This window comes from Sycon ciliatum, chromosome 4 (assembly GCF_964019385.1).
Source record: "Sycon ciliatum chromosome 4, ocSycCili1.1, whole genome shotgun sequence".
Taxonomy (NCBI): domain Eukaryota; kingdom Metazoa; phylum Porifera; class Calcarea; order Leucosolenida; family Sycettidae; genus Sycon; species Sycon ciliatum.
Window position 1 is genome coordinate 3616709 of NC_088646.1, and position 69995 is coordinate 3686703.

Here is a 69995-nt window from a genome sequence, read left to right on the forward strand (position 1 = left end):
CTATAGATCCCATCAGTGAAGGTTGAGAATAATGAATGGTCAGAATTAATTTTGAAAGCACAGTTCTAAATTAATTCTAGCCATTCATTATTCTCACATGCATGCTTGCACCCTTAAAAATGGGGTGTACCATGTTTCTAAATATGAATGCTAAGCATTTGACTGTAAACATTACATTGCGGTTACAATGCACAGCTAAAGAGTAGTGGTGATGGACTCATGTCTGCATGCATAGTCCATACACTGCACATTCAGGGCGGGGCTGCATTCCTATGCTATGTTTTTTTTCTAGCCTTCAGCAAGCAGTCGACTGGAAGTGCTGACCAATCTATACTGTGTATAAGCAGTCAGGTGAAGGCAAACACTCCACACTGGTCTTACAGTACATAATTGCACTGGGGAAATACTATTAGCTGTGCCAAAAGACAAACGCCTCCCACTGGTTAACAATGTGTGTGCTTGTCTCAAGATAGCGTGACACCAGAATAGCTCAGTGGGATGGCTGGCTAAATCTTTGAGGCTAGTCCTGCAGCCGTACAGCACTACAGCATTACAGCAATACAGACAGTCCCGTGGTACTACAGCAGTCTGCAGGAGTCTAAAACTGCACAATACAATGAATTGATGAATACACGGAGATGCTGAGACAGTTCTGTATCGCTCAGTGCATGCAGTGCTCTCAATTGAACAGACTGGCATACATCACCATGATGTTCAATACTACCCCTACTACAGTAGTGGACACTTATGTGACTTGGCAAGCTAGGTTAGTAGGTAACATTACAACAAGGAAGACACTTCAGATGAAGGCCAGTCCAGCCTGTGACTACATAAAATAGCCAGTGCCTGCCATTGATCATTCATGCTGTTCTATTACTAGTATACATGTATCGCTGTTTTCATTCTTGCCATTCTTGGCGGGCAGTTTCAGTGTTTGTATTCACATGATAGGCATGTCCAGCTACAGTACAGGTACAGCTCTACACTAACTGCATGTATGGCACATGGTGCATGGTGTACACTACTAGTACAATATACCGGCGGGGATAGTACTTGGAAATAGTCTAGACACCCAGGGTGGCACACCTGTTTGATTATGCGTCATTGTGCTTCTTTTCTACAGGTATTTGCCTCTACTTCACAAAGGTCTGTGAGTCTACTTTGAACTAGGTAATCTGTGTACACCCAGTTCTGTTCTGTTTCCTTTGCCCATGCAAGTAACTTGCAAGATCAGGACTCGGAATACTAGCTAGGCAACATTCAAACATCCCACTGCACAGTAGAATTACAAAGACTGGCATCGAGACATGCGCTCTCGGCTCGGTAGAAATGCCTGGACAAGTCTACAAATCTCTTACATGTTCTGCGGGATGTGAGGGTAGAGTGCTGCTTCCACTGTGGCATCTCAGCGTCCACGATGCTACTACTACATGTACATGTACTTCGTCTGGTAAAGATGAGTCAAGATGTGTATCAGCAGCACTGCTGGTAGCGAATACCTGGAAGAGAGAAGAATCGCAAACCGGGCACAGTCATACGTGTAGAAATAGATACACAAAAAAACCTGTCTAAGCCGACAGCTCACGGAACCTTCCAAATGTAACCTTCATGTAGAGGTGATCACCTTATCCAGGGTCATTTGACTGGAGAGACCATTGGTCCTGGTTGTAGTGGCAGGTGGTCGCCTTGACAGGTTTTTACTGTACAGGGGGATGCCATAGTAACATCACGCAATCCCATTGCTAGACAAAGCAGCAGCAGCAGCAGCAGCAGTTGTCTGCACCAATGCTATTCATGGAAGGAGAACTAACCGATTAGGGCGAAACACAACCTGGATGAGGGAGAATGGGAAACATGCTTCTTTTTCCTTTCAAAGAAGTAATGTTTTAGTTAATTTCCACCGGATCAGAACCCGAGTGGAAATCAATGAGACACAATGAGGTGGTGGTGATGATGATGACTCACAACACCATGGTACTGTCAAGAGTACATGTACTCTTGGTACTGTGTATGAATGAATGGATAGCCGGACTACACACACAGTGATGAATGAACACAACGGTGGCCACCAGTCTCAAGGGGTAATATTACCAACTGCTCCCACTGCCCAGTATAATGGTACATGTAGATGTGCAAATAACATATCTTTCAAAATGCAGTGGCATGTAGGAGGCAAAGTGATGTTGAGTTAGTCTGCTGTTCACACATACACACATGCATGCATGCACCGATCGTGGCTGTTGAATACAAACAAATTGATCATGCATTGCCATTCAAAAATCACGACAATGAAGCTATTTATTTGCACAGCATACTCTGCGACTAGTATCCATGTCCCATCAACAAACGCCTTGCTTTTCTGGAGCTTTGCACAGTGGCTCCATGCACTGGCAGTAATGCCAGGGCTGTAACGGCCAGTGAAATATGTCGCAACGATGACTCTGATATCAGCGTGGGCTCTGACCCACATAGTCAATCTGACTCGTTACCCCAGGGTCCCACCAGCTGGCTGATGTGTTGCAAGACAATAATCTCACAGATGACTACTTCAGCAGTAGCAGTAGCAGCACGCATGGAGAGTAAGTCTTCAGAACCAGTACATTCTGCACCAAATCTTGCTGTGACAAAAATGAAATTCCACTAAGGTAGGAAACCTGACAGATATCAGAGAACTTAAAAAGGTGTTTGTTTAAAGGCAAGAAGGGAAAAGAGATCACCTCAGTCTGGTCCGAACACATTGTGAACAGAGATAGAGAGGGGGAGGGGAGGAGAATTCAGAATCTACTTCAAGAGTGGCAACACACTATGATAAACACCAAGATGACTTGCACTGCCAAGTAGTTTATTTTCAAAGATCGTGAAAGTCAAATGGTTCTCAGCACATTGGCCGAGTGCTAGCATTCTCCGCACGCTGTTCTGTAGCAATCCTCCAAGAAGCAAAGTACCGTTGCCCAATTTGCAGAGCCGTGCAAGTCGGGGGATCAGAGCCACATTAAGTCTTGTTGAAGGCCAACGGAAAGGAGACAAGATCCAAACGCAATGGAGAGGCCGCAATTTTGGCAAGCTCTGGCCAAGCCACGGGAACTAATGGCAACCTGTTGACCAATGGCTAGTATAGTGAAGGCACATCAAGGATAGATGAACTCATCCACAAGGTTCTCAGAGCACCACCCGGGCATGCTCATAAGCATGCCAAGGCCCAAGGGATAAGCACAGGATTATGTGCTGTATGCAGCCCATCAGAACATAACTGCCATAGTGTAGTGTCCTGTATTGGTTGCAGTACACTGCTCCCAGCACCAGCCAGTGGGGGTATAAACCTGACACCGTGCACAAGCGATGTACTGGAAACACGAGGTGAAATCCCAAAGTCCACTGGGCAGTGTAACCATTCCTTCTCACGGTACAGTAGTACGCTCAAAACTATTGCTGGCCAAACCAATAATACTGTTGAAGTTGATAGTGGTGAAACCGACCCTTTCCCACGCAACCAACGCAGGTTCTTGCACTATTCAACAGTAGGGTGAAGCTGGATTTGACATCCTGGATCTGTGGAAGTAGCAGTCTCTTGCATGAAGACTACATAGAATGCTGCCCTGCGCAGCGTAGAGATTGTAGACAAATACATGTAGTTCACTTCCCAAAGCATGTCAGTGCAGGCGATAGAAGGCTGCCACAATGAGCATTGCTCAAGTAAAAAGGTCATCACGCCCGTAGAATATCATTTCCCATCCAATGGTTTCGGGATGACTCTGCTGTATGCGGTTGCCTGCAGGTCTGCTCAAGTTTCACGTTCCACCTACAATGTAATACCAAGGTTCCATTGAGAAAGGTTGAGCTCACACAAACCACTCAAGGAGCTGTAGTAGTACCTTGGCCTCAGTCATCCTCAACAGCCGTGAATGCACTGAGCACGGCACAATCAGACTTGGGAAGCTGCAGTGCAGAATGATAACACAGTCACATGCATGATAACACAGTCACATGCAGTGCAGAATGATAACACAGTCACATGCATGATAACACAGTCACATGCATGATAACACAGTCACATGCAGTAACACACAAATAAGCACATGCATACACAAACAACACCATGATGAAGCCTTATTCAGAAGTGCCTTCATTGAGAAGAAAAATCGATAAATTTAGCTAGGTAATGCGAAGTACCACACGACCTGTAAGACATTTTTCAAAGAGATAAAGATGAACAGATACATGTAAGGCTGAGCAGACCGAAAATAGTGGACATTAGATTGAAAAGAAGTAAAGGAGAGTTGAAGTTGAGTGGATGCACTCACCAGGGAGAGGAAAGCAACCAGTTTCAAGTCTACTAGATCATCGAGGAGATCCATTTGCTGCTGATGAGGCAGGGTGGCAAACAGTGATGCCGTCGTCTGGAGCAAATTCTACAAGGAACAAACACCATGCACACAACATCCAAAGTAGTTAGTTGAGGGTACTGAGCAACACACACCATGCACACAGCATCCAAAGTTGAGAGTAATGAGTAACACACACCATACACACAGCATCCAAAGTAGTTAGTTGAGGGTACTGAGCAACACACACCATGCACACAACATCCAAGTTAGTTGAGGGTACTGATCAACACACACCATGCACACAACATCCAAAGTTGAGGGTAATGAGCAACACACACCATGCACACAATATCCAAAGTACTGATGCACAGAGCATAGGCAAATACTAAAGAGCCAAGTTTACTATTCATGGCAAGGGAAATACTGTCGGCACAAAAGCAATTCAATGCGGCCTCTAACAGTAACATGTTGGTAGCGTTTAGTCCGTGCAATGCTAAGCATCAGTCACGCTCAACATCCACGTGCCCAGTTTCATCTGCCATGACTGCACCCAGGTAGGTAGGTAGCTAGAGAGCTTTGACCAACCCTGCTGCGCAGTGGAGGTCTTGTAGGGTAAACTAGTACTGTACAGGGTTGAGTGTTCTGTTTCTCACAAGACAGTGTATGCTTGTCCAGAAGAGATCTACACGATACCATTGCATTTAGGAATGGCTGGTTGGCCCAAGGCGCAACCCCAAAGTGCACCTGTAGAGAAGATGTTTCAATGAGCCATATCATGAAATCGCCTCCCAGTGATACAGCAAAATGACAATGTGACAACAAGCAGCAGTGTTCACACACACACATACAATGTACACAGCTTGTCATGTAGTAGTCACAGTGTAACCTGTGTGTATAGATGACCCAGGGCGGGGGGGGGGGGGAGAGCAGACTAACCTGAGCACAGTCATCAGTTGGAGATGCCTGACAAACAGTACCGGCACTGTCACACAACGTCAGCTGAAACGAGAAGGACCACCTCCAGCATGTCTCCAATGGCCTAAAACATGAAAAGAGCACAGAATCAAATGAGACATCATGTACAGTGATCTACCCACAGGAGCATGCAGCATGCGTGAGAAGAGAAAGATTGCCGTCACCGCTGGCAAGAGAGGGACTGTCAAGCCGCCGGTTTCGAAGAATGCCCCCAAAACAAAGACACCTGCATTGAGAGATAGTCAGTTCCCTAATGAGAGTTTGGATGTACGATCTGGGAAACTCTATTGCACAGCGTGTCGTCATGAAGTGTCAACAGTGAAAAGCATAATCAATTTATCAGGGTCCACCTTTTATCGAAAAAGCACCAGAAAAGCAAGGAAAAAAAGAAGAAGCGTGCAGAGGATGGCAAGCAAATCTTCCTGGATGGTGGGGAGTATCTCCAGCGCACTCATGCTGTCGGCAGTACACTTCAGGAGAAGGTGCTTGTGTATAGAATTAAGTGTTTGAAAACACTTCTGAGCTATGGCATACCTCTGAAGATTGATCAGTTGCGTCGTCCTCTTCTGGAGGAACATGGTGAACGACTCACAGGACGACAGTGGCCTCTGCGCCCATCATGGACAAGATGGTGAAGTCCCGATTACACCCTGCGACCAAGCCGCGAGACAAGGTCCTGTCGAAACAACAGGCCTTGCTTTTGGACGCCGTAGGTCCTTTGACCTACGTACTAGAGGAAGCTGGGAAAGAGACTCTCACCGTACAAGCCACTGTCGAAGCATGCCAGCAGGCGTTGGCTTTTATTGGCAATGCCAATATGCATTTGAATAGAGAAAGGCGGCGAAATGCCATTTTTTGTATGAATCGCGACCTTGCCGAAATGGCAGATGATGACGATACGTTCAAAACGTCTGCACCCCAGCTGTTTGGAGATGGCTTCTCCAGAAACGCGAAGGAACGGAGCGAAGAGCTCAAATGTTTGGAATGAAAAGCGCAGACTGGAATTAGTCCACGTATTAGTCCACGTAGCTACAGTGCAACCCGATGGTGGTACAAGTTGGAGGCCATGGACCAGTTTTTGGAGATGTCGCCTCCTTCCCGACAACTCTCCAGGTGCGATCAGCAATTGTTGAAGACTTGGATCCAGATATCACTGTTGAGTTTGCTCGGCCATTTGTGCAAGCGACACACAAGTAAGAAGGAGATGGGCCACTCAGTTTGATCGCCTATGAAGTCATTTCCGGACTGAGCCGATACGTCAACGAGCCACAAATTCCCCTCCCCTGTACTGAGGCCCTAGCATGACGGCAGAATGGCGGCAATCTAAACCAGGAGAATATCTGGATAGCCTTTGCCCGAGGGCTCATTGTTCCAGTAGTTGAGTACTTCCATGCTAAGTTCTCTGCCGGAGTTGCTCTCTTCCACACTGTGAATGCCTTTCGTGCTGCACGGTTGTGTGATCCAAGGAAGGTGAGAGACATGCTGCCAGTCCATGAGGATGTGAGTGATTTGCAGGCCTTCCCCTTCATATCCAACAACGAAGTTGCAGCTTTGCAGATCAAGCTTCCTCAGTATGTTGCTGCTTTGTGAGGATTTGGCTGGTGACATCGATCCAATAGTGTGGTGGAAAAATCACAGCAACGATCATCCTCGCTGGGCCAGCGTCTTCCGCAGAGTGCTTTTGGTCCAGCCAAGTTCAGCTGCTGCTGAACGAGTCTTTAGTCTCCTTGAGAGCTCCTTCTCCAAACTCCAGGAGACCGCTCTGGAGGATTACATAGAGACACCCATCATGCTTCAGCATAATCACCGCTAGATGCAGCATCCGGTTTGGTTCCGGTGGTCAAGTCATCTGCTGAGTCTTCCGTTGCTACCATATCTCTAGCCTGCTTGCCTGTCTCTCTTTCTTCGTGCTACTGAGTACTGACTGACTGTGCCAGTTGCCAGTTTGTTGCCTTTGGAACCCGTGTCCATTTTGAGTATTTCATTCGGTTCTCATCAATGTTGGACGCTGCATGCATGCTAAAATGTTGAACTGCTTTCTTTCTTTCTTTTTCCTTGTATCTAGCCAACATAAAGCAGTAGATCCTTCCTGGTCGCCTTATCTTTTAGCTGCCCTACTGTTTTCTTTGCTTGTGATACTTGGTGCCACTCAGTTGTCTCTGCCTAAATTGTTAACATACTGTTTGCTTCCGTGCCATGTTGATCCTTTCCCCGGCTCATGACGAGTCATGAGTGTGGTGTTTTGGTTGTGTTTCCGTGACTCTCTGAGAAGCTTTTTCCCTTTTTCCGCTCACGAGTTGATTCAGAGCAAGTCTGCACAACACTGTGATGTAATGAGTTCCAAGACCGTGAAGCAGGAGAAGAGTGCGACGATATGAGACTGGTCGGATACTATGATTGGCAACAGAACTACAAAACTTGGAAACCTAAGGGTGAAAATCGCAAAAATTTCCTAAAATTGACACCCCTATATACAGGACACATGTGCACTAACTATCAACATGCCAGCGGAACTCTGGCTCACCGAGTAGCTATATACTCTTTAAAATCCTTTCGCACCTAATGACGTGTTTTCACTCACTAAGCGACATGGTCCGGTTTCCCAAAACGTACAGTGAATACAAGTGGGCGCCGTGTAGTACAGTACAGACTACTGTACAAAACGCCGTAACTCTGTGACGAATTATCGGATCACCTGTGCCCCATCACATACACACGCGCAAGCACTTGGAAATCAGGCATGTTTTTCTTGTCACATGCTGGGGCAAAATGGGTTGACACAGGAAGGTACATGTAGACCAAAGAGACTGTAGGACACCCACCCACTGGTATACAACACCCACGCACAGATACATGTGCACCGCTAATACACTTGCAACAGTCCACTTCCGCCAAGCCACCGTACGCCGGACACTCCGAGCCCTGAATCCAAGTAAAGCCACAGGGCCTGATGCAGTACCCGCTAGAGTGCTGAGAAAATGTGCCGACTCTCTGGCCCTGCCCCTATCCAAGCTGTTTACCCTGTGCTTCTGCAGTGGTCATCAACCTGCCATGTGGAAAGTTGCCAACGTCGTACTGGTACACAAGAAAGGCCCCAAGTCGAACCCCAGAAACTACCGACCGATATCACTACTGCCCATAATGTCTAAGTGTATGGAGTCCATCGTGAACCGCAGCCTGTCCAACTTCCTGAAGAAGAATGACATCCTTTCTCACAGGCAGTTTGGCTTTCGCACTGGACTGGGAACCTCTGATCTGCTGATTGCTCTTCAGCATGAGTGGAGCCTTGCAGCTGCCGGTGGAGGCCTCGTCAGGGTCCTCGCAGTAGATATTGCCGGGGCCTTCGACAAGGTCTCGCACAACGGCGTCCTCCACAAGGCTGAGCGGTGCGGCATAAGTGGCCCCCTCCTTGCCTGGCTCCGGAGTTACCTGACAGACCGCCACATCCGTGTCGTCATAGGCGGCCAGTCTTCACCGACCCACCGAATCCAATCTGGCGTGCCACAGGGCAGCATCCTCGGCCCCACCCTCTTCCTTCTGTACGTCAACGATGCAGAAGACCACCTGCCTGATGGGGCGAAGCTGGCTGTATACGCCGACGACACAACTCTCTACAAGTGCATCACCACCCGACTCAGACTGCCAGAAGAGACAGCAATCCTCCGGCAGGCAGTAGACTCACTGGCAGCATGGGGAAGCAGGTGGAGGATCAAGTTCGAGCCCACAAAGTCGCAGGCATTGACCATCAGCCGCCACCGCTCACTGCCATCCAGCGACGTGCCCTGCACATAATTGGAGATGGATCATACCTCCCGAGCCTCGACATTCGCCGTACCGTAGCAGGGCTCTGCTTGCTGTACAAGCTGCACTTTGTGGAGGGTCTGGAAATGGTGAAAGCCATTCTGCTACCATCAGCAGCCGCACCGCAATGCCGCATGTCTACTCGTGAGACAACCAGATCTGCAGCACATCATCCATCACAACTCACCAGTATCCTTCCTCCTCAGTCACGAAACAACACGCTCCGCTCATTTCCCCACTCCCTCATTGCAACGTGGAATCAGCTCCCACCTACCCTTCTGCAGTCTCCCCCTTCTCGCAGAGGTATGCACACCTTCAAGAAAAATGTCAACGACCACTTGCGGCGCAGCAGGTGGGAGTGGGCCACAGACAGGCTATGATCTCTCCATCGCAGCCAACACACCAGCCTAATTATTCTGACCGCACTCCAGCTCCCTTCTACCCCTCTTTGATCCACTTCGCTCAGCCTTAATATCCGATTATCAGTTCTCTCCATCTTCCTACGGTGCACTGCTTTTACTATTGTTTTGTCCTATCTCAATCTCAAATTCTCCCCATTATCGTTTGCAAAGCCGGTGCTTCCCTCTTGGATGCACATGTTTCTTTTCTCCTATGTATCGGCGCACAGGAGTAACGATGATTCCGAGACCTTTGGTCGGAGGAGTTACTTTTGCCCCGCCCCCACTTCCATCGAATATGCCACCGCCCCCGCTGTGCAGTATCTGATGGTCCTGTGCTATTCAGTAAAAAATAAATAAAAAAATAAAAAAAGTATGAATGCCGCAGACATCACCACGCAACATGACAATTTGTTCAAGGTTTTAGATTGTGTGTTTCCAGAATCGATTTTCAAGCTCCGATCATCAGTGGGAATACGGAACTAAAGTGATCAAGGGAAAAACAAAGGTTAAAAATCCAAAGAAGTGTGGCACATGACGCGTAAGTATTACAAAAAGTGAGGGCTAAGATAAGTCATGTGTCACACTTCTTTGGATTTTTAACCTTTGTTTTTCCCTTGATCACTTTAGTTCCGTGTTTCCACTGATGATCGGAGCTTGAACATCGATTCTGGAAACACACAATCTAAAACCTTGAACAAATTGTCATGTTGCGTGGTGATGTCTGCGGCATTCATACTTTTCATAGCTATTATTAAACTTTTATCTCCACGTAGATTATTTGTAAAAAAAATGTTGCTCTTGGTGATCCAACGCGGAGTTGATGTCTCTATTACATGTATCTCAGGCAATGGCAGAACTAAACAGATGACTATGTGGATCTGCTAAGCTAGCGTGACCAGTGGACCATAATGCACCTACCTTTCAGCCGCAACTTTGCGACGACAATCCTCTTCCACTAGATCCTTGCAACTGAAAAACATACAAAACAAATAAATACATGCACAGTTGAACCTTGCTTGCCGACCAGCTCGCCAAGAGTCGCAAAACTCCGGTCCAAAACAACGGGTCAATCAATGAATATCGTCAAAGATTGGACTAAAGCAACATCACACATAGAAATGACAGGCGAGATTCTTAGCAGAGTACATGCAACTGCAGCGCAGCAAGGTGAAGATTCAGTCTCAAGCCACTCGCCAAGCTCCTATCAACACCAAGCCTGGAGTGCATCATCAGGTCCCTTACCCGCAGGCCTGGCAGTAGAGATAACCGTCAACATGGGATTGTATCACCTTCTCACACGTAGAGTCTAGCCAACACAGAAACAAATACACAGAATGAAAGCTAAGCAAGTGACATCATCCCATACACTACGCATTGAGCAGCACACGGCTGTTCACGCGCAGGCACTTATAAATATGGCGGCGTTCGGTGCGATTTATGTAACATTGTGCGAATAGTACAAATACGCGATGAGTTTGCGTTTTTGGAAGAAACTCATGTCGATCCTCGCGTGGTTCCACGATTTGGGACGCGAAACCAAGAGAAACATTTTGAAAGCGCTCGAGCGAGATCCTCGACTTTTCGGCAATTTGAGAGAAAGAGGGTGGAAAGGCGTCCTGGCCTGCCCAGTTAGCTGTCTTTCCGCTTCAAACTTGCTCGAACTACTCCTGGCAGTCTGGAGATTGATCTCGCCAGTGATTGTCAGCCTCTGCTTGGCGTGCTCGCGTGTACAACATTCAAGTTAGACATTTCGTAATCGTTCAACGCACAATAGGGTAGATACCACAATTGCAAGCTCACTTGGCCGGCTGCTGCCTTCTTCTACAATATCCCACATGCCGACTAAGCAATTTACAGCAGGAAGCAGCCTTCTACACTCAACAGCAACTAAAGGGCCACACCATCTGTCTCCCAAATCAAGAGAAAACAGGCTCCTGACTCGTCGCGCGTATTTAGAAGTTCACGCGCGTATTCTAATGACACTTGGGGAAGACAACCAGAGGATAGTCCTCTACCTGGGAAAATATCGATCTAAGCTGGGAAAAATCGGGAAGGGCTTCTCGGAGCCGAGTTTGTCAGCAACGACACAAGGAGTATTCCAGAACGAAGCCAAATTCGCACGACACAGAACAAATGTTTCTTGAAGGAAAGGCAGTCATGTGAGGTACGAGCGGAAAGCTTGAAACAAGACGCAGATGATCAGCGTGTTCCCCGGGCTGTCCGGGCTGACTAGTCTCCAAAATCCAGGGGAAACCATGGCCTACTCGTGTTCTGAAGATTTGAAAATTCAAATTTTCTTGCCATTGAAGCCCAATTGAGACTTTCGGCGGCCATATTGTTAAGTGGCGTGAAATCGCAAAAAAATCCGCCGTGAGCAAACCAGTGCTTATGATGTCACATTGTTACTACTCCATAAAAGCATCTCGAACAATGCTGTAATGATTATGTTATTGTACAAACTCTACTGCGATATACCAGTATACAAGGACAGCACATTAAAAGTAGTTACAAGTCATGCGGTGGTGTGAGTCAGCTCCTTAAAAAAAGCTAGATACCCATTGACCATTATTTTTATTTTATTTTTTATTTTTATTCTTATTTTACTAGGGAATTCCCAATAGGCGTCATCGCCTTCTTACAGGGAACCCTAAGAACGTCTTGATGGATGATCGAACCATGTGTTTCCCTCGTCTCCCTTGGCACTATGACTGCAAAGCTAGCTGTAACTTACGTCGTTGACAATACGGCTGAGAGGTGGCACAGCTAACAGCCTGTATGGTGACCTGGCATGTCTGACACTGCAGTATGTTGAGCTGCGACAACGCCTGCGGCTGACACAGCATCGGTGATGCTAGCCAGCCAGACAGTCGTGTTACTACGAGCACCAGCAAGATCACAAACACACACACACACACACACACACAATGTGAACATGATAGCAGACAGACATTACCTAGGAACAAACGAAAGGTCAGCCCATTGCCGGCGTGGAACTGCTAAGGGGCCGTCCGTAATTATCGATCTTTTTCACGAAGAGAATAAAGTTTCGTTTATGGGTGGGTGGGTTGAGGAGAGTTTCGTTTTGAAAATTATTGATAGCTGAAACATCAATCCATTCTAGCTGTTAAATCAATCCACTTTTCGTTCAAAGGGGTGGGGGAGGGGCATAACCAAACTTTTTCGTTTCGTGAAAATTATCGATAATGCCGGATGGCTCCTAAGGGGGGAGGGGCATAACCAAACTTTTTCGTTTCGTGAAAATTATCGATAATGCCGGATGGCTCCTAAGGGTGCGTTCAGACTACCGATAAAAAGAATGGGAACGTTTTCAAAGGTGATTAAATCACGTGATGTTACTGGAATTTTGACGGTGGAAAGGTTTTACCGCTGTAGCTGCTGCGGCGGAAACAGCATTCCGGCAGCAAAACAGGGGAGCACGTGTTTGTTTCAACTCCTCTTTCGCGTGTGACTTTTTTCTCCTGACTGGAACTGTGACTCCATTTAGGTCGTCATCACACTACGTTCTCGGACTCCCGTTTACGTCTACGTCTACGGTGAAAACCCCCAAACGAGTGGTCGTGTCATCAGACAGGCACAGCTTTTGACGCGCACATGCAGTCACGTTTTCGGAGAAATTTGAAGATTCCCGCGCAAGTACGAGGTCGCTTGGAAAAAGGCTGGGGGAGATACGCACATTCATCCAAAAAGTCGTATACCCCCCCCCCCCTCCCTACCACGTCTACGTTTCCCGTTTCCTCTGCTCCCGTTTCACCCTGTATGCGGATCATCATGACAACCGACCAAAAACTCCTTACGTGGACGTAGACGCAGCGCTTTGGACCGTTGTGTGATGACAGCCTAAGTAGTATTTTACGATGCCGAAGGCATTATTTGCCCAGGGCATGGAGAAGGAGATCATGTGCCTGTACGTAGAAGTCTTTGCTGGATCGTCAGGCAAAACAATGACGAGCGCAGAGAAACAGACAATGATAGCTGACAAGCTCAACGACAGCGGAAGCATTTGGGATGGCCTGTTGTCATGGTATCCAATGTTGAAAGCAAAACCGATGCCCTACGAAGGAAGGGCAAGATGATGTACAGGGCGTTCAGACTGAAAACCCGCACAGGTGCTCCTGTGGAGAGTGACTCCGACCTAAAGGTAATCTTTGTGTTGAATTTTTCTCATACTTACTGAATTCATCCTCCTATACTACTGACGATGTACTCATACCTCAGGGACTATTGACACGGGTGTGTGATCAGGATGGGAAGTGGTTTAGCCTTAGAAGGACAACATTGGGGGTGACGATCTCAAGGATCATTTCCACTGTTGTCATGTGGTACCAACAGTCCTGTTTGAATATAATTTGAATTATGTCCAACCATTCGGCCTGACAATTCCCGCTGAAACCTACTTATTGCGCCTGTTCTATCTCCCATCTCGGTTATAGCAATATGCATGTACCTCAGCTATGACACTTGCACTACTATTACAGTATATTCCAGCGCCGGTGGTATCTCCTATCGTGGGTGTAGCACTGCCTTAGCCTACATTACAATTACCCTATAATTATAACCAGCGAATAGCACATTATGGTCTATGGTCTGATGAGTGTTTTTGAACACGAAACTCGGAGTCACGAGAAAGCTGTTGATCTCTGTTGTTCTGCCTTGTGTAGTACGGTATGCCCTTGTTAGGGTATTGAGCACTATTTGCAGCAAAGACTTCAGACACTCTGTCATTATAATTATCCTGTTTTTCAGTCCTGGTAGTGACAGTCAAAATATTTCAGACCTTTTTTCCCTTTTCAAATCCCTCGACTTGCACTTGTATACACTCCTGTGCGTACTGCAAATGGCATGCATATTTATGTCGTGATGTTCCCGTGTCCTTGCAGTCCGCGCACAAAGGTTGGGCCAATTTCCCGCAGTATCATGCCCTGTTCTTCAAGAACCAGTCTTTTGGGCCAGGTGGAAACAATGTAGACACTGCTATCAGCGACCGTGGAGCAGAAGAAGCACGGGCAGAAGCTCCCCCAGCCCGTCACCCCAGCCCCTGTCACACCAGTGCACACACCAGGGCAAGTCAACATGCCTGGGGTCGGACAGAAAACTCCCCATGATGACTCTGACTCGGAATCAGATCTGGAGCCGGGCAGGAAGCCAAGTCGAAAGACCACAAGGAAATGGGCAGCATTGACAAACCAGTCATTTGCGGCCATCCAGTTGGAAACGTGCAAGGAGGAAATATCAGCAGAGGAAAGGAGATTGCTGGCGCAGCAGGAGTTCCAGCTGCGTATTGAGACGCAGAGAGAAGTAGCGGAAGACCGCTGAGAGAGAGAGAACGCAGAGAGCATTAGGAAGCGAAAGCAAGAGAACAGAGAGAATACGATGAAGCCAAAGCAAGAGAGAAGAGAGAGTACGAGAAAAAGAGAGAAGAACAGAGAGATAAGAGAGCTGCTGACGTCAGGCAGTCGGAGAAAGAATTCAATGCATCCCTGCTTTGAAGCCAGTGATGACGTCCTCCAGCTCTCTACCAGAAGGGAACTTGACGGCTGTCGCGTACGCGATCTCCACATTTAATATTTGAAACCTAAAACATTTACACATGTTACGTAATTTCTCGCAGGACGTGAGCTCTCATGTTTTGATAACCAAGGCGCATGCTTGCGCTTCTGGGCTTTTTTTCTTTCCTCGATTGGGAAAAGAGATAGAGAGAATCCCGAAGAGTTTGGAGTATTTGGAGTGTATGTGCCTCATGATTGGAGTGACGGAGAGAGATCTAGAATGTGAGATTTAGAGGCTCTGGTGAGAGAAGGTGCATGAGCCGTAATTGGAGTAGTAGTTCATTGAGTGTGATAGTTTTATGAGTAAGGTACATTTCAGTCTTTATTCTCTCCAGACAACGGCTGCTGGTACCAGGATGTTTTTCAAAACACTGACTGCAGCATGCACAATGTCATGGGCAGTTGATGCCACAATGCAATACAGCTCGCCAAGCTGGTTAAACGTAAGACCATGCGCAAGCCAATGCAAACAGATTGCCAGGCGCTTGGCAGGGGGCACAGTTGTCCGAAACCTAGTTGACGCTCCCTGTAGGTCATCGCCAGTTTGTCGGAGCAGGAACTGAAACGACTGAAACGTCCGACAGTCAACTCGGTAGGTACGCAAATAGCGCATGTCTAGACAGTCATCTGCGTCTCCTGGCATCCCAACTTCGTCTGCAATACTGCTCCATTTTTATTTCCCAGAAGCCCAGTTGACCCCCAGTGCGGTGAATTGACCACCAGCGTCCCTCTCGCCTCATGGACGAGGCAGCCTCCTCTGCTGCAAGAAAAGAAGAACTTCATGGCATGAAGATCGGCGAGGAAGATTCACACTATCGTGGCTTCGCAGGAAGCGATACCTGGACACTACGGACAGGTCGATGCACGTGGGCTTGCAACAGTCTACTTCGGGCAGAGACACCCTCTTCCCTACCACCACTTTGTTGCAAAAGAGAAAGGCCAGCGAACATAGCAGACATACTCTACTGGAGGGAAATTCAGACGACTCAATAACTTTTAAAAGATGTGTGATGGAAAGTTGGAAACTAATTTGAACTTCGCGGGCTGATACGCGCGATGCGGCAAAAAACCCTTTCAAACTGCCCCGCACGGACGCCATATTGAAGTCGGCATGGCAAAAGGTGCTCAGGCTGTGACTAGGGGAAAATCCCTTCTCGGTGCCGCGGTGAGAGCTGCACAAGTTTACCGGTAGTGTGGTTGTCGCTCGTGGTTTATTGCCATTCACGGTTTGACGCGGTTGTCGGTAGTCTGAACGCACCCTAATCGATTACTGTGAGGAAGAGGTACACAGCACTCTCACTATCTCATTTCTGCATCTCGGTCTAGATGTTTGAACCCGTGCTTAGTATTGTATCTGCTTTGCTGAGCTGTGTGAGAATCATCAAGGTGCATGAGCAGTGCTCAAGACAATGAAAGTTCTCAAAAATCACAGCTCACTTGAGACTTGAGACTCAGTCAAACAAAGCCCCAGTCAATACACCCACACTATTCCACCAGTCTTCCAGGGGTGGTAGAATTGCTTCATGTACAGTGTACATATACACTAACAGCACGGTCTCACCATTCCACATTGCACATCCTTTCTTCCAGCTCTGCCACAGCAGTTTTCTCCCAGGTGTTTCCCCTGCGGCACCACCACCACCAGCAGCAGTAGCAGCTGTAGTGTCTACACTTGATAAGCCACATAACACAACACACTGCATGCAGAACACAAAGACATATACAGCAAACACCAGCAAACTTCAAACACATACAACCGTAGTAGTGGAATGGTGCACATAGCAGCACATGAGCAGATTCCCAACAGAAAAAGGGGCATAACAAACTTAGAGGTCAGCCCTGAAATGTGTAGCATACGTTTTGTAGAGTACTAGTAGTATACCAAGGTGTGAGTATACTTGTAGCCCCCCCCCCCCCCCCATCGAACAGCAAGTGTGCCCTGGATTATGCACACGCACACACACACACACACACACACACACACACACACACACACACACACACACACACACACGCAAGCACGGACACAGCACAGCAATACCTGGCCAGGCTGAAAGTGATGGTAGAGGCTTGACAGGTGGTTGGAAATGTGCACACAAGCAGAACCTACAGCAAAAGAAAGCACAAACTCACATCAGATTTCTCCCGTCTACACTCTCCAGTCTGACAAGTTCTTGCCTATTGCCAGTTTTGGTATTCGAATACCAATAAAGCACTTTTCGCGTGTTTTCGGCCGATATAGTAACCCGTTTGTGTGTGCAAGCCACATCCACTCAGCTGATGAGTTCTTCACATGGCTACGTCAAATTATTTGCTGAAGCACAAAGCTGAACAGATTGGGTTGCCAACTTGCCGTTACAACCTTACCAGTATGATCGGTGACGTCCAGAGTGAACTCTTCAGCACTTGTACCAGACTGGTTCTGTTTCTGTGAGTGAGTGGAGGAGAGAGAACGAGAATAACAACAAGCACAGCAGCCACTGGACTTCAGTTTGCAGCTTTTTAACCCAATGTCATAGTCGCTGGGGGTCCGATTACATCGCTGTACTTGTACATGTGTACGTCCAGCAACATTCGTACCACCACCAGGGCCAGGTCAAGGGCTGTGCAAGTAACTGTTGAGGGTGCCAACATATGCACTTTGGGTCGGATCTCACCGAGCACAACTGTAGCTGTATGGGAAAGTAGTGTGCTGGTTGTCCATATTAGCTTCCTGCACCTTGCTCCTTGCTACACAAAGCCAATAACAATTAGAATAAAATATTTTCCTTCTCCAAATCCAGTTGCTTTTCAGAGGAAATTATCCATCCGGGGCCTGTGTGACCTGTGTGGCCTCAGTTCTCTAAAATACGTTACTGGATCAATTTGAATGGGACTGCAATTGAAATGGTTCTGTGCTGTAGGGTTTTTACTGTTTAATCAAACCAACACAAACTGGGGCCGAAATAGAATCATCAGGAGACTGAGAAAGAGAAAGACCCGTATAAATCATTAGGATTTACTGCCAAGCACACTTGAGCGTGTGACTTACCAGAGGGGATTTGGACATAATCTGAATGCACAGTGTTATGGCCTTTGTACGAGGCTGCAACTGGTACACTTGCAGACGATGGGGATACGCCGCTAGACTGGCAATTCCTTCATCATCCGTCAACACAGCGCTGTGACCGAGCACTGAACTGGACTCACACTGACTCTCTGAAGCCTGTAAACAATGTGTAAATACAGGAGAGAGAGAGAGGGGGGGGGGAGAGAGAGAGAGAGAGAGAGAGAGAGAGAGAGAGAGAGAGAGAGAGAGAGAGAGAGAGAGAGAGAGAGAGAGAGAGAGAGAGAGAGAGAGAGAGAGAGAGAGAGAGAGAGAGAGAGAGAGAGAGAGAGAGAGAGAGCTTTACGATAGGCCTCAGGAGAAGCATGGACCTGTACTTGGACATGCTTCCAAGTTAACACTTCTGGCATAGGGTGTAGCTGCATTGCCAACTGGCAACAGGCTAGCACACATGCACACATGCTCACACAGTGACACAAACAGCACAGCAGTACTTGTAGGACCTAGAAAACATCCCACAGCGAATACGAAAAGGATCTGCCTCAGATGCATTCAAAAGCACCCATGCTAAAGTCACTACACACACATTACGTCAACAGTTTGAAGTCCAGGGAAGGAACGCTCTTTGCCAGAACTTTGCAGCTTAGAGAGCGCTATGTGGGCAGGTGTGTATTTACCGCCCTTTCGCCAGGTGTGTGTGTTTTACCACCATTTCTCTTCCAGGGGCTTGAAGTCTGAACTTACCGTACTTGGCACGAATGGAACACAGTAGAACACGGACGCTGGCCCATACTCCACGTACATCTCATTGTTATACAGCTGGTAGTAAGGTTTCTCTATACCAAGCCAGTCACCCTGAGCAAACGGAGTGCACAGAAAAAGCAGCACATGTGACAGTGTGTGTGTGTGTGTGTGTGTGTGTGTGTGTGTGTGTGTGTGTGTGTGAGAATGTGGGACGGTGTGTGTTTGTGTGTGTGTGTGTGTGTGTGTGTGTGTGTGTGTGTGTGTGTGTGTGTGTGTGTGTGTGTGTTTGGTGCGATAGTGCAGGAGTATGGAGTGTGCGAGAGCGAGAGCGAGAGGCTGAGTGTACATTACGGGTATTTGAGCACTATTGCAGGTTAAGGCACTGCACTGCCTCTGTATAGTTTGCAACCATATTACTATACTTGCTCAAGTTTCATAGCAACCTTACTGGTACGTAATAGTACGTATCATAAACTGGTCTAGATAGGAATGGATATACAGTACATGTACCTTTTTGAAGAGCTGTGCCAGTTGCAGATGGTCGTCCCACAGAATCAGGCCAATGGAGGTACCCGCATCATCACTCAACGTCACACACAGCTGCAAATTCAAACAAAACACACACACACACACATGCCAGATGGTGTGATATAATTGACTAGCCACACGAAGATGTGGTGCAGCTAAGGCGGGATATGCACATACGCTAGGCTGCACAACGGCTAACTAGGCCATTAGTGGCACGTCCTGAAGTGGTTTAGTTTGCAAGCTACCAAGGTGGATGGACATGCCAACCATGCCAACGGAAGGCAGGGGGTTCGAAGCTCCCACCATTCTGAGAGGTTTCCAAGCTTGGTGCTGCACCACCGCCTTGTATCTTTGCTGCCAGCTCCACTCCACCACCCCCTGTTCATGGCATAATAACACCAGTGCTTGTGAAACGGAACACTGCCAGTGGGGCTGAGACTTGGCAGATCACAACAAGAGTTCGGATTACATGTTTGGTGTTGATCCTGGAACAGTTTCATGCTTCCTGAACATGTGGATCTGCTTTGCCTACCTGCGCCTTGGAATGATTCCTATTTCCCCCGAGTTGGGACGACAACAGACAAGGCAAGAGCAACAATAAATTGCATTGAGAAATATGATGGCTCGTGGATACAGCGTACTACTAAGCGACACGGGGAACTTACTTGTTGACTTGTACTGCCATCCGGAGAATGTACCGTCACTACTGGTGCTATTCGTGATACCTGACATGATTCAGGACAAGCAGACAGGCACACACACACACGCACACACACACACACACACGCACACACACACCACAAACACACACACGCGCACATCAGCATACAGTAGACAGACAGACAGACAGACAGACAGACAGACAGACAGACAGACAGACAGACAGACAGACAGACAGACAGACAGACAGTTCGGCAAAGGCTTGATATCCATAATAACAACACACCAGCACAGGTCCAGCCAAGGGGTTCATGCACTGCACTGGCGGATAGGCGGATCACGCAAAAGGAGCAAGACTTGACTGATTGATACTGATCTATTCACGGTTCGACGATAGTCGATAGTAGGTAATTATTCTGAAGAAAACTATCGTCGAAACGTTAAAATATCGGTATCAATCAGTCAAGTCTTTCTCCTGTTGTGTGGTCCGACTATCAGACAGACAAATAGACAGACAGACAGACAGAGAGACAGAGAGACAGACAGACAGACAGACACGACACAGGCAAATAAGCTAGCAGAAACGAATGATACAGACAGCCAACCAGATCAGCATGCACACAAAAAGTATGTGTACACGTAAAAGCATCCACACTGCATAATAGATGTGAACTCCAGCCTCATAGCTCCCATGGAAGAATGCAAACAGGATCAAGAAGAGTGGAGAGTAAACCCCTCAGGCAATGGCATACCCTGAACAGGATAGGTGAGCCATATCCACTGCTGATTTGGTTCAGAGAAAGCTGGGTACTGAACCTGCACAGAAACACACACATAAGCAAGTGCAAACACACAAGTACACTGTACAAAATTAACATACCGTAAAGCCATAGTAATTAGTATACCGATCAACAAGTACGCTAACAGTGAATACGTTTCGGAATGAAATCCAGTTTGTTTGCTGACAAACCAAAACTGACTGATAAATGATACACTGGGAACTCCAATATGCGCAGTGTTTGAGCGAAGCAGATGCGGGCACACACACATACACACAGTCACAGACACATAACTCACCCGTCCATCATCAAACTCTCACAATCGGATAAGAACACCATAATGTCAGTAGGTAGAAGGTGTCTGGCTGCTCGAGGTCCACTCCTACTAGTGCTGGTGTTGCGCACGCCTGCATTCTGCGACTGCTGAAGACGACAGCGTGTTAGACGGACACGAGAGTTCTGCAGCCGGTAACAAGACATTGTGCATTCATGTTCACACACGCACACGCACACACACGTGCGCGCGCACATGCACGCACACGTGCGCACACATGTATACACGCACACACACACGCACATACACGCGCACCATTTGACTGATTTGAATACTTGAGCGCCTATATTCCATATAATAATGTGGAAAGCAGGCCAGTAATGTGTTTTACATGTATGACTATACGTGTGACTATGTTTAGACATAGGACCAGAAGAACATGGTACAACACCCGTACCCCATATATATGCCCATGTCTGCACTGTGTTCGTGTTTGCACACTCTGCTCAACGGTTGTTCTTTGTTTGCCATTCTCCTTGCAGGTTAGAAACGAATTCAATCCGAAGACACCACACATGGATCACACTCAGCTGGAAACTTCGCTGGGTGAGTAGCACTGAGTAGGATACTTACAGTTTGTAGCTGTGGGTGCTGGTAGAACTTCTGGTGCAGGTACATCTCTAGCGATGCTCCTTTGTCAGCCTCAGGGTTCTCTTTCAGCCATGCCAGAGCTATACAGTCACAGCTACCATTAAGGACAACACACAGCAGGCTAGAGAACCAACACAAATGGCACTCGAACCCAGAATATACCGTAAGGGGGGGGGGGGGGGAGAGAGAGAGAGAGAGAGAGAGAGAGAGAGAGAGAGAGAGAGAGAGAGAGAGAGAGAGAGAGAGAGAGAGAGAGAGAGAGAGAGAGAGAGAGAGAGAGAGAGAGAGAGAGAGAGAGAGAGAGAGAGAGAGAGAGAGAGAGAGAGAGAGAGAGAGAGAGAGAGAGAGAGAGAGAGAGAGAGAGAGAGAGAGAGAGAGAGAGAGAGAGAGAGAGAGAGAGAGAGAGAGAGAAGGAGAGAGAGAGAGAGAGAGAGAGAGAGAGAGAAGGAGAGAGAGGGAGAGAGAGAGAGAGAGAGAGAGAGAGAGAGAGAGAGAGAGAGAGAGAGAGAGAGAGAGAGAGAGAGAGAGAGAGAGAGAGAGAGAGAGAGAGAGAGAGAGAGAGAGAGAGAATAGTTGCACAATAAAAAAACTATTCTGGGCCTGAAATTGCAGGCCCGATTTCGCCACCATGCCTGTACGGTACATGTACAGCACAGCTGCTTGTGCACAGTAGGGTCCTTCTTAACCCCCCCGGTTAGGAGGAATGTGTGTGTGTGTGGGGGGGGGGGGGGGAGGGGGCTTAGTACCTAACTGTGCACAGGCCAGACATGGTCATGAAAGGATAAAGAGATATTCACAATTTGAAGAACACAAGTGCCAGAGACTCTGGTTGGTGGATCTGATCTATCCTCCCCCACCGTTTAGGAGCCGCATCTGACGCCTGATCATGGGGTGGTGGCGTCCCACGGAAGCGGAAAGGTGGTTCTTGACCAGGAAGTTGTACGACTCCTTGTTCTTGACCTGCCCGGTACGCGAACCCCGTCAATTTTTTTTTTTTTTTAGTGCCAGAGCCACGGGCACAGTGCTTTACGCAGGAGAAAGCAAAGATCATGATAATGTTCTACATCAATGTGTGGAGAGCGCACAGCGTAGGATACGAATATTGGTGCCTGGCAAAGCATGCGGCAGCGTCAGTGTGCCTTCCAGTATGGCCTCTGGACTGATGAAGCGTGATTGGACAAAATCGGTTATAGAAATCTCTGCATAGTTAGCACACATAGTACAAACATATACATGCACATACACACACATACACACACACACACACACACACACACACACACATACACACACACACACGCATACACACACACACACACACACACACACACATACACACATACACACATACACACGCATACACACACACACACACAGTCATAATCATATTACACACATAGACCAAGTGTCTAGGGTCCTTGATGCAAAGAGTGCTATATGCCCTCGCTAGGGCAGAGCATACCACACAAAGGCAAAGCAACGGAGATAACTCTGGGGCTTCGTGTTCAGAAACACTCCTCAGACAGTTACCAGTTCAAGCTATTACTTTTGTACACATATACATACACAGGCATAAGTATAGACAGACAGACAGATGAACAGACAGGCAGACAGAGAAGCACACAGGCAGGTAGGCAGGCAGACTAAAGCACACGGCTAAACAACATCACACGCATGAACATTGTCATAGAGTAAGGCAGGAGGGTAGGGGAAGTCATACCTGTCGTACAGGAATATGCAATAGACTATCCACAGAAACTATGGCTTACACAAGTTACAGCGAGTATTACGTCACGGTCACAACAGTCATATACATCTAGGATCGCTGCCTACACAACACCTGCGCTTTGTGTTTGGATAGCTGGTAGTTGCCTAGGTAGAGTACTGTAGAACGGGTAAACATTTTAGCGTTTTCTGAATCTGGACCAATTCGCTACATTAGCGAAAATACTCCTCTCGCTAAAATCGCTTAATCTAGCCTTTTTACAGTAGCAGGGTTTCCTATGATTGCTACATGTTTAGCTCCTTCCTCCCAAGCAGGAGAACTCAAGCTAAAAACGAATAACAAGACAATAACAAGTGTAGGAGCATGTGACGGACACCTAAATTCAATCGCTGGAAGGGACACTCACTCTTGCACTCGCCATCCTGCCAGGAAGCAGCACTATTGCCATCACTCCACAGCATCTGCAGCTCCGACAAGATAATGGCGTTAGTCACACCAGTCGGGTACCTGTGTCACAGCAAGCAAGGAAAGAGCATTGGCCCAAAGCATCCATTCATAATTAATAATTACACCTTTGACAGAAAACCATTAGCTCCATCACCAGAGAGATAACTACTCTTCTAAACATAATAGACCGGGAAGACAGCCAGGAAACCCAAACCAGAAACACTCACAGATATTCCATGCCACCTAAACACATACATGTACGTACCTTGCTAAAAGAGAGAACAGCTCTTTGCACATCCATGACCTGGAATAAGACATTGAGGAACACGTCAGGGAAACTTCACAACATACACTGACAGCTCATAACAATCAAGAAAAGAACAGGTTTCAGGCTCCTCACGAACAGCACTGTCAACACTTTTTCCACGAGTACTTTCGGTGCTTTCTCAGCAGGTGAAACACAGGCAAAACAAAGAAAACGAACACGCACGGTGGATTTTATACATCAGAGACATGATAGAAACAGCGTAAAGAAGCGTATCCGGAAACAGCACGGTAAAGTGTGTAACTTCATACAAATAGAACTAAGACGGAGTGACAAAAAGGTGCAAATATGAAGAACCCAAATAGGTGAGTGAGTGATGTATTTCAACAACAATAGGCAACCAATGGATGAAACTAACGAGTTGTTGATAATCCAAATCCCCGCCTAAGTGTGAATTTATTTTAAATTTTTTTGCTTGCGAGGTCAGGCCTCCTTGCGTGAATATAAACAGCATTCAATAATTCTTTGCGCTGTTTCCATCACATTTGTGCTGCATAAATTTCATTGCGCTCGACAGCTTTCACACCAAGGTTCAACTCGAGTGACAGGACTGCACCCAAAAAAGGTCAAACAGGCTAGTGAGTTGTACCCTGCAGGCACGGTGACCAGGTGACTGGCGTACGCAGGAGCACGTGACCGCTTGTTCAACCATGTTCGATTGGGAATAAAGGAGGAACGCTGCATCGCAGCCTTTTCGGACCAAAACCAGTTGACTCAGCGTCCAAAAGACTACAACATATGGGCCAATCGCGGTCATCCGTGCTTTTATAAGAACGACATGGCGCTTTTAGTGACATTTTGCATACAAATCCCCATCTAGTAGGGCGCAGTCACCCAGTTTCGGTGGAAGTGCGCAAGTTTGATTGGGATTAAAGTAGGAAGGGAGCGTCTCAGCTTCCTCGGACCACGACCGTTCGACTCAGCACCCCGAAGACAACTGGTGAAATTTTGATTTTAGCCTTAACTTCCCCTTTAAAGACACTCCAGCAAGAGCCACTGCTTGACCCTGACAGCGTACAAGAAATTGCTGTAGCTACAACTCTAGCCGAACCAGGAGCTACTGCAATCAGCACTACTCAGCCTCTTTCTGACATGTTGAGTCAGGTACAGCCCTTGTTGTGGCAAATGCTTCTAGCTCTAGCAATTTAAATATTTCAGTGGCCTTTTCAGGCATTCCAAGCTCCTGGAAACCACTACAAGAACATAAGGACAAAGTGGTGGTGCCATGAACGCCTTACCATGGTATGTCAACTGAACGTTTTCCAGTACTAGCATTTGCCTTGATAAGGCACTGAAGCTCTTCAATCCGATCACAGCATTGCTTCAACCACAGATGATTGCCGGTGCTCATGGCCAATTCGTCTACACCACAACCTAAATTATGCTGGCTGAGCTGAAGACTCAAAAGGTAGTAAGAAAATACTGCAAACTGTAAAATACTGCAAACTGTAAGAGTTGGAGGCCAATGAGATCTGCGAGTTGCGATTTGTATCGCAGAGCTTCACCTTGGTGCATGTGCCTAGGCTATGGCATCTAGCTTGAGAAATAGGTCTTGGAGTAGAACTAGAAGACCCAAGTGCCATGCATGAAAGCTTCAAAACGCCCGCTGAACTCTGAAACTTGCCATTGAATCCATTTGAACATGTTCGTTGTTTGTTGATTATTTTGCATGCATGCTTGAATGTTTGAATATTGCCGCTAAATTTTTTCTACGAAATAATTTTTCTTCGTGATCACTGATGACGCAGGCATATCCCCGATTCCCCATACGCAGTCATGTGATCGTGAAGAGAGAAAGAATCCCAGGGTCTGGCCACGGAAGTCGTCAAAATTAATAGTTGAAATAGCAGAAATACTAGTTTTGACTTAGGGGCCGTCCAAGGTTGCCAATAATATTTTCAAAACGAAATGTTTTCTTTTGTGGGTGGGTGGGTTTGATGGAGTTTCGTTTTGAAAATAATTATTGAATGCTGATGGAGAATGCCCAGTTATCACATGGCACGTGATTGTTGCCCGTACTCCAGCGAATCAGCACCTTTCGCGCCGCGGGCAATAATATGCGATATTGCCCGCAAAAAAATAGTTTATTTGCCCGCAAAAAATAGTTTATTTCAGTGATCGCGTGACTACGAGTACGACGACTCTGTAGACTGTACGACTCTACGACGAGTCGCAGTGTAGCATTGAGACGAAGATGGAATTCTTTTTGGAGATGGACATCCCGGCAATAGACATGGCCTCGGACGTCTGCCGTGTGGTGCTTGCAGGGATCATTTGTTCAGTGACTCATGTTGGCAGCCTGACCGTCGGTAAGCTTGTGGATAAGATTCAGTTCTGCTCGAAGTGGTACTGTGATCACAAACAATTATTTGAAATAACACAAATTCAACTCAGCGTCGTGCGTTTTCAAATCCTCGCAAAGTCACTGCCTGTGTGTGGTCTTCATGTGCCACGCAAAACTCTTACCAGGCTCATCTGTCCTCTGCCTTCACCTTTGCTTGAACAACAAACACAACAATTCAGGAATGTTTTGCAATGAAAAATACAGCTATCTGGAGCTGAAAAAAAGAAGAAAAATTGTCCTCAGAATTACACACCAGGGAGTCGTCAAATACTTGCACTTGTTGCAGTACTGTATTTGACAACTTCCTGATACACATGTAAACATGAAGAAACTCTTTGTGGTAGCACTCTTAATTTTTCAACTGAAATTATGATTCTGCTGTATTTTATTGTCGTTGCCATGTCTATTGCTATGACGATGCGGTGCCGGCACTTTTTTTCTGTCTCCGTCTTTCAGTACTGTATACTCTCTGATGGCCTGTAGCAGACTTTTTGTTAGGGTGTAGGAGAAATATCTTCATTTTTCCTGTTTTGATAATGATAGCACATCAATATACATTGTGGTCATAATGTGTTGGCATTTGGGCTAATTTCAACAGCAGCCCAATGGTCTGCTCTGTGGGCCATGTGATAAATTTGTTATCGCATGGTTGCTGCGGGCCTTATGGCATATTATTGCCCCTCGAGGTTAGCCCTCGGGCTAACCTCTCGGGGCAATAATATGCCATAAGGCCCTTGCAACCATGCGATAACATATACTTACTTCTGGGTGTCGAAAATTGACATGAATATTTTATTGGAATTTGTTTTACCTGCAGAAAAGGTGGGTGGGTGGGTGGGGGCTGAAAAATACTAAAACTTTTCGTTTTGTAAAAACAACCGGTAACCCCGGACGGCCCCTTACATGACATTGTATGTGGCTGCCAGGCATAACACCTATCCAGAACAGTTCAGCCCACAATACTCTGTCCTGACCCGCTGAAAACGACTCGAGTACCTCCTTGTCCTGGCCAAACAAAACGTCTTCCTAATCCAAGCAGCAGCCATGAAGGCGCTAGTGGCAGTAGTGGCAAGGCCTGGTGTAATCGGTCGGGTTGATCTGCTCGGGGCTGGACAAGCCTTTCAGCCACCGGTCATGCACAAAATGTTTCACCGCCAATTCATATGCACATATGCACGCATGCACACAGAGGGAGAGTAGTGCTACATGTGCTCGTATTCGAAAAGAAGACGAGCCGAGCTTCAACAAGTAAGTTGTGATGACATCAAAACATCAGCAGACACTATGGCTTGGCAGTGCATGCTACGGGTCATCAAGAGACATAGGATGATTGATGTTCACAACACCCGTTGCAGGTAGCAGCAGCACAGCACAGATAAGGCGTGATCCAGCACATAGCAATGGTGGCAATGAAGCATACAAGTACATGTTTGTGCTCCGTGAGTGAACAACCAATGAGAGATCATGGCAAGATTTACACGGAGTTTCCATCAGAGTGCCAAAACCATGGCAATAACAATAGAAGAGCTAGAGGCCTTGACAAATTCGTTACTCACATGAACTATATCCAGCCACAAGGGTAGCAACTGCACAGCAGCGCTGGGGATACGCGACGGATAGACGCTAATTTTAGATGAACTTCTAACTTTTATAATCGATTCACCGGAAATGTGTCAATAAATCTCACACAGCGCACATGTTGCATCAACTCATGTACGCTATATTAGTTTGGGCAATATGTTCTAGCCGGGTATCTCAACAATCTCATGAAAGCACTTGAGAGCAAATCACATACTCCGTTGCCAAGTAGAAGGAGGAGAACGAGAACAAGAAGAAGAAGGCACACTCAACAACCCGGCTTGACTCTACTAGTGTGGTGATGGCTGCACGGGGCTGGCAACGATGAGGTCACCAAACATACTCCTCACCCATGGTGATGGGCAGGCACAGCACTCGCCCTGGCTGCCAGATAACACAGGACAGACAAAGACGACCAGGACCAGTAGTAACACGAACACCGCGACTGAATACAGCAGGAAGCGGACCGTCGACTGAAAGCAACTTGTCTTGGCTGGCATAGGCGGGGTGCAGAGTTTACTCTGAGAGAACACAGCACAATAGAACACAAGGTGGTTGAAGATACACTTCCCAAAATACCTAGCATCGCTATTAATGTACAGTAGAGTGAGTAGACCCTCGCTTTCCGCCCCCTTTGGGCAGGAATCTGCAAAAAGATGTGCGGATTGGTGACATCCATTCTGTGTAGCATGCATTTCTAGTTTTTCTACATATCAAAAGTTCAGCACAATCAATTTACACACCCGGTCAACATTTCACCTGCAACTGCCGGGCACTGAAGAACGGAGCGCCAAAGAACGAACCGGGTAGGATAACGCCAAGCACACCAATACATACGCAGTCCTCAACTGCGCATGGACTGTAGTACTCGTACATGAAAAATAACAATGGCCTAGGCTAGAAGGCTGACCCCCCTCCCCAGTTCTTCGGCTTTCAACTCTTACAGCAGTTCACATTAGACAGGGACCACCATACACTACTCCAATGGATATTGCCCCTGCTTCTATAGACCAAGTGTTCATAGGCAAAATGATCTGTGGAAGCCGATGTCAGGACTGGGCTTGTATTCAAACCAGGTACTTCCGACAAGGAATACGTGCCCCCAGAGAGCTGTACAGTTGAATACATACCAGTCAGACTTCATTTATTTTAACGTTAGACCAGTACTACATTTTTACAGCGTACATGTACATCTACAACGCATCACACATATTCTATTCTCCAAGGAATCAATTCTTACAGAGTCAGTGAATTCCTCGTCAACTGATGGCGACATATCCGCCGAATCACCACGACTCCACGTCCGCAACCTCCTCCGCGTTGACTTTATAGGCGACTCTGTCGATGGCGAGGTTCTCAATGCTGGAGACACTGGCTGTGCATGACAAGGGGACGCACTCAGACTCTCATTGGACGAATCGGTGATGCTAGGTGACGAGGCCTGCACACACACATACACACAAACGATTGGGTCTCATACAATGACCAAGCTGACTGCAAGTGCAGGGTAAGCAGCACTTCACAGCTTCTATTCAAACGATTTACTAATGCACAGTATACTTGCACTAGAGATGCCTGAAATGAAAAGCACTGGTGGGATAGACACGTAGCTTCAGCAGTATACAACGGTTGTCAGTCAAGATACAAGACGGCGTTCAAGTGTTCAATTCCCAAACAAATCGGCACATCTGTGCATGCAGGGTACACAGCGCATTAGTATAATTATTTATTAATTTTGAATAGGGCATTCCTACAGGCCTCCTTATGGGGTACCCTACATGTTTTTGTATGGGTGAGCGACATGGCAAATACTTTGCAGAACACTTTGCAAATGAAAGATAGACCAAAGAGGTAAACGGTGGACAAACGCTGCAAGCCTAAAAGCAGAACCCCCCCCCCCCTTTCTTCACCACAAGATCAGGTTTGCAGCGAGGTTGCAAGATGCAGGAGGTGCTCACCTAGGTCAATATAGCATCACACACACACACACACACACACGCACGCACACAGGCACGCGCGCGTGTACACGCACAAAGGCACGCGCACGTGTACATGCACCTTCCTGGACAGAAGAGAGAACATAGCACCATATCACAGACATTATTTACCAAGCGCATCCCTCGTCTGGATTTCCCAAGTTTGTTTCCATTGCCTAGGTTATGTTTAAGGTGCAGTTCACCAACCATTTTGGCACGCTCTGCCTCGGTATTCAGTAGCCGCTGGCGCAGTGATTCGCACTCGGCCGAGACCTCCTTGGCCAGCTTTTCCGCCTGCTCCCGTTGCTCCAGCGCGACCGTCAGATCAGCCCGAGCTGCCTTCAACTGCTGGCGCGCAGCCAGTGCCTTCTTGGCGGTTTGGTTGCGCGATGCAACGAGCTTGCGAAGCTTGTCTTCAAACGTTACCATCATGTCACCATTGAGAGGCTTTGCGTGTCGACTAGCAGTATCATCCACGTCCACTGAAAATGAATGGCTCAGATCTGCTACTTGCTGCAGAGCCAACGTTTTCTTCTCATCAAAGTGGTCACGGAATGCTGCTACAACGTCCAATAGCTCACTGGCACTGGATGTTGTTTTGAAGTCAAATATGGATCCATCACTAGGTGTTGGGGACACACAGTCGACGGCCTGGTTTCCGGATGCTGGTGTTTTGCAACCATCAACACCAAGCAACGGCGACTTATTGCCGCCCAATGTCTGAAGCAGCTCGCGTCGCAGGTCACCATGCTCCCTCAGCGGTGTGCTTTGATTCACTGGCACTCCGACCTGTTCGGATGCACCGACCTGCACCCGTACAATGCTCTCAAAGGTGTCGGGTGTTCGGCCACGCTGCTGTGTCTGTAGGTCACCAAGCTGAGCCTCCAAATGTCCCTTCTCAGTACGCAAATCATTGCAAGTGTTCATCAGATCACCAAGACGCTGCTCCAGGGCTTGAGTCCTGTCTGCCGACTGGGCAAGCTGCTCATGTATACCAGCTAGAGATGCATCGTCACTACCACTACCTCCAAATAATTGAAGAGCTGAGTTGTAATCATCCTGCAGGCATTCCAGTTTTTTTCTCAAAGTATGCTCCTCATCTTCAGCTGCTCCCAATTTAGCCAACAACCCAGTTTTCTCCTGCTCCAAACTGGATACACGGGTTTCTAAAGTTATGCTGCGGCCTTTCTCCTGTGCAAGAGATGCACGCAGCGTGTCATTCTCTTCCTCCATTGATATGCGGAGTCGGCGGAGGCTTTCAAAATTCACCACACGTTTTTCGGCAGATGCTAATCTCAAGCGCAAATCACAGCTCTCGTCCTCGTTCTCCTGATCAGCTTGCCTCAGCAGTCTGTTTTCGTCCGTCAAGCGGCGTATCAACAAATGCTGTTGGTGAATCAGCTGGCGATCTGCCTCAGCTTCAAGCTCTTGCTGTCCGGCTGAGAAATCACCACTGCCTTCCTCAGAAGCATATTCCGATCCCGTGCCACTTTCGAAAGTAGAATGATGTACGCACTGAGCCATTTTCTAGGTACGAATGGACCGCGTGAGTACCCAAGACCAAAACTGGCAAAAAGACAGACACTGATGCGCTAGCGAGTAGCGTTGCACCAAGCACCAGTGCAGGGTGCAGAGGGACACGAGCGATCTGCCCGGTACGGGGAACGGGGAAGTCAGTTTCCACCTGTAGCTGCTGGTGCACACTCGGGGCTTGGAACTGGAAGCCAAATCGGAGGAACTGTTTTTTGACAAAATCTGCAGCAGAACCGCTGCATATGCTTATTATGCAGCTAGTATGAGTATGAAAAGGACATGTCAGACCTGGAAACTACATCTTGACTTGACGTTAGAGTCCTTTCCAAGACCTGGCACCAGGCAGTAGGAAGGAGGCTAGGTGCAAAGTCGACAACATGACTTGTTACGAGTCACAAGTACTACCGTCTTAGTGACTACCATCCATGGTATACCAGGTACAGGTATCAGCTCCTTGCATGCTGGAGCTCCTGGACGTGTTGATCATCGCAGCCGTTGGCATGGGAGGGTGGATCGCCTGTTCGTCGCTGAGTTCAAAAACCGGTGGAAGCCACACAACAATGAACGCAGCGACGGTGCACCGAGTGACCCCTTCGCCCCGCTCGGCTTCGACCCAAGCTCGCGGAGTCGTGGGCAGGGTAAAAATGCACAGTCGTCCTGATCCGCTGAACAGCCTGAAGTCAAGTGCGTCGCAAGTCAGGCACAGTGCATAGCAGTGATGATCGATGGACGGTGAGCATGGTAATGTGATTGTGAAGACTGAAGTATGCACGGACACTTCATCAAGGACAAAATAAATAAAAGGCCATGCAGGGTTGTCCATCATCCCGCAGCGCATGGACAGGTCCAGCCCAGGGAGCCCTACACACTGTACCGCTCCCTGGTCCAGCCATTGCCACACATAACCACACAATGTTAAAGGGGCACTCCGGCTTCATTTTCGACGCCGAGTTTTCGATGCCAAGACGAAGGTAGGTGAAAGAGAAGACCCCTCGAACAAGAACGAGTCTCCAGAAGCGATCGAGTCGAGCAGGAAGACGACTTTTGAATTTAGGCCGAGCGAGCGCTGATGACGTAATGAGGGATTAGCTTGCCAGTGGAAATGCATCTGCGCACATACATTTCACACACTTTTTGGCCAATTTTCAATCGAAGAGGAGGTTGTTTGCTATGTTCTCCCAACGCCGTGAGCGATCCCGTCTTCTATACCCTTCCAGGTACCCTGAAGGTCCTCCAGAGGAGAATTTATCTCCAGCAAAGCGTTGTTGATCCGCTAAATTCGTCTCGAGACACATTCACCCAGTGCAGTGCTGATAAATGTAGAATGTTGAATCTGTGATAATTGTCGACGATGGAGAGAGAGGCTGATAGCGGCTGTCGCAGGGAGAGTGAAGCTGCTGGAAGTAACAACGGGGAGCCCGTTTGTATCACCTGAACAACCAGACTTCAAAGCAGTTTGACCAAATCGGAGGGTGCCTCGTTGCTTATCGTGAATATTACACCGACATGAATTACTACAAGTACATGTATACTGGTGAGTTTTTATCTTGTTTTGTTCGTATGCTAGTACCCTGGCCTGGAGTTCTCGTTAGCAAATTCCTATCCCCTGGCGTTTTCTAAACATTCCGTGTAGGACTGAATACGTGATCAAGTATTCCGATTTGGGTAGATGTGGAATTTGGACATGTATTTTATAAAAAAATTATATTTTCCAAATAGAGCGTTTGTAGAGAAATGGTTGCCCAAATACAACAAAATTTATTCTGCAGTTCTACAACTTGTACTGAAATCCAGTCAAAGTAAAAATGATTCTTCATGACAGTTGGGGTCAATCTAATCTGATCCAGGTATAACGAATGGTGATGCCTGCCACCCTGGGACCGAATGCTCATTTGGTGGGGGATACCAAAGTACTCGAAAGTAGTGCGTGTTTCAATGTGGCATGGAAGTTTTATATGATCTCTGGTCAATGCAACATGCGATAGCCATCATGAATTGCAGGCCTTGAACGCAACTCCGACCAGAATTGGCAGTTCCCTAAGTTAGATGCTTTCTAATTCCATGGCCCCAGCTGTAGTTATAGAGGGGTGTTTGCACATTATTCTTATAGTCGATAGGTTTATACTGATGGCCACAAACAACGGCAGTTCAAACTTCACTGATGTGTTCATGAGCTGAGAGATTTCTCTCCACTATTTCTGTTGTGCACACAGGTCTGTCCAATATGCATTGACCGTATTGGGTATGGTACCTGCTCTGAGAAGGGAATCGCTGGAGCCACAGTCCAACTATACAGGCTTTCAAGAAACAGAGAGGAGCCATCTTTGCAAGCTGATACCTGATGTGTACCGACAGAATTCTCACGAGATACCTTACGGACTACGCCTGGTGTATACTTCATAGTACTCCTTCGACTACTGTCTAGAATCAAGTCGACTGAAACAAGTTCAAACAACTCTGGTTTCAAACGAGCCGTCGATTAGACAAACAAAACATTCTCTCATATACTAGAGCACTCTGACAACTCACGACCTATTCCTAACGATTGCCACCACTTATGTAGAGTACTGATTGGAATGTGCTCACAATCTCAACAATTCAGTGCTATAATTATTTGAACAATGTGTTCTTTCCATAAATGTTGTATCCACATATAATCCACAGTGCTGCAAAGTTTCAGAGTTCTCAGGGTATCAAACAAAATTATTTGAAATACAGTGAAATTGTTCGTGGACATTATAGCGTAACTTGTAGTTCCCTGGTCCTTTTCTTTGCTATAAATTAATCCTTTGCTCTCTAGCCGCCGGCGAGTCCAACAGTGAAATTGTTAGTTCATATTTATGTGGGTATGTGGGAGGGGGGTTGAACATATTTCTATATAAGGGACCTGCAACTGTAATACCACAGTACAGTAGATGGCAAATATGTAAAGTAAAAAAAAAAGTAAAGTTTGTTGAGAAACACAACCAGCGGAAGTTTCGAATGTGCCAGGCCACCACCATGCCTATGATGCCAGGGTGGCAGATGCAGCGCCTAACGGCGAGGGTGAGGTGGTAAGTCTCACAAACAATGCATGACAAGGGGGCTAACCTTGTTAGCTGCATCCATGTTGCCCTCACTCCGAGTAGTGAGTACCCAGTTGACTGTGGGTATCGGCGCAGTTCACTGCATGTAAAGTGGTTCATGCGTGCATTACCGCATTTGCTAGCACAGCACACGCTCCCTGCTCCCAGCGCGGGTCTCGAACTTGGGACCTTGTGATTCGCAGGCAAGCCCACAACCGCTCGGCCAAAGCGCTGGTCATATGTAGAAAACAGAAATGCATCTTCCCATCATTGTACATGGACGGGCGCAGCAGGCCGAAGCTATAAGCCAGAACAGGATTTACAATCACCTAGAGATACTTGAGCTATTCCAGTATTCTCCGTGAGCTGTCCCATTCCACAATGGTTCATGCCACCATTATTTCTGGTAGTATCCATGTGCATAATTCCAAGACCATCTCGGATTCTTCAGCAATTTGTGCCACGGCAAAAGACAACGCTTGACTCCGTCACTGGGGCTGTCAAACTTCGCATCACAAATGAACTTCAATTTCTCATCTGGTTCAAGTATATGTACTGCCATGACTTGACCATGCTTCATCCACAGCTAGGCGAATATTGTGGTGTTGAATTCCATAGCGCATCTTCTTGCTGCCATGCAGGAGTATGTTGAGAGAAGTGAACATATTTTTACTAAAAAAACAACAGCCACTGAAGAGGATAGCATTACCAATAGCCTTGGGTGAATTTCCTGCAGGTACACGTTGTTGGTAGGTCTACTGGTCGGTCTCCATATCGTCAAGTTCAGAAATCACCTGTACTACACATCTTGTAGAAGGGATCCTGATCGAATAATTTTCTGGTCATAAAATTCACTAAACTGAGGGCGAGACAAATAGTCAGTACTCCCCGATTCCGTCAAGCTGCTTTGATCAAGTTATGCTAACAAGCTCCCAGTTGTTACTTCCAGCAGCTTCACTTTCCCTGCGACAGCGGCTATCAACCTCTCTCTCCATCGTCGACAATTATCACAGATTCAACATTCTACATTTATCGGCACTGCACTGGGTGAATATGTCTCGAGACGAATTTAGCGGATCAACAACGCTTTGCTGGAGATAAATTCTCCTCTGGAGGACCTTCAGGGTACCTGGAAGGATAGAAGACGGGATCGCTCACGGCGTTGGGAGAACATAGCAAACAACCTCCTCTTCGATTGAAAATTGGCCAAAAAGTGTGTGAAATGTATGTGCGCAGATGCATTTCCACTGGCAAGCTAATCCCTCATTACGTCATCAGCGCTCGCTCGGCCTAAATTCAAAAGTCGTCTTCCTGCTCGACTCGATCGCTTCTGGAGACTCGTTCTTGTTCGAGGGGTCTTCTCTTTCACCTACCTTCGTCTTGGCATCGAAAACTCGGCGTCGAAAATGAAGCCGGAGTGCCCCTTTAACGACTGTTATAATAAGAATTACTTTAGCAAGTCACGGAACGCAAAGTAATGTTAGTTTGTCTCTCTGCAGCTCAGCAGAGATCGGGAACCTACCTGCGTTCCAGACCCCATAGTATTCACCACCTGCCAAGCCGAAGCGAAGGCACACCACGACACGGTCGACACCATGCATGCTCTTTCGGTGTAAAATAGACCGATCCCCTTATTATACTGGGTTCGAGCACGGGGGCAACCTCACTCGCGATCGAGCTAGTTTTTGAACGTGACAGCATCTTTGACAGTGTGTTTCAGGTTTGTTTTGGAATGTCTTCTGCTTAGTTCAAGTAGTTTGCGATGGCTTCGAGCGGTGCTAAACCTCCTGCTGGTAGGAGCAGAGTCTCCGAGAGAGACATGGACTGTGATGCCGCTGCAGGATTTTTTCAAGGCGCGGGAGGGAACGATCTCGGGCCACAAACAGGAGTTACTCCAGAGGTGAGTTTTTTTGTTGTTGAAATATTTGAATCGCGAATCGTGTTGTGAGATTTATCTTGTGCCTAGGCTACAGCAGACCACATTTCTTTCTCCTTGCGATCGGTGCTGAAGATAATATTAACCTTTTTCTGGTCTGTCTTTTCCTCTCCAGAGCCATCTTCTATGAAGGTAACCGTGGTGCTGCCAAGTCACCAAGTCGCGATCAGCAGCCCTGAAGTGGAAAATCGATTTTCCAACGATCTGGTTGGACATCAGCCACTAAAGTACTTCTGATTTGCCTGTAATGACAACAGCAGCCATCCTTGGACACCTTGCAAAGACAGGAAAAGCCACTGGTGGAAGCGACTGCTATGAGGTGACGATAGCAGTGCAGTGGTGATCGCTGTTTTGTCAAGTCGAAGGGCTAGCCAACCCAGAGGAAGCATAAAAAAACGATGAGCAGTGCGTGTTATTTGTTGAGCGTGAAGAGCTAGAGGAGGACAGTGCAAAAACATGGACGGAGTGGATGGTGTTTGAAGAACAGTGTGCTGTGTGCCGGCTGGTGGTGATGGTGGTCTTTGTCAGCATGTATTCGTGCTGCTCCTTGTGCTGGAACACTTCTCGCCCAGGAAGGTAGATTGCGTGCTCCCTGGCCCTCAGTTGGCTATGGGGCATTTGTTCCAGGAACATTACCCCAGAGCCAATGATGAGTCGTACCTTTGAAAAGTCGAAGCTTGCTGTTAATCGCAAGCGCAGCGCAGTGGATTGCTCCCTCTTCGAAGCACGAGGGCCAAAGCTTGCCGCTGTCTGCAGCAAAGTGTGTGTGCGGTTCTTTCGAACCTATGAATATACCCCCTGCACGTTCAGAGTGAACTATTTTCTAGTATATTTAACATCCTCAACCCGCCACCGCCATGCGCTCTTGGCCGAACTAATGCACGAAGCATAAACACACCAGCACAGCAAGGACACTTCCGTTGACAGATATTGTTTACGCCTCTAGACCGCTGTTTCTTTTCTTCGAGCTCATCGTTAGAGGAGGATAGTAGCAGGATACTAATGATGATATAATAGAAGATGATAGACGGTTTATGGTCCGATATTGATGATTGAAGATCTAAGAAAGCAATGACAGTGATTGCGAAATGGATAATATTATCATGATTATATGCCAGTCTGGTAATGCGTTGTACTAGTGGACAGTATTGAAATCATCACTGCATTTGATGCAAATATTGGTATACCTTTGGTTTCAGTATTGGAAAAAAAGAGTAAGAGAACCTGGTTGATTTGGTTGCATCTGCGACTGGCTACTGGGTGTTGTGATCAGCAATGTTACCATGGGAGAAAATAAGAGCGCAAGGATCTGTTGGGTCTTGTTGTGCCGGTGCGAGAACCCTAAGTGCATGGCAAAATAGAACTGTTTCATCCACAATGCAGAATGTCTTGCGGCAAGAGTCCATAATTTATGCACATAGTTTATGCACTCTTGCTTGCGGTACATGGCATTGATGACTGAACATCTCGCCAGCTCGCCCAAATGGGGATCATGCCCAAACGGAGGAACAAGACAACTTTCCAGCTCAGCTAGCTATATAGTATATACCGTGAAACGGATGATTAACTTGTGCCACGCATTACAGCTTCTGTCCCATTCGGCCCAGGCTTAGACACATCAATGCCAATAGCAGCTGATCCTCCATTACATGCTCATTGGCGATTTACGGCCACCTCCAACTGCATCCGCCGTCCCTCAGCTTCCGTCTTCGCAGATCTGGCTCGGCGCAGTACATTTTCTCGGCTAGGCTCAAAGAAGTCCCACAGAGCGGTCCAAACACCTGAAGGCAAACCAGTCAGAAACTGGCGCGGCTCAGAGTCTTTCTTTATGTTATTGTACGTAAGCTGTTTTTCGGCTTTCTTCACCCCATCGTCCAACTGCTCCACGAGACTCTGTACACGAGCTCTACTTGCTGCCAACTCCTGATGCAGATGCTGCACTTCCATTACAGGACAAAACTGCACTAAGCCAGGTTACTTTCCAACTCAAAATGCCGTTGCCTCTCAGCAAAATACTGGTTTGCAAGCATGGGGAGCTCGTGATGCAGACGCTGCACTTCCATGACCGAACTGCACTAGGCTCAGCAAATACTGTTTTGCGAGCATGGGGAGCAGAGCGTCCAGACTCCACTCTCTTGCGAAAAGCAAACCTGGTACCGTAGGACAGCTGTTTGGTTTCCTGGACTCATCCTGCCCTTGTAGAGCTGGGCAAAACGATTTCGACTTCGGGATCGAAATGATCGCTGCATCTCAAATATTCAGAGTGACCCTAAAAACTACGTCCTTCCTCACGGGGAATAGCCTGGATCCGCTTGCTCCAGGCCGCTGTGGCTCCACACGACGAAAGGAGTGAAATGACTTGTTTGCTTCGTCCTCCTGTTCTGACAGTGAGGAACGCAGCAATGATCCTGAGAAGGCATCCTGAAGTCGTAAAAAGGAAGACGTCTAAACAAAAACAAAACAGCTCAAATCAAAAGTCCTTGTGGCATTTTTTGTAGACAGGCTTGCACTGCGTGTAGATTTCGCGTGCTCTGCACTTCGCATGCGAGAAGTCACGCAAAGCCGAGGTGAGGTTGGTCGCGTGTGTGCAGCAGGATCCCACGCGACTGCGGAGTTGCCCCCTTGCTCGAACCCAGACAATAATAAGGGGATCGGTCTATTCAGTAATTTCGGCACAGTAACGAGGCTGGTCACGTCATTACACCTGAGACCTGGCAAGATCCCTGGCCCTGAATGCACTTAAGGTGGCAGTCTGGGTTCAGAGGGTCAAAAAACAAAGTTTCGATTTTCTGTATTTTTTCACTGGCAGCGTCTTGTGTATGGTCCAAAGGGTTTATCCTGAAAATTTGAGCGTAATCGGGTGCTTCCTTCCGGAGATATAGCCGCGCAAAGTCTGCACAATTGTTTTTGAAATACTGAAATATCAGCAAATTTCTACAAAATTTAGGTTTGCACACTATTCCGATTTTTACCGTCAATCTTTGAGCGATTTCATTAAAATTTTCTGGAGCGACTCCTGGTACTCCTCTGCGCTGCAGACTGACAGCCGCGCACGATGTTTGTCACCATGGCAACCAAGATAACTTTTGCGCATGCGCAAATTCAAAAAAATTCAAATTTCGACTCTCATGATCTCAGCTGATCGCTCTGCTGTTGAAACTAGTTACTTTTGGAGTAATTGTTTTGGAGTAATTGTTTCTTGGAGCTAACCCCTTCGTTGGCTACTATGGGGAAGTCTAGAGCCAAGGGAAAGCCCGGACGATCTAAGAAAAGGAAAAGAACGTTCTATGGAGTGTCTCAGGCGCCGAAGGCTCCCTCTGGTGAAATTTCGCCTGCAAAACAAATTCCTGACTTGCCACTGTCTGATGACGACCTTGAAGTGTCAGCTGAAGCCACGTCTTCAAACAGCGATAGTGATGGAAGTGGCGGTGAAGTCGACAGCAGTTCCTCCGACAGTGACTTGGATGAAGAGTGTGAGGAAGGGGCGCATGGATTTCGCCTGATTGATCTCGAGTGCCTTCAGCAGCTTTTGTCAGCTGCAGTTTGTTGCAGTGGCTGTAATGGCGCAGTCACGATCAGCGAATCGCAACGGGGAGGCCTTGCATCATGCCTGGAGCTTTCCTGTGTTAACTGCGGCGACATAGCAAGCGAATTTATGTCCAAGAAGTTCAATCGGGTCTGGGAGGTGAACAGACGAGCAGTATTCGGAATGCGACTGATTGGCCGTGGACGTCAATCAATGGTAAAGCTGGCGGGTGCACTGAATATGCCATCACCTATGAGTCGGTCGACATTTTACAGCCATGCTAAAGGCCTGCATTCCGCGTCCAAGAGCGTCGCTGAGCGTAGCATGACTGAGGCAGCTGAGAAAGCAGTGTCCGCAGCAGATGGGGGTAGCGATATCGCTGCTTCCTATGACGGTACCTGGATGCGCCGAGGATTCGCATCGCTCTTCGGAGCCTTCACTATAATTGCATATGATGTCGGCAAAGTGGTGGACTGCGAAGTGCTTTCAAAGTTTTGCCACAAGTGCACGCACTTGGCGTCTAGAAAAGAGAAGGGAGAGCTAACCAAAGATGACTATGATCGACAGATTGCCGAACACGATTGCTCAGTCAACACCACTGTATCAGCTCCTGCCATGGAGAGTGCAGCCGCCAAGACTCTGTGGGCCAGGTCCTTTGAGAGCCGCAAGCTGAGGTACACCACCTACATTGGTGATGGAGATACCAAGAGTTTTAAGGCTGTGCGTGACGCTTGTCCGTATGGGCCCGAGGTGCCTGTAGTCAAGGAGGAATGTGTCGGCCACGTTCAAAAACGCATCGGTACCAGCCTAAGAAAGCTGAAGAAAAACCTTGCGGGCAAGAAGCTTGCTGATGGGCGCACTATAGGCGGACGTGGTCGCCTCACGGATGCCATGATCGACAAGCTGCAAGCCTACTATGGCATGGCTGTGCGGAACAACAGCGGAGACTTGCAAGCCATGGCCAGGGCCATATGGGCATCCCTCATGCATCGTGCATCCAGCGACAGTAAACCTCAGCACCAGTATTGTCCGCCTGGAATTGACAGCTGGTGTAGATGGCAGCAGCAACAGGCAGGTGGTGATGTCTACGCCCACCACAATATCCTGCCAGAGGCAGTATGGAAGGAACTGAAGCCGGTCTACATTCGGTTGTCCGACCGGAGTTTGCTCGAGCGCTGCCAGAAGGGTGCTACGCAGAATCGCAACGAAGCGTTCAATGGACTCGTGTGGCAGTTGTGTCCAAAGACAGGCTTTGCATCCGCTCCCACTGTCCAGATGTGCGTCTACCTGGCCGTGGCCTGGTTCAATGATGGAGGTGTGGCAGTGAAACGCGTTCTGGACGAGATGGGCCTCCCTACTGGACACCATACGACACGTCTCATCAAGCTGCTAGACCGTGAGAGACAGGCACATGCTGCCAGAAAGAAGTCAGAAGAAGGGAAGAGGTCACGAAAGAAGCGAAGGAGGATCAGGAAAGGCATCCAGGATGAGCAGCAAGAGGAAGAAGGTTTGACATATGAAGCTGGTGGCTTCGACTAAGTTCTAGTAAGTTCTAGTTGGACAGACATACCTCCATCTGTACTTGCACAGAGCACTTTTTTTCTCCATTTTCCACTGAGTCCCGTACCTCTTAGACAGCGTAGCGAAGAACCTGTAAGTCACAGACCCCATAAACCATACATTTTTGGAAACTGTGAGCATTTATCAAGGTGCTAAGTGTCATGGATTTTTATATTTGTCTAGTAGCTTTGAGTAAAGTGCTACTGATCGAGGACCTAAATTTTGCGCGATTGCATGATTTTTGTTTGACAGCTTGAGTACTTTGTTCTGAATATGATTTCAAAATTCCGCTCCACTTAGCACCTAGGTATATGTGAAGGAAATCCTGTGGAGCACTCAGTTTCTACCCAGCTTCTTTCTGCGTTTGCATATTGCGTCTAAGGTATTGGTGGTACGGCATAATCGCAGATTTGACTATTGTGTCTGCGGATTCCCATGTGTGAGCTTGATTTATACTTCATTGGACTTAGTGAAATACACTGGGTATGTGGTCAAGATTTGAGCAAAATTCATCAATTATTATGGAAGTTACGGCTGTGTTCATGCGGTCGGGCCGCGAACCCAGACTGCCACCTTAAATAAAATGCATTTCCATTACTCACTAGCATCATTTATTACTAGTATTTAGACTAGAGATGATAGTTCAATACTGTACACGGTACAGTAACACAATGCCTACATGACCTCATGCATGGATCATCGTGCTTTTGTCCCGAACTGCTTTATAGCGGTAACTAGTAACTACTACACTATTGCTTAGTATTGGTATCATCATGATCATAGTAGTTGAAAAACAGTTCATACTGGCCTGATCAGAATGTTACCCGAATCTTCACTCACTATCACAGTACACTGCTCACACAACTTCTCATACTGAGTCATAGCTTCCAGGCTTCATTCACTCATCAAAATATTAAATAGTACTACATGTATACAGTACTAGTCATTGTGATAGCTACCACTCAGCTACTTACCTCTCTCTCAACTTCAAGTCGACTCAACTGTGGAATGCATTGCAGGGAGTAGCAGTACAACATGCCTCCCTAATCATGTGGAATGTGTGGTCTCCATAATGGACCATATCCTTCACACCCACTGCATAGCACCAAGAGTGCTTATGTAGTCTACTCTTGATAGCACTACCAAGACATACTAGTACTAGTACATGATTGTCCATAATTGTACTGTACACACACAACAGAGGCGAAAGGCCTTTCGTATACCATGGTATACTGCTCTGCACATTATTTTGTGCATTGAGCACTCTACCTTGAGCTGCCTAGACTGGTCGTACTATAATATTATTATACTAGTACATGATGTATGCCCCCCCCCCCCCCATTCACCACTGTTCACTGACATTGGGCAGGGTTTTCTTGCTCTTCATCATGTACTGTAGCGGACATGGAAATCCAGTCGATTGACCGGGGCCGGCGCCCTCAGTCTGTACAGAATGCTGCGTGCAGTGCACAAAGTCATGTTGATCCGATGCGACCAGCGCGCTGCAGCGCATAATGCATGTCCAAGTTATCCACGGCTGCATGGCCAGCGCCCTGGGGCCGCTAGACGTGCGACCGGATTTCCATGTCCACGACAGTACATGTACATACATGCAGTGACCATACTGTTACTATAAAGTATAATTATGTAGTCTAGCTTGGTCCACTGTTTTCAGGGTTTTATTATGCACTGAAGTGAAAACATCCCCCCCCCCACCCACACACACAGTGACACTTGAGCATGACCTTCAGCACACTGGGCGCATCATTTGTAGGCAGAGCATAATTCTTCAAGTGAGTGTACAATCATGTACAATTATGTGCATAGACACGCTGCAGCGCTGATAACTGGCCTCTACTAACGTTGTCTAGTCTACTGCACCCCAAATGTCCAAAGTACAGTGCTGCTCGATGACATCCGATCGAGTGAGTCACGTCGTCACGCAAAAAAATGTCGCGAATCTTCTCTAATGACATCAGACAAACGCGAACTGTAATTTTAAAATTTATGAAATCCCTAGCTTTCCATCAAGGAAGTGTTTATCAGTAGAATTGCTGCTATATTTTATGAGCAAGACAGGATCTAAAAACAACTGTGGTCTAACTGGCAAGATATGGCAGTGCCATACAATGACGCAGCATTGTGGAGGAAAATAGCAGTGCTCTGCGCAGGCCGAACCGTGTGTGTGGCCTTGGGATAGCAACGCGGCCAAGTAGTGACACGGCACAACACATCCATGCCGTCAGAAAATAGATCTGGGAGCACGGACGGACACGCACCGTTAAATACCGGCAATGCAATCCTACGAAATCAAGATGTCCGGACACTGTCTTGCTTCTCGTGACTAGCTGGAGGTGGTTGCGGTATCCGATCCTCCGGATGTAAGTGTAAGAGATACTTCAGCAGCTCGTACACTGACCAAGAAACAGCCGTCGCCGGCATCTGATAGAGAATACGAGCGCTCAGCCCACGGCTATAGCCGGCAAGGCCATTCTGAGCGTAGATCGTACGCATTGCCAGCAGCATGCCGCTGACGTGCTCGCGGCCGGTCACTTGGCGAACGGACGCCTCCTGCGTGTTGAGCAGAGTCTTGGCGACGTCGAGCGGATTGGACAAGGCGGCGGCACACGCGCCAGCGCCTGCCCCTGCCACACTATGAACCTGTATGTGAGAACGCAATGGAGCAAAGGGCATACAAGCACAAAAAACACAGAACCAATGAGCAAGTACATGTAGGTGGAGATCCAATGTGTAGGTTTGATAAGCCTACAAAGTATGTTGACAGCCTAGGAGGCTGTCAAAGACGTACTTTGAAGGAGAGATACAGTTGGTAAGCTATTAAAATATTCTATGACAAGTAGGGCTGATACGTAAATAATGTACACAAACAAACAAACAAACACACACACACACACTCAAACACGCGTGCGCACACACACACACACAGTGCAATGGAATGATCAACTCTCGTTATCACATGTACCGGCCGGAGAAGAGTAGATTACGGATGACTACAGCCAACACAATCTTCCCCTGGACAAGATCTTTGCTCTACACACCACTTGAATACACCCATGGCAACCACACAATTATGGGGTATACGGTCTACACAGCTAATAGCTTGATGCACTGGGTGACTGGCATGTCTGAGAGCCCAATAGCACAATCTGGCCTGTATCTTCAGCACGCGTGCATTCCGCATCTCTCAGTATTTGCTATGCGGGCTCATCCTGCACCGCATCCAGTCAAGACTAGATGAGAGAGCTGATGTGCTGTCGGTGTGGGACTTGCCACTGAAAGATACTCTGGCTTGCATGCACATTGAGTGCAGCAACCAGGACAAGCCCACTGACAATGCCCATACTTGGTGCAGTATATTCACAGCGTTTAAAAACCTACTTTACTGTGGAATCTGCGGAGTGGTCGTCACTAGGGTTAAGGAACCAAGCATCTTACCAATGGATTGTACTGGCCGCTGGGGTTTAATACCCGCCGGAGCTTCTCATAGACGACGAACTGCGTACACTGGAAGGGAATATTCATTGTTAACTGGGTCGTGTAGCTGCGGTAGAACGCTCGCATTCCCTCCGTGCGGAATGTAGTCTTGATGCAGTGGGCGATGTTACGATGTGGACTACCATACATTTGCATTCGCTGTTTGATTACTGTACACAGACAAGAAAAAAAGCGAGAGACGATGGTCATGAACGGAAAGACCATGTTCTATAGCATTTCCATTTTGACTAGCAGAATGGACAGCCCAAAGCCACCCCTCAAAGTAGCACCATACGACAAATAGCCACACTGCATTACAACATGATCAAATCGGTCATGCAGAAGGAAGCCATGCGCTGTACATTGAAACATAATCAGTCCACATGCAGAATGCCTGCCACCAAGATGAGGGGAACTACACGCCTGCAGAAACAGCGAGAGCTGACCCATGTGCGCAACTCACCGTCAACGGGATTCATGAAGCCATCATGGATGAGAGTCGCAACAGCACCAGCGCATACTGCAGAACAGGGCAACGCAACAGAGGGAGAATAGCATTCACAGTCAGAGCACCTGGCATAAAATGATCTCTCGTTGAGTCTTCCAAGTCCAGTGAAGACTACTTTGAAGTAAGCACCAGGGTATATGTTCCAATACTTGTACCGTAAAGTACCGCCAGAGCGCCCCACCTTGATTTTACAGCCAGAGAAAATCGTATGTCAGAGTGCAACGAAGTTTGTACGATGTGAGAATCTTACTGTACTAAGGTCATGCTTGGCAGGGTTTTGTGTGGAGCCTGTGTCCGCTCAAAGGTACGGATTGACTGCAAAACGTGCAATATGTGTACATGGTTCATGTCGTATGACCTACAGACAGCAGACCACCTCCACAATACGACCACGAAAGGATGAGATGGTGGGGCGCTCTGGCGGTACTTTACGGTATATGTCGAGCGCCGGTTACTCGTGCAGTGGCTGTACTTCTCGGGGCACAGGACCGTCTCCATAGAGCTCAGATAAAGAGTATGATCGGATAAGGGAGCGGCCACATGTAATCGTGAACACTTCCTCGTGTTCTCATCACTTCTCATTGTCTTTGGCAGTACATGTACTACAGGAATTAGACACAATCAGCCTGCTGCCATACATGTAGATCATGTGCAATGTTTCAAATTATGTAGGTGGCCAAAATCAGCATACCAGTGAACTCATTTTTTTGTCCCCTTTGGTTCAGTGCAAACAGGCTTTTCGGATAATCGATCGTTCGAATAGTTGACGTTCAGATAACCAGCATTCTGCTGTAGACTGCTCGAGAAAAATGCTATGTCAGGACTCCAGGTAGCTTTCCAAACTCTCATCTTCCATGCCAGCGGGGTAGTGAGAATGATTTACAAGATCTTTGGGAGGAGAGTGTCAGCAACAAACTGAGAGTGTAATACAGCCAACAGGAAAGCACTGGATACTGTGATAGTTCATCAAAGCAACAGTAATCTGGTACTACTTGCAGTGAGTAGCAGTGGTATGTAACATGGTAATATGCAGGAGTGCTGTTCACTATTGACGAAGAAGTCCCAATGGTGAGATAATACTTAAAGTACATGGATTCGGCGCTGGATCACTAGATATGAGCCTCAGGACTGAAGCTCATGAATCACACAACATGAAACAAAAAGTACACTGGCACTCACGGTTAGCAGCAGAGCTCTGGCCCGGATTATCGGGCGACAGGGTTCGCTTGATCGACTCGTAGGCAGCAAAGTAGAGCGCGTGTGCAGGTCCAGCGCCCACCACCACTGCCGATAGGCCCCGGAACGGCGTCCGCAAACCTTCAAGCTGAACGATCTGGGTCACAGCATGACCAACGCCTCTGTAGTCCGCCACGGGATGAGGACGCAGAGACTGCATTCTCGTCTGCAGCAATTGCACACGAAAACCAGCAAGGCAAGGCAAGGCACAATAAGACAAGGCAAAACAGTGTGTCATCAAAACAGATTATAGAATGTATCCAAGTAAACAATGACCACAAACAAGTCAATATCACCAATCACGAATTCATGATTGCAGAAGCAGCAATGACAAGCAAATAGTACAGTGGTCTGATGTGGCCGGGGAAAGTGTCTATCTCACACGAGAACAGTGGAACAATCGCACAATGACTACTATTCCGAACTACAGTGTGGTAAAACTCTGAACTATTTTGAGAAACACCTGATGGTATCATAGGTGAGCTGTTCTGATATACTTAGCAGTGTGCTGGGATCTGAGCGAGTGTATCATGCTCAATGACTGTGAGCTAGTGGAAGCCAACTAGAACGTTCTTTTTAAAAGCTTCTTTAAAAGTTCTTTACACCTCTCTGATGTGAGCTGTACTCCTATGCAGGAATGCATACATGTATGCACTGGGCTTGGGTGCCAACAACGTCCAGCCTGGAAAGATTCGTTTTTTAAAGTTTTATTCCAAGCAATACTGTATAGCAGGAAATTTTCGGACGGAATATATTTTCGTACGATTTCGTACACCGCCTTTTTGTACTAAAATTAATTCCGTACTAAAATTTATTCATGTGACTTTATGTACACTGTACATGGGTACTGCTTGTGAACACGTGCATTTAGCATGCAGCACTGTATGAAAATAAAATCCGTACGAAAGGTCGAAATTTGGCTTTGTCCGAAAATATTTCCGTCCGAAAATTTCCTGCTATACAGTACATGGCTGGGGTAGCCAATGACCACTTTGTGTGGCGATTGCAGGGTTTTTATAGCCAACCTCGGCTAAACAAATTGAAAATCTGGTGCAGGAGCTATTACCGGTAAAATAATGTCATTCAAATGTGCTACATGTAGGATATTCGGAAAAGAACACCAGCCCGAGGTTACTGAGATACCGGTATAATGCCACTAGGTATGCCACAACCTTCACCGATGAGATCTGCGTGATCGAAATGGTTACGAGTATATGAAAGAATCACTATTGCATAGGGGTGAAAGTTGGCACTGAGATCCCGAGTTTGAGTACTCTGATTTTCTCTGATCGAATATTCGAGTATTCGAGTATTCTTCATCACCTAAAAATTGCACACCAAGGGCCTTAAAATCACATGATACAACCCTGATCGAAGCGAGGAGCAGTCATTTTTCTCGGGTATATTGGTTGGTATGGTGGGTCATTTGGGGTCTCTCTACTCGTGAACAAATGTCCACCACACAGCGAGTCAGCACATCAATATCTGCCGACTGCTGCTCTGAAACTGCAGATATCTGTGGTAAATGCATGTACATGTACCATGTATGAACGAGTACTCTGATTTATTCCGAGTACGATTATTTTTGAAAAAACCGAGCGAGTACTCTGTATAATTGTTTCAGCCCTACTATTGCATTACCTTGAACGAGAGAGCTTGGAAGCTCAGGGCCCTACGCTATGCTTTTTTCCTTGATGACCTAGACAAAAAAAGCATAGGGATGTTATAAATTCTTTAAAAAATTCCTTTTTTTAAGACATAACCTGGGATTCGAACCCGCACTATCGCGCCCTGTATGCATCCCCGTTCTTTAAAAAATTCCTTTTTTTTAAGACATAACCTGGGATTCGAACCCGCACTATCGCGCCCTGCATGCATCCCCCGATACACTTCGCATACATACTAATTCTTCCAAGTTGCTTCACATTATGGTCTCGCATTTGAAAGCCCTATTTGAATATGCATTGTGGCCAGCCGTCTTTGAATGTACGGTACGGTAGGGATAGGTACGGGACAGGTACGATCGAGGGTAATACGACACCGTCTCCCGTGCCGTACCATCAAACACAGCTAGCCACATACAGCTGCCCGCAATATTCAAATAGGGCTTTCAAACGCAAGATCACAACGTGAAGCAACTTGGAAGAATGGGTATGAATGCGAAGTGTATGGGGGAATGCATGTAGGGCGATAGTGCGGGTTCGAATCCCAGGATATGCCTGAAAAATAGGAGAATTGAAAAATTTATAACATCCCTATGATTTTTTGCCGTCAGATACGGGATAGCGCCAGGCGTGACACAAACAAACAAACAAACAAACACACAAACAAACAAATACCAAATTAAAGCTGTGTGGACCCTGGCTAGCGCCAGACGTTACTGAAGTAACGTCTTCTGCATAGCTACGGGAATAATATAACTAGTGTCGCCGTTTTACACTTAACCCCAAGATCAAAGATGGGGGGGGGGGGGGACTTTCAATCGAGTAGGACCTCTTTCAAGAGAACACTGAAACTAGATGTCAGGGATCTGAAATGGGGGTGCAGCTTACACAGTACTATCTACCATACTTGGAGTGGTGCTGCTGGTGTGGTGAATGGGGTCGGGTGGAGAGCAAACACGGCGGGAAATTTGGAAGTCTTATCGAATCAACAGGTTGAAAGCTACTGCTTGCCCTCATATAGCCCGATGTATTTCGCTAAATATTTTCAATGAGAAAAGGTGAGCAGACATACTCTTTTGCCCTTAACAAAGTGACAACTCACATGATTCATAATTACACACTACTGCAACTTGACAACGGCGATCTGCTGAGGTGCCATTTAAATCACAAATGCTGCCGAGTTGTGATTTAGCAGTGCTGAGGAAAGCACACATCTGCAGGCTGCAGGATGCCGCACCAGTTACATATTTTTTTCTCATTTTGGTTTTGACATTATACCCGGTACATGTATCACTATCTGATGACTTTTCATGCGATGGTTCCTGCAGATATGGAGTCGCTGATTCATAATGGCATCATGAAACTGGCCCTTATCATTCATGATTGAGGGGTTGATGTGTTTGACGGGATGATTTTTGTTTCTGAAGTGAAGAGATATTTCTTTTTTCATGGCCATTCACTTTGCACTTGGCACTGTATATGTACAGGACTCGTGCAATAATCACTACACCCAGATGAAGTACAAGCATGGCCACGTCCCAAGGAGAAGTGTTTTTCAGGAGGAAAACTCTCCATACCTTGACGACGTCGAATGGATACATTACTGAATGCTCAGCTATACCAGCAGCCGCGCCAGCCAGTAACTGGGATGAGATCTTGTTGGTGGGCAAACTCTCGTATTCTTCCTCCATGGCTCCGGCAATCCGATTGATTCCCAGGAACTACTAGTACTCTGGTATGAGAGCCAGTCTATTACCAAACTAAGCAGCACACAGACGCCGAAAATACACGGGCATGCGTGACTGAAAATAGTTCCCAGCTCTAGTTATTTAGTGCTTGACTTTCAAGTTTCACTGAACTAACTGTTAGTAGTGTTACTTCTGAAGACTGAAGCCTTGAAGTGAAGGGAGGTAGCTTGCTCCAAAAATTCTCAAGCAAACAAATCAAATGTTTGATCGTGACTTCAGTGATCTTGTTTCAGCTTCAGCCTGCAACTCGCATCAATCACGTTCACGTGGTGCCATGCTGCCACGCCATTTGAAAGATGACGACGCCCGTGTGCACGTTGCGTAATCAAAGAGTCTAATTTCTGCGCAGAAAGGCATTCATAGCACTGTGTGCGTGCGCAAAGTTTGCCCAGATAGGAAGCAGCGACCCCGGGCATTTACCGGTACTCGTCTCGTACTTGTACTTCCTCTTCAAATCTCAAATCAGCAGAATTACTAGAACTCACTGCATGTTGGTGTTTCACATTTTTGTAATCACCTGGGTGGCTTTTTTTGAGCTTGCTTTCGTTGTTGCTAGCTGAAGTGAATTTCAAGCAGTATGGTGACCTGACTACGATTTTGTAGAATAGAATAAAACACAATCATGCATCCAGGATGGCTTCCCATGTAATGGAATTCAATCTCCAAATCTGAACAGGTAGGTAATCAAGTGTAACTGTTTTGTTGGCTTCCTCATCGGAATGGTATTGGTCACTATCTAGTGCAATGCACGAGCTGTCCACAGGCCACACTATACACTTTAATATTACCCATCATTTGGATCCAGCACAAAACTGAAGCAAGCTTTTTTTTCTTGTATAATATACAGTTGCCAACTACTGCCTATACAAAGAACCCAGTCCGTCTTGATCATGTCTGCATCGTCAACAAACGAGAATAAGCTGCACCATTTCACCGCGGGTGCAATCGGTGGGGTGTTCTCAGTTGCGTCTGGCCATCCATTTGATACCATAAAGGTGAGGAACTCAATCTGCGCACAGTACAAACGTGTAGGTTTGCTGTATCAACGTGCTGGCTATGGTGGCTGACATTATGGTACATGTACAATGCATCACAGTTTCCAATTTTCATTTTGTGTATCAAAATTTGATAATTATTTGCCATGTACTTAAACCCTTTGGCGCCTGACTGAGCATGCGCCGCGCGCAATTTGCACGATCACATCGATCCAAACTTGAAACTTGCAAATGCAACCGCACAACTTTCTTTATAGCTATCGATAGGCCAGCTACTAATGGGTCTCTGTGAATATAATCAGGCATCTGAGATGTGCGGGACTGGCTCTGCGATCAACTTTTAACTTCATGTGCTGCAGAGGATGTACATGATGATTGATGAGTCGCAGAGTGTGACGGCTACGTAAAATGGCCTTTGTACGTAACATTACAAGAGTGCTGCATACTGCAATGAGACTCGCGTATCATGATTATACCAGTAGTCTGGCCATGTGTTGGCAGGACACTAGCCAGGAAACATCAAGCGGGTGGGGGTTCCCCCAGACTAACTATAACTTTATAGCACGATGCCATCACACACAAAAGGCTGTATCCCAGACCTTGGTTGCACACGCACACATTCCTTACCAAGACGAAGGTCACTGCTCCTATGTGGAGCTCGCGCTTCCTGCCAACTTACTTGACACTTGACTGACTCAAGACTGCCATTCAGAGCACACGAGGAGCACATCGAACCTTTCACTAGGCAAGCCTGCAAGAAAGCACCACTCTCTGCTCAGCACACAGTATTTTACTATTTTGGCCCTCATCAACTGAGCTTGAGTAGGCACATGAAATGTTGTGCTCCAGGATCACTACATATAGCACTTCACCAGGCGAAACATCACGAGGGGTACAAAATCTTACAGTGACGCTTCGGTTCTAGCGTGACAAACACCTCATGAGGCCCCAGGTGACAGCGTGGATCAGAATTGCTCATGGAGTGGTGCGAAACAGGTGCCGAGAACCATTAGCTATTCACAACGCTGCCACCTCCAACTACTTACCACCAAGTGAGAGACAACAATACAAACTTAGAAATAGCGTCTTCGGCAGTGATAGGAGACAAAGTTGGTTGCTCCTACCAGTCCTACATATGGTGCTCATATTTCCCACTGGGTTACTTGACACTTGACTCACGCGGGTATGCAACTAGTCGTTGGAGGTGATGATTTTGGGAATAGCTAATGGCTCTCGACATCTGTTTCTCGCCACACCATGAGCGACTCTGATTCAAGGTGCTACCGGGGGCCTCACGAGGTGTTTGTCGCGCTAAAATCGATGTGTCGCAGTATGATTGCATCCTTAGTGATGGTTTTGGCTGGTGAAGCACTGTAAAATGTAATGTTCCTGGAGCACAAATTTCATTACCCTACTCAAGCTCAGCGGATGAGGGGTGAAGTCCCCCAAACACTGGTATTGTGGAGGTTTGCTGAGTGGAAGGTTAGACGTGCTCCTCATGTGCTCTGCATGTCAGTCATGACTCATGAGTCAGTCAATTGTCAAGTAATGTGGCAAGAAGCATGAGCTCCACAACCTACTTCGTGTACTTTTACTGCTGAAGTCGCTACTTCCAAGTTCCGTTTTTTTTACGAAGTGATACAAATTTAAAGGTGTTTTCTGGCAACAGGAATGCACAGGTTACACCCCGGTAGGTGAATGACTGTGTGTGTGTGTTTGAATGTGCGTATGTGTGTGTGTCTGTGTATATGTTTTGCATGTATGCACTGTACTGGGATGGGACGTTGTGGGTCTTGACCTGCTCAGGTGCGACTGCAGACAATGTACCGGGCTCCAGCCCTGGGTCAGCGCACATTCACTGGTCTTGCTGACTGTGGCATGCAGACCATACGCCATGAGGTAAGATGACATCAGCCACCTGGCTCTATATCAGTATCTGATCTCATGCCTGTTGTACTGAACTCTTGTAAAGTACACTGGTATAAGGTTCAGTTTTGTCCAATAATTATCTGACTGTCCTTGAGAGATATGGCACGCGCAAACTTGGCGTATTCCCACTGCACCTTGTGCATCCTACTAAGATAATGTACCTACGTTGCATACCTCGCCTGCTGCTCACCTTTTTTCATGGTTGTTGTTGTTGTTGTTGTTGTGTGTGTGTGTCTGTGTGTGTCTGTGTGTATGTGTGCATGTGCATATACGTGGGTGTGCTTCTTCAGGGTGTGGCTGGTCTGTTCAAGGGTCTTGTACCCCCTATGCTAGCTGCTGTTCCATCCAATGCCTCTTTCTTCATGGGCTTAGCTGTTGGCAGATCTCTTTTCGGCAAAGCTCAAGAGGACATGTCGTAAGATTTATTGGGAAATTTGTAATACCAGTTAACCCTTTACCATCCGTGCGTGCTTGTATCGATCGCTAGGGATTGATGGACATGCATACACTAAAACATTCGTACCTCAGGTATGATGCCTTGAAGGCTGCGATCTTCGCGAGAAAAAGAAGAATGTGCCTTTCAAGTGCCTTGGCCCACAAACTGATCTGTGTGTGTCTGTGTGCGCGTGTGTGTGCGTGTTTGTGTGTGTGTGTGTCTGTGTGTCTGGTGTGTGTGTCTGGTGTGTGTATGTATTTTCTGCTTTAGGAAGACTGAATCGTTTCTATCAGGGTGTGTCGGCGGCTGCTTTCTTGTTTTGGTCCATACACCTGCGGAGCGTATCAAATGTATCTTGCAGGTGAGTGTATGTTTGCCTCCATTCTCCATGTCTTAACCCTTTAAGAGCCGCCCCATACTTGAATGCGTCGTAAACGACGCATTCAAATGCAAAACTTCAAAAGATCGTAACTCAGTTCAATCTCGCTCAAATCCTTCGATCGAAATATCCAGGGCGAAGGGAAAACTCTCACCTGTCGGGAAAAACAATCCGTGAAGCGCTGTGAGCAACGGTTCCTGAGATAAATCACTCGTAAGTTGAGCCGCGATCGCGGCAATTTCAAAAGCGCGCAGTGCAACTTTAGTATTGAGAATTTTGAGACTTTTCATCACGCTGGTTTACTCGAATTTGCACGGGTTTCACTGTTGATATTGTCAAGAGTACACAGCGAAAAATTCGGAGCTCCACGATCGAGTAAAATGAAATATCTGGAGCGGGATGCAATTGGACGCATTTGGGGCATTTTTCGAACTGTCGCTGCGATCTAGCGCTGGATAGACGGTGTGCTGGCTATCATGATCGACCTCATTCTCTTCCTCTCGCGGAGACCGTTCCAGGAAGCCCTAGATTGTGAGGATTGAGCGAGTAGAACTGAAGCTATGATCCGAGGAACACGAAAAAATGCAGAATTTTGAAAATTTCCTGTGGCTCTTAAAGGGTTAAAAAGTATGAGTTGACTATCCTGATGATGGCAATTTTCCAAAACGTCTATAATGATACAGTAAACTGAGGTGTGAATGTGTAGTGTCCAGGGAAAGAGCATGTGTGCTCACCACTTCTCTTTTAGTTGAATTTAGTTTGCGGTTGGTATACAATTTATTCTTGATCAATATGAGAGTACAGGGGATGAATTGTTTACTCCTGGCAATGCGGCAACTTCCTTTTCTTCTCTTGTATTTCCTGTCTGTGCGGTACATGCGTGTGTACATGGGTAGACAAGACAGCAAAACAGCAGTAGATCACAACTGCACAATGTCTGGGACTGTGCACGGACCATTGTTCGGCAAGAGGGCTTCTCTGGGTTCTACCGAGGCGCCTGCATCACAGCTGTAAGAGGTCTGTCTGCGTACGTGTTGTGTGTGTGTGTGTGTGTGTGTGTGTGTGCGTGCACGTGTGTATGTGTGTCACTCTGTGTGTGTGTGTGTGTGTGTGTGTGTGTGTGTGTGTGTGTGTGTGTGTGTGTGTGTGTGTGTGCCACTGTGTTTACTTATGTTTAGGCGTGTTCGGATATGTTTGTCAGTGTGCATGCATACGGGGAAACTTCACAGGACGTAGTCCATTGAAGACGTGATTATCATGTTTTCTTGTCTTCAAGTAACTGTGCTATGCAGGCCAACCTATGCTTGTTGTTTGTGTGTGTGTGTGTGCGTGCGTGCACGTGTGTACGTGTGTTTGTGTGTGCATGCATGCACGTGTGGTGTCCGTGTACAGATGTTCCAACGGGTGGTGCTTACATTCTAACCTACTACTCGCTGAGGAATGCTATGGGCGGCAGCGACAGCAGCAATGAGAAGGACACCGGTGGAAGCATCAGCGGCAACAGTAGCAAGCTGTCCCAAGCTGGCACCATCATGCTTGCTGGTGGACTGGCTGGAATGGTGGACTGGACATTGTCGATTGCACCGGACACACTGAAATCACGTGTACAAACAGGTCAGCTGTGCTCACTGCGTTGTCTGTGTGTTGTGTCAGTCGCGAGATCTGGACAAAAAAACACTTTCAGACCAGGTCAGGCGGCTTAGCCCGAATATCCATGCCCCTGGCTGTGTGTGTGTGTGTGTGTGTGTGTGTGTGTACACGTGCCCATGTTGTTATTGATGCCCTTCGCTGTGTTTGCGTCCATGTTGTCCTGCAGCGCCACCAGGGATGTATCCCAGAGGTGCACGTGATGCCTTGCGTGATTTGGTAAGCGCAGAGACTTGTTAGCTGTTCTTCTTTCAGTGCTAAAGCATCCAGAAGCAAAGTGGAGTAATGCTTTGATCAGTCCAGAGACGTGGTGTCTTGTTCCCCTAGCATTAACACTGGTGCAGTGGTGGTGCCATGTCGCTGTGCATCGTGTATGCTTTCTTTTGGTGCGACTGCCATTGTCCTCCGTGTGAATGGCTGCGGTCCCCCAGTTTCGGTTTTTGAACCAGACCAGAGACCATGTTTAGTGCAGTGCCAGGTGTTTTACCTCTGACTGTTGTCCAGAATGGGATTGTACTTGCGAAGAAGGATCGTATTGAGGATAATGCTTGACTATGTTGTGTACAGGCGTTAGCTGATCGGGGTTTGTGATGCTTTATTCCTTGTTGCTGAATCAGATGGCTACGGAAGGTCCCAGAGGATTGTTTCATGGGCTGTCAGCGGTGTTACTCCGGTCATTCATATCCAACGCTGTAAGTTGTAATGTAGAGTTGTGCTGTTGCTGCTGCTGCTGCTGTTGCTGTTGTTGTTGTTGTTGTTGTTGTTGTTGTTGTTGTTGTTGTTGTTGTTGTTGTTGTTGTTGTTGTTGTTGTTGTTGTTGTTGTTGTTGTTGTTGTTTGAATTCTTTATTCTCGCGATGGTTGTTGTTGTTGTTCTTGCTGTTGTTGCTGCGTTGTTTTGTTTTGTTGTCCGCTGCCAGTTCAGATGAAGTTGAGCAGATTTATTTTCTGATGCTGTTGCATTCTCTCTTTCTTCCTGTTGAACCTGCAGTTCTGCATGTTGGGATATGAGTTCACTCTCCGTCTGTTATCACATGCTAATGGATGACATGACGTACACATAGCAGCTGCAATGAAGAAAGAAAAAGAGCTACAGAGGCAACTGACTTAGTGTTCTGGAATATTCCCAGCTTGTGGTGAATCTTGCATGACCTTTCATTGTACTCAGGTTTCGTTCCTTTTATTCTAGTGCATGCTGCTGGCGCCTGATGTATTGACTATTGTTACCGCAGGCCAGTCTCAACCTTTGCATTGTCTGAGATTCAAGTAGCGTATCGTTTGATGCATGTGCTGTCTCCATGCTATCTAGTCGTAATATATTCACTCGTCTTTGCATTTGTGCACAGTCCTGTGGATACTCGCAGGCTGCGATTGCGCTCTCGCTTTGGTCATTCTAGAATGTATACTTCCATGCCTTTGAAGTTTTTGAGTTGTCAGTTTTGAACTGTAGGAAGCAGTTTACAGTTTTTGTTCTTGCAGTTTTATCTCAGAGGAGAAAGTTCTTGGTCTCATACTGTTACGAGTTGCTGTTGTATCTGGTTGAACGCATGCCGGGGCAACAGAGGGCAGCATGAGTAGCCATAGTGGTCCTATTCGAGCCGGATCTCAGAGCCAGATCCAAGAAGTCCTGCGCGACGACGAGCAAGTCCCAGGCGCTGAGTGTAGACGGAGCTCGCGGTCTACCAAAGGGAGACCGCCGAGCAGATACGGGTTTGATAACTGGAGTGACGTTCCGGACAGCGTGAGCTCTGCAGGACATGCGCCCTCGAAAGTTTCAGGAACTGCTGCGTCGCAGGCGTCACTTCGTGCAGAGATGCTTCGTGTAGAACTTGAGGCTGCAAGGCAAATCGCTGAGCTGGAGGAGGAAGCCGAGACACGCAAGTTGGCTCGTGAGACAAGTTTGGTGCAGAGGGAACTGGAGGTTCGAAGAGCCGAGGCTGAATCTGCAGCTGCACTACGATCCGGGTCAGGGAGCAAAGTGTCGTCTCGCAAATCAGAGACTGGAAACGCTGCATCCAGTGGCAGGGCAATATTGACTGCCAAGAGTCTTGCTGAGCACGACAAGTTGGCCGGACCTGGTCGAAAATTCGTATTACCACCGCGTGAGCACTTCAGAACGATGAGTGATGTCGGTGGAGTGAACGGACAACGCGACCACGGCAAGCCAAGGAGTTTGCAAGGTACGTTTCGTACTGTGAATGCGCCCACACAACCTGTGGCTGTATTAGGTGTGGCGGAAGACAGCCCAGCTCAGTCAAGTACATGTAGTGTCAATGCGTTTGGCGTGCCTGCCCTGGGGCCAGTGGTGCAAGCATTCATGCGCGCGCCCGCTCAAAAGTCTGTGACCAGTACAGTGCTGTCAGTAGTGCCAGCCAAGAAGTCAATGACCAGTGGTGCGCCTGTAGGACGTACTACAGTGTCCATACAGGCAGCTAGTAATGCAGTGCCTGTACAGCCAGCAATAAGCAGTGCAGCAGTACAATCAAGACTGCCTGGCAGTAACAAGAAGGCAGTATCAATGCTGAATGCAACACCACCATGGCATACACCACAGAAGCATACAGCAGTGGCCAAACAGCAGCCACCAACACCAGTGGCAGTGCAAGAACACTCCAAGCAGGTGCTAAACCCGCAAGCAGAGTCCTTCATGCCCTATCCACCTCAACTGCAGACACTACACCCTGCTAGTTTCAGCTTTCACGTGAAGCCACTGGAGCTACCAAAGTTCTCTGGCAAGACTAGTGACTACGACCGGTGGAAGCAGAACTTTCGCCGCGTTGTTGACGAAGATCCACTAACGACTGAAGCGTACAAACTTGCACAACTGCGTGAGTGTCTCATGCATGGCACGGCCAGCGACCTTGTTGATGGCGTGCTTGACGGTCCAGGAGCCTACCACACCATCCTTAGGGAGCTAGATGCATGGTATGGCGGCGACAATCGCACTGTTGAGCGCCAAGAGAAGGAGATTTTGCAGTGGCCGAAGCTAAAAGAGTCAGACGACAACTTTGCCAAGTTTGTCCTCAGACTCCGGACGATGCTCATGAATATGGAGATGTGTGCAGTAACACCGGGCCGTGAGTTGTACCTATCGGTTACGCAGAAGTTGCCGAAATCGCTGTTGCTTAGGTACATGGAGAAGTATGACGATGCTGACTGTGATATTTACCAGCTAACACAGTGGCTCCTCAGACGCGTCAACACACTACGCCGTGCCGATGAACGACTCCGGTCGACAGAAGTCACTGCCTCAGCACCAGCACCAGCAAGATCATGGTCGAAGCAGAGTGCTACAAAGTCTGAACGAACATTTGTGGCAACTAGCAAGGATGCAGGTGCCGACAGAAGCTGCCCCTCGTGTGGCAAGGCGCATCAGCTCCACCGCTGCCCCGATTTCATTAAGATGGAGGTCAGGGACCGATGGAAAGTCATCAAGTCCAAGCCAGATGTCTGCGCCCTATGCTTCGGTCTCAATCATCGCGCAAAGACTTGTACCAGGCAACCCTGTTCAAAGTGCAGCCGCACGCATCATGACATGCTACACTACAACATCCGACGCTCGGATTCCGCTGCAGACCCATCAAATGCCGCAATCAAGGCCAACGCAGCTTCGGCCAGCAGTGGCGGTCCTGCCAAGATTGCTACAACACATTGCGCAAGTCATCAGCCAGAGATTGACAGTGGCGAGTCATTCATGGTTGTGCCTGTTGTATTCCGACACAATGGTGTGAGCCTCCAAGGTAATGCACTCCTGGACCCAGCATCGTCCACGAGTTATGTCCAGCAGTCCGTGGCAACAGCCCTCAATGTGCGTGGACCCAAGCGGCAGCTCGTCACTTCCGGAGTAGGCGGCAAGCAGACCGCAGCAAGACGTGAGCATGTACAGATCCAAGTGGCGGCTCTGGGCGACAAGACCATGAACAAGCTTGAAGCTTGGGTTCTGCCCACCGTCACCGTGCCATTACCGGCAGTGAACTGGAATCAGCACAAGAGCAGCTGGCCGCATCTCAGTGATATTGACTTCCCATCCATCAAGGGCAGTCAGATCGACGCGCTTATCGGCCTGAATGCCATCGAGCTTCATGCTACTCTAGAAGAACGGCGAGCAGAAACAGCAAGAGCGCCCATTGCTCGACGAACTCCTCTCGGGTGGGTGTGCATTGGTACAGGAGTCGACACCACTCGTGCAATCACAGCTACTACACCAGCTACTGACACAGTGCTAACTGATGGGCTGACCGAGCTAGTAGAGAAGTTCTGGCGAGATGAGTCGGCGGGCACAGATAACCCACTAGAGGAGACGCCTTCACCCGATGACAGAAGAGCGGAGGAGCTCACGAGCCAATCAATCAGCTGCAACGGCAACCGGGTAACTGTCCGAATCCCATGGGTCAATGACAGCGGTAAGCCACGTGTCAGGTCCAACAGAGCTCAGGCTGAGCAGCGGCTCCGCAGTCTACAACGCTCGCTACAGTCACGGCCAGCCGTGAAGCAGCAGTACTCTGACGTTATGCAGAAACACATTGCCAAGGGTTACGTGAGACGCGTGGACCCGGATGAGATAGCCAAAGACGGCAACGACCAGTGGTACCTACCCCATTTCCCGGTAGTACGCTCAGATAAATCCACGTCAAAAGTGAGAATAGTATTTGACGGTGCAGCCCGCTGGGATGGACACTCCATCAACGATGAGATGTTTACAGGTCCTGCACTTCAAAACGACATGACCAGTGTGTTGATCCGATTCTCACTGGAACCAGTTGCGCTTGTTGGTGATGTGTCGGAGATGTTCCTCCAAGTCAAACTGGCGGAACGTGACCAGCGCTATCATCGCTTTCTGTGGTATGATGACAATGGCCAAGTGCAGGTGTATCAGTTCACCCGTGTGCTCTTCGGCGCTAAGGCGTCACCGTATCTGGCAGGACGAGCGGTGAAAGAGGTCATCAAGCACCACGGTGATGAGTACGACTCTGACGTCGTGCAGTGCCTAAGCAAAGACCTCTACGTTGACGACATGCTGTCATCACTACCATCCACACAGCGTGCCATCCAGGCCAGAGAGCAAACGCAGCAGCTACTTGCCAAGGGCGGTTTTCACATGCGAAAATGGCTGTCGAACAAAGCTGAAGTGATGAACACCATACCAGAGGAAGATAGGTCACCTGATGTCGTCCGAGATGTGGACAGTGACACCAGCCTCCCAACTGTCAAGACTCTCGGCGTCAGTTGGAACGCCGAGAAGGATGCCTTCACCTTCCAGCATCAAATGAAGGACATCACGACATTCACCCGACGCTCTGTGTTGCGCGGCCTGGCCTCCATATTCGATCCGCGTGGCCTGATCTCGCCATACGTCATCACGGCTAAGGTACTCCTGCAGGATGCCTGGTTGCTGGGACAGGGATGGGACGACCTGCTGCCAAAGGAACAAGTCGTCAAGTGGCAGGGTTGGTTCCAAGGCCTCCCAGACCTGAGTAACCTGGAGATCAGCCGCTGTTTCAAGGATCCACAACAGCCATCCGAAGACGCCAGTCTTTCCGTGCACTGCTTCTCCGACGCCTCAGATCGGGCGATAGCAGCCGCTGTGTATGTCAGAGCCAGCTACCCAGACGGTACCACCCGAATAACGCTAGCGATGTCGAAAGCGAAGCCGGCACCAGTGAGGCGACAGACGATCCCGCAGCTTGAACTGAGAGCAGCTGTGCTTGGCGTTCGCGTTAGTCATCTCGTCGCTGAATCCATCGGTATCCCAGTGTCAGCTCACACATTTTGGACGGACTCGATGAACGTCTTGGGCTGGGTCCAAAGCCACAGCCGGCGCTACAAAGTGGACATTGGCAACCGAATCTCTGAGCTCCAGACCTCAACGAGAGCACACCAGTGGCGACATGTTCCCGGAAAGAACAACCCTGCAGACAAAGGTACTCGTGGTTTGTCTGCTGCATTACTGTGCCGTGATGCAGTGTGGTGGTCCGGTCCACAGTTTCTTCGCCAGCAGCCAGATGAGTGGCCTCAGATGAAGGAAGTCAGCACATCCTCGCTGCCTGGTCAGCTCAAGACGGCGCTAGTTGCAGTCGTCCCTCCACCCTCCGAGATCCTGGGTCGCTTTAGCACATGGTCACGACTGGTACGCGTGACAGCATGGTGCAAGCGATTTGTGGCAAACTGTCGGCAGGCAGTCAGTGACAGCAAGTCCGCGAAGGGGGATGCCGCATCGGACAGCCAGTCGTCCAGCACGCCAGTGAGAGTGCCAGTACAGCTTGGCGGCACCCGCTCCATCAGTGTTCCAGTTCTCAGCACTGACGAAGTATCAGTAGCAGAGCGGCACTGGATTGCAACTGCCCAGAAGGATTGCCATGGTACAGCATACCATCGTCTACAGTCTAGGCAACCGATGTTGAAATCGGATCCTCTGGCACCTCTCTGTCCCCAGTTCGATAGTGCAACAGAGTCACCCCTGATGACGGTAGGAGGTCGATTGCAAGCTACAAAGAACATGCCAAGTGGCGTACGCCACCCAGTCATCCTACCAGCAAAGCACCGAGTAACCCAGCTGATAATCGAACAGGAAGATCATCGGTGCTTCCATGCAGTTGGGCCACAGCATCTTCTGGCCAATCTGCGACAACGCTACTGGATTGTTCACGGAACATCAACAGTCAAGGCCGTTCGAAGCAACTGCGTCACTTGCCGTAAGAACCGTGCGGAGCCAGCGTCCCAGATGATGGGCCAGATTCCAGACTTCCGAGTTGCAGGCTCGTTGAAACCGTTCAGCCGTACAGGAGTTGATTACGCGGGTCCCTTCCTGACCAAGCAGGGCCGAGGTAAGACGCAGGCTAAGCGGTACCTGTGCCTGTTCACATGCCTTGAGACTCGTGCCTGTCACCTAGAGGTATCATATGGCCTCTCCACTGAGTCATTCCTGTTAGCATTTGAGAGATTCACAAAGCGCCGTGGTGTCCCGCTTGAAATGGTCAGCGACAACGGGACCAACTTCACTGCCGCGGAGCGAGAACTCCGTGAGGCCTGATGTGTATCTATATTCATTACGTCATAGTTGTACTGCATGCACGCACACACACAGATTAGTTGAGTGTGCTTCTTTTTCCGGTTGTTCTTTCTCATGACATGTTTTGTTTCTGTTCCCAAGTCTTCACGAATAAATAGTAACGTATCATGGCGCAGTGAACTTGTTCTTTCCTGTGTCCGTGCCTTGTGTCCGCACCTTGTAGTGTTTGCACGGGCCCAGTTGTTTTTTTCCGTATGAAGTAGTAGTTTCCGCGATCGAAACTCTGTCTCAGTTGAATTATTTTAGTAGTGTATTTGTTCGTACTCGTGGACGAGTGACTAATCGTAATGGAACAATCACAGGACGATACCGGATTTGACCTGTCCTCCGCGACCGAGCGACAGCAGGAATCTCAAATGGGTGTCCTGATGAAATTTATGGAGCAGCAGATGCGTGCAGCTGAGGCTCGTGATAAGGCGATGCAAGATCTGTTCAAGAATGTTCAGAGCAGGTCGCTATCACCATCGCAGCCTCAGTTCACTCCGCAGCCCTCAGCACCAGTTCAGTCCACCTCGCAGACCTCAGCACCACGGCCAGTGAACAGTGTTTCCTGCCCACACCTATTGTCGTCTGCGACGCTGGCTGATTTTCACTCCTTCGTTGAAAGCTGGAGAGATTTTAGTGTTTGCCAGCATTTGGCCAGCCAGGCTCGTGAGGCCAGAGTGGCAACACTCCGTCAGTGTTTCGATGAGGAGCTGCGACGTTTTATCCGAGAGGATATTATCTGCATACCAGCTTCAGCTGACGTCGACCTGATGCTGGAGCGCATTCAGGCGTATATCAGACGGCAACGTAATCCACTGTTGGACCGCATAGAGTTTTACCAGCGTGTCCAGCAACCTGGAGAATCATTTGATGCGTTTTACACAGCCCTGTGTGAACTACAAAGTGCATGCGACTTCTTGTCACACAGCCTATGTGGAACGTGTGATGCTCGCTGCTGTGCGCAGTGCAAAGGCCTCGGCCGTACCCTCAAGGAGGAATCTCTGCGCGACCGCGTCGTCATTGGTGTGCGGAACGATGAGACGCGACACAAGTTGCTCGCAACTCATGGTCTCACGCTTGACCAGGCTGTCACCCTCTGTCGGACGGAGGAAGCAGCATACCACACCAAGGCACACATGCCCAGTCCTGGCCTCCAGGCAAGTGCTGCCAAGCAGTCGGCGTACAAGCAGCAGAAACGTCACAAGCCAGCTGACTCTAAGTCAAGTGCGACCAAGTCCACTTGTCCAAATTGTGGTCGTTCTGACCACACGAAATCTGTATGTCCTGCCAAGGGCAAGAAGTGCAACTCCTGTCATGGCATTGGGCATTTTCAGCGAATGTGCAAGAGCCAGAAACAGCCGAAGACTAGCTCTGCTGCCAAGCTTGGACAGCTGAAGCTACAGCGTGCGCGCGTGGACCGTCGCACAGTACCTGTTTCGACCATGCTGCAAACAGAGGATCAGCCATCCCAACTGTCCTGGACACCAGACACAGGCAGCGACGTTGATGCCATTGGTGAGGAGCACCTCACGCAGATCGGTGGGTTCGTCGAGAACTTAGATGACGACCACGACTGTGTGCAGGCTGTGACCGGTGAGCCGCTACGCAACCTGGGCAAGATACGTGCGACTCTACGAGTCGGTGAGACGCAGCATGAAACCGTCATCCATGTGTACAAGGGTCTACACGATGCCCTGCTCTCTCATACCTCATTGCGTGCGCTGAAGTTTCTCCCACCTGATTGGCCAGTCCAATTCACCGCTGAACACGAGGGTGCATCTTCACCCAAGATCTGTGCAGCTGTTTCGTCATGCGCTCATCCTAGTGATGCTGAGTTAGCGCGAACACGTGAGCAGCTCCTGCAAGAGTTCGCTGACGTTTTCTCGGATTCCGGTCTGAAGCCAATGGAAGGTCCGCCAATGGAAATTGAGCTACAGCATGATTCTAAGCCTTCCTGTGTGCACACTGCTCGACCAATACCGTATGCATTCCGTGACCAGATCAAGACTCAGCTCGACGGCATGGTCAGCGACGGGATTATTGAACCAGTGACGGAGCCCAGTGAATGGTGCCATCCGATTGTCATAGTAGACAAGAAGGGCAGCACTGAGAAGCGCCTCACAGTTGACTTCAAGCGGCTGAACGACCAAGTCCGTCGTCCCGCGCATCCCGTACATACGGCACGTGACGTTGTCTCTGGAGTTGGCTCTGCTAAGTTCTTTACGAAGCTCGATGCAAGGCACGGCTACTGGCAGATTCCTCTCAGTGACACTGCTCAGGAATTCACCACGTTTATCACCCCGTACGGCAGATATCGTTATCTACGGAACCCGCAGGGTCTAATATCTGCTGGGGATGAGTTCAACCGGCGCACTGATGCTGCGTTCTCTGCCATCCCGCGTCTCGGCAAGGTAGTCGATGATTGCCTAGCGTACGACGACGACTTTCTGTCGCATGTCAGCCACGTGCGCGAGATTCTGCTCTGCGCCAGGGAGCATGGTATCACGTTCAGCCCCGCCAAGTTTGTGTTCGGTACGCAACGTATCCATTTCTGCGGCTACAACGTCACGCCTGATGGCTGGGTCGTCGACGATGATAAGACGTCCGGTATTCGCCAGTTTCCAGTACCCGCCAACAGAACCGATCTCCGTTCGTTCCTCGGTCTAGTGAACCAATGTGGCGAGTTCACTCCACATCTAGCCGAGTTGACCAATCCTCTGCGTGGCCTGCTCAAGACCTCCCGTGAGTTCATGTGGGACGCTAGCCACACTGCAGCGTTTGAACAGACACAGGAAGCTCTCTTGTCTCCTCCGGTTCTCGCTTTCTATCAAGTTGGTCAAGACCTCCGGCTTGAAACCGATGCATCCGCTCTAAGAGGTCTCGGATTCGTGCTTTGGCAAAAGCAGAATGATCAGTGGCGTATTATTCAGTGTGGATCCCGCTACCTGTCTGATGCTGAAACCCGTTATGCTGTCATCGAGTTGGAAATGCTCGCTGTAGTATGGGCCGTGCGCAAATGCCGCATCTACCTGTCTGGTGCGCCATTTGAAGTAGTCACCGACCACAAGCCCCTGATTCCGATCATCAACTCATATTCGTTGGATCAGATCGAGAACCCGCGTCTTCTACGATTACGCCTCAAGCTCCAAGCCTATCAGCTGCAGGCATCTTGGCGACAAGGTTCTGAAAATGCCTTCGCCGATGCGCTGTCCCGGAATCCTGTTGGCATTCCTTCCACCACTGATGAGCTTGGTGAAGCCCCGTCGCTTCATTGCCGCAGCATTCAGATCTGCATGGTGCACTCGGACACTGAGCCGAATGCGAATCTCAAGGTTGCAGAGCTGCGGGAAGCTGCAGCTGCAGATGCCACGTACCAGTCATTGATTGAGTGTATCTTGACTGGATTCCCTGATCGCCAGCAGAAGTTGCCTGCTCCGTTACGTGCGTACTGGAATGGACGTGAGCATCTCTCCGTCGACCATGGCATTGTGTTGAAGGGCAACCGCATTGTTGTTCCTGAATCATTGCGTGCTCAGGTATTGCACAACCTCCACGCTTCACACCAAGGCCTAGTGCGTACTAAGTCTCGTGCGCGTCAGCTTGTATACTGGTCCGGTATCACCAAGGACATTGATACACTCGTTCGTTCTTGTCCTGCTTGCCGCGAACACCAGTCGTCCCAGCCAGCTGAGCCCCTGCTGAACGACCGCACCCCGACACTACCGTTTGAATGTGCATCTGCCGATTTGTTCACTTGTCAAGGTCACGACTTCCTTGTGTATGCAGATCGTTTGACCGGTTGGCCCTGTGTCGCGCGTACTGGCCGCACCACCTCATCGCATGACGTGATACTCGCATTCCGTCGCTGGTTCTCTGATGTTGGTGTTCCTGCTGTGCTGTGTACAGATGGTGGTCCCCAGTTCTCCTCGCATAAGTTTGCTGAGTTTTGTAAGCGCTGGCAGGTAAACCATGTCATGTCCTCTCCCCACTACCCGCAGAGTAATGGGCACGCCGAAGCTGCTGTCAAAGCCATGAAGCGTCTTATCACCAAGACAACCGTGAATGGCAATCTTGACACAGATGACTTCCGCCGAGGGCTACTGGAATGGCGAAACACACCTGGCTCCTCTGGTCAGAGCCCCGCTGAGCTCCTATATGGCCGCTCTCTCCAGTCATTCGTCATTGCACATTGGAAGGAGTTTGATTCATCCTGGCTCTCCAAAGCGACGACACGTGATGAGACTGCCATGCCATCCGACGATTCCGTCACAGACAAGTCGTCAACTCGTCGCTCGTTGCCGCAGCTCCGCCTCGGCACCCACGTGGATGTTCAGCATCCGCGCACCAAGCAGTGGTCTATTCGTGGGGTCATTGTTGCTGTCGGTAATCATCGGGACTACCTAGTGAAGTTGCCGAGTGGTCGCATTTATTGGCGGAACCGCAGATTCCTGCGTCCGTATCGCCCACTTGTGCCTGCACCGCTTGTTGTCCAACCGGCTGCTGCTGACGCCTCTTCCCCGCCGCCGCCGTCCCGCCGCAGCGCACGTCAGCGCAAGCCACCCCAGCGTTTAAACATTGGTTCGCATCATGGACAGTCCTATGATTGACACTCTTGATCACTAATGTCAATTTCTGCTGTCTCTGCTTTGTTGTTTTCATTCTTCATTTTGTTTTATTTATGATAGATGTTGCTGTCACAGGTTTCGCAACATCTCGAAGGGGCGTGATGTGTATCTATATTCATTACGTCATAGTTGTACTGCATGCACGCACACACACAGATTAGTTGAGTGTGCTTCTTTTTCCGGTTGTTCTTTCTCATGACATGTTTTGTTTCTGTTCCCAAGTCTTCACGAATAAATAGTAACGTATCAAGGCCGTCCGGGCCATGGACAAGGAGAAGATCGAGAAGCGACTGGTCAGTGATGGCGTGCGATGGCGCTTCAACCCACCTAGAGCACCACATTTCGGCGGCGTATTCGAATCCCTCATCAAGACGGCTAAGCGCGGACTCACAGCAGTACTTGGGAAAGCGGACGTCACAGATGAAGAGTTAGTGACTGCTATGTGCCAGGTTGAGGGCATGATGAACTCGCGCCCGCTGACAGTTGTAAGTGCCGATGCAGCTGATTTGCAGCCTCTAACACCAGCACATTTCCTCGTCGGACGACTCGACCCACCAATGGCTCTGGAAGTGAAAGCAGACGAGCACCCCAGCAGAGACCCACGCAAACGTTGGTTGTATGTTCAGCGGCTTGTAGCAGACGTGTGGAACAGGTGGCGAGATGAGTATGTTCCCTAGTTGAATGTCCGTCGTAAGTGGCAACGTCAAGGTCGCAATGTAGCCGTAGGTGACATCATGCTGTGTCTTACATCAAACACTCCCCGTGGAACATGGCCCATGGGTAGAGTCACAGCAGTGCATCCTGGTGCAGACAAGCTCGTCCGAGTAGTGGATATTAAGATCGGCGACAAGATCTACCGACGGTCTATCCACCATCTAGTACCTATTCTGGACACCGAGTAGTTTGTGCCTTGTGTATCTGAAGTGCTACAGGCAGCCCTGTGACAGTACTCTCTCTCTCTCTCTCTCTCTCTCTCTCTCTCTCTCTCTCTCTCTCTCTCTCTCTCTCTCTCTCTCAACCTATGAAGTTTTTCTTTCATCATACAGTACCGTAGTAGTACTCACTCGTCACAGTTTGTTTGCTGACCCTGTGCTCGTGAGTGAAGGGGGATATGTTCTGGAATATTCCCAGCTTGTGGTGAATCTTGCATGACCTTTCATTGTACTCAGGTTTCGTTCCTTTTATTCTAGTGCATGCTGCTGGCGCCTGATGTATTGACTATTGTTACCGCAGGCCAGTCTCAACCTTTGCATTGTCTGAGATTCAAGTAGCGTATCGTTTGATGCATGTGCTGTCTCCATGCTATCTAGTCGTAATATATTCACTCGTCTTTGCATTTGTGCACAGTCCTGTGGATACTCGCAGGCTGCGATTGCGCTCTCGCTTTGGTCATTCTAGAATGTATACTTCCATGCCTTTGAAGTTTTTGAGTTGTCAGTTTTGAACTGTAGGAAGCAGTTTACAGTTTTTGTTCTTGCAGTTTTATCTCAGAGGAGAAAGTTCTTGGTCTCATACTGTTACGAGTTGCTGTTGTATCTGGTTGAACGCATGCCGGGGCAACAGAGGGCAGCATGAGTAGCCACTTAGTGTGTGCGATGTAGACAATCAGTACCCGTATTGTACTTGCCGTACATCTGGGATTGGCTAAGAGAGTACAAGTGGAACTGAACAGGCAACACCGTGCACAGCTGATTACATCCAAGAATCCTCTGACGAATCCAGTGGACAGATCTATGCCAAGCAGCTTGGTTGCCAAGAACCCTGTGAAAAATCGATTGGGCAGGTCCATGGGAAGCAGTTTGGTTGCCAAGAGGACAAATCCAGTGGACAGATCTATGTGAAGCAGTTTGGTTGCAAGAAGCCGAGCAGGCGCGATGAGGCGGCTCTGGAACAGCTGAGCTTGCTATCGCAGCAGAATCAATACTGCGGCTTGCATGCAGCATTCTTTGCGAATATCTGCGCTATACGCCAACCGTGCAAATCATTCAGGTAGCAGTGGTGCGGCCAACTCTGCTAGCCTTTGGGACAGCTACTCCCAGCACATGGTATTGGGCTAGTGAAATTACAAACGGATCTAAAAGTGTATTTGTGAATGCTATTCTAGACTATTCGTGCAAGGACTGACTGCTTTATTGGCGTTTGTTTGCCAATCTCTTTAAAGTTTGAGAACAAGATCCTGTCGGAATTTAGCTTATTATCTTGCCAATGCTTCCCCACTGCAAGACTTCAAACTCACTGGTACTCGTCAATGTACAGCTTGCCTTTATTTTCAATTTTCCATATTCCTCCCACATCGAGATGAAGACAATAATTGTGCTATTTCGTACTTCAGTGTCCACCTACACTTATGTAGCGCCATAGCCACTGTGGTATGTGTAACATGTTTGCGCTGTCTACCGGTCTGTGCATATCTTGGCAATGTGGAATACATCAGTAACAGTACAATCGGACCACTTTCTAAAATTACTTGCCTGAGAAGTTGTGAACTGTCTTGCACATCCCTTGCACACATG

General features: G+C 48.1%; 6 protein-coding genes and 1 long non-coding RNA gene across 9 annotated transcripts; 4 read left to right on the forward strand and 3 right to left on the reverse strand.

Moving 5' to 3' along the window:
• Positions 1-2580: 2580 nt before the first annotated feature.
• LOC135813948 (uncharacterized) lies at positions 2581-25880 on the reverse strand. The gene is made up of 20 exons (XM_065326993.1): positions 25488-25880; positions 24190-24228; positions 23884-23984; positions 22849-22950; positions 21734-21831; positions 21125-21285; positions 20800-20863; positions 20053-20112; positions 19370-19459; positions 18860-18970; positions 18101-18274; positions 17437-17497; positions 17111-17175; positions 16631-16766; positions 12234-12377; positions 10745-10808; positions 10421-10471; positions 5262-5364; positions 4302-4409; positions 2581-3936 (listed from the first exon to the last, which is right to left on the reverse strand). The coding sequence occupies exons 1-20, from the start codon at positions 25598-25600 to the stop codon at positions 3880-3882; spliced, it is 1902 nt and encodes a 633-aa protein (XP_065183065.1). The 5' UTR covers positions 25601-25880; the 3' UTR covers positions 2581-3879.
• Positions 25881-27796: 1916 nt separating this feature from the next.
• Positions 27797-32594, reverse strand: LOC135813949 (uncharacterized). Of its 2 annotated transcripts, none has more exons than XM_065326994.1 (3): positions 30280-32594; positions 29412-29612; positions 27797-28692 (listed from the first exon to the last, which is right to left on the reverse strand). In XM_065326994.1, the coding sequence occupies exons 1-3, from the start codon at positions 31669-31671 to the stop codon at positions 28462-28464; spliced, it is 1824 nt and encodes a 607-aa protein (XP_065183066.1). In that variant the 5' UTR covers positions 31672-32594; the 3' UTR covers positions 27797-28461. The 2 variants fall into 2 exon arrangements, with proteins under 2 accessions (XP_065183066.1, XP_065183067.1); XM_065326995.1 differs by having other exon boundaries at positions 30355-32592.
• A 3577-nt stretch (positions 32595-36171) lies between these two features.
• Positions 36172-37904, forward strand: LOC135813951 (uncharacterized). The gene is made up of 2 exons (XR_010553142.1): positions 36172-36645; positions 36797-37904. It is a non-coding gene; the product is annotated as an uncharacterized LOC135813951 (long non-coding RNA).
• Positions 37905-43513: 5609 nt separating this feature from the next.
• Positions 43514-50608, reverse strand: LOC135813952 (mitoferrin-1-like). Its single transcript, XM_065326996.1, has 5 exons — positions 50248-50608; positions 46950-47172; positions 45726-45782; positions 45224-45432; positions 43514-44428 (listed from the first exon to the last, which is right to left on the reverse strand). Exons 1-5 carry the CDS (start codon positions 50359-50361, stop codon positions 44078-44080), a joined length of 954 nt encoding a protein of 317 aa, XP_065183068.1. The 5' UTR covers positions 50362-50608; the 3' UTR covers positions 43514-44077.
• Positions 50609-50851: 243 nt separating this feature from the next.
• LOC135813953 (mitochondrial carnitine/acylcarnitine carrier protein-like) lies at positions 50852-69878 on the forward strand. 2 transcript variants are annotated; one of them, XR_010553143.1, is made up of 11 exons: positions 50852-51094; positions 51266-51413; positions 53220-53312; positions 53633-53757; positions 54049-54139; positions 55054-55174; positions 55550-55771; positions 55974-56023; positions 56422-56496; positions 56795-56908; positions 69064-69878. XR_010553143.1 is itself a non-coding variant. In XM_065326997.1 (10 exons), the coding sequence occupies exons 2-10, from the start codon at positions 51309-51311 to the stop codon at positions 56849-56851; spliced, it is 939 nt and encodes a 312-aa protein (XP_065183069.1). In that variant the 5' UTR covers positions 50852-51094; positions 51266-51308; the 3' UTR covers positions 56852-57316. The 2 variants fall into 2 exon arrangements, 1 of the variants encoding a protein (XP_065183069.1); XM_065326997.1 differs by lacking the exon at positions 69064-69878 and having other exon boundaries at positions 56795-57316.
• Positions 57374-62833, forward strand: LOC135813370 (uncharacterized). Its single transcript, XM_065326469.1, has one exon. The coding sequence runs from the start codon at positions 57374-57376 to the stop codon at positions 62831-62833; it is 5460 nt and encodes a 1819-aa protein (XP_065182541.1).
• Positions 63160-67464, forward strand: LOC135813371 (uncharacterized protein K02A2.6-like). Its single transcript, XM_065326470.1, has one exon. It carries the CDS (start codon positions 63160-63162, stop codon positions 67462-67464), a length of 4305 nt encoding a protein of 1434 aa, XP_065182542.1.
• Positions 69879-69995: the final 117 nt, after the last annotated feature.

Bases quoted from the DNA above. Each gene is read 5' to 3' on its own strand.
- LOC135813949 (XM_065326994.1), bottom strand. From the start codon at position 31,671: ATGGCTCAGTGCGTACATCATTCTACTTTCGAAAGTGGCACGGGATCG. The intron at 29,613-30,279 runs GTAAATAATGTC...GTGTGTGTGCAG, and splicing joins CCAGACGAGGGATGCGCTTG to GCCTCGTCACCTAGCATCAC. The intron at 28,693-29,411 runs GTAAGAATTGAT...GTGTTCTCTCAG, and splicing joins ACGAGGAATTCACTGACTCT to AGTAAACTCTGCACCCCGCC.
- LOC135813952 (XM_065326996.1), bottom strand. From the start codon at position 50,361: ATGGAGGAAGAATACGAGAGTTTGCCCACCAACAAGATCTCATCCCAG. The intron at 45,783-46,949 runs GTGAGTGCCAGT...CCTGTTCTGCAG, and splicing joins CCAGAGCTCTGCTGCTAACC to TATGCGCTGGTGCTGTTGCG. The intron at 45,433-45,725 runs GTGAGTTGCGCA...GTCTGTGTACAG, and splicing joins CTTCATGAATCCCGTTGACG to TAATCAAACAGCGAATGCAA.
- LOC135813953 (XM_065326997.1), top strand. From the start codon at position 51,309: ATGTCTGCATCGTCAACAAACGAGAATAAGCTGCACCATTTCACCGCG. The intron at 54,140-55,053 runs GTGAGTGTATGT...GTACATGGGTAG, and splicing joins GTATCAAATGTATCTTGCAG to ACAAGACAGCAAAACAGCAG. The intron at 55,772-55,973 runs GTCAGCTGTGCT...GTTGTCCTGCAG, and splicing joins GAAATCACGTGTACAAACAG to CGCCACCAGGGATGTATCCC.
- LOC135813371 (XM_065326470.1), top strand. From the start codon at position 63,160: ATGGAACAATCACAGGACGATACCGGATTTGACCTGTCCTCCGCGACC.
- LOC135813370 (XM_065326469.1), top strand. From the start codon at position 57,374: ATGAGTAGCCATAGTGGTCCTATTCGAGCCGGATCTCAGAGCCAGATC.
- LOC135813948 (XM_065326993.1), bottom strand. From the start codon at position 25,600: ATGAGCACCGGCAATCATCTGTGGTTGAAGCAATGCTGTGATCGGATT. The intron at 21,832-22,848 runs GTATCCTACGCT...GTGACTGTATAG, and splicing joins TTTGCCAGGCACCAATATTC to CTCTGGCATGGCTGAAAGAG. The intron at 17,498-18,100 runs GTAAGTCACACG...ACTCACTCACAG, and splicing joins TTATGTCCAAATCCCCTCTG to AAACAGAACCAGTCTGGTAC.